The sequence below is a fragment of the Leptonotus elevatus genome, chromosome 5 (assembly GCF_054856555.1).
Source record: "Leptonotus elevatus isolate MCC_2025b chromosome 5, RoL_Lele_1.0, whole genome shotgun sequence".
In the NCBI taxonomy this organism is placed as follows: domain Eukaryota; kingdom Metazoa; phylum Chordata; class Actinopteri; order Syngnathiformes; family Syngnathidae; genus Leptonotus; species Leptonotus elevatus.
Window position 1 is genome coordinate 6,935,502 of NC_141243.1, and position 72,089 is coordinate 7,007,590.

The following is a 72,089-nucleotide window of genomic DNA, read 5'->3' on the forward strand; positions in this document are numbered from 1 at the left end:
TAACAAGATTATGAAAGCCTAGATTTTTTTTAATTGTACATTTAGAACAGATATAAAATATCTGATTAATTGTGAGTTAACTAGTGAAGTCATGCGATTAATTACAATTAAAAAATGTTATCGCCTGACACTCCTAATTTTTTTAATATAATCTTTTTTTATTTTTAATAATCAACTCAAGTAATCATTTGGAGCTTTTTTTTTTTTAATTGTCCAAATCCTCTGATTTCAGCATCCATCCATTTTCTGTACCGCTTGTCCTCACAAGGGTCGCGGATGATGATTTCAGCATATCAACTGTAATTAACTGATTTCAGTAGTCCTTGATTAAAAAATAAACGATAATTAAAAATGAGTGGCGTCAGGCGATTAAAGTTTTTACCCGCATGACTTCACTAGTTAACTCACGATTAATCACAGATTTGATATCTGTTCTAAATGTAAAATATTTTTTTTCCTAGGGTTTCATACTCTTGTTAACAAAAGAGGAAAAAATGTTAAACTAATAGAAATTGTTTAAGTACATTTTTGACATCTATAGCCATCAATGGCAGTGAATGAGTTAACTTTCCTCATTCGAATATATTGAGTTGTCGAAGCCTACACCTTGGCCATTGACGCAGCATACCAACATTCCGGAAATAATATTATCAAATAAAAATAACCATGGAAGTGGAAGTTTTGTCCTATTTTTAAAATCCATTTGCGTCGTGGGTACTATAGCTTATTGTAGCTTCGTCCTCGCTAATACCAAGCTGGCTAATGCTAAGGTAGTAGCATCCTTGCTAATGCTAAACCTGCTAATGCTAAGGTAGTATGCTCGCTAATGCTAAGCTAATTCTTCTCATCTAAGGTACGACGGCGTGTGAGGTGGCCACGTTTTTTAAAGTTTGTTTGTCGCATGAGAGGCCAACAACTAGACATTTAAACGTTCCTCTCTCGAATTATGGCTCGATTGGGGAAAATTAGGAATCGGTGTTTGTTTACAACGGCCAGTTCCCGTTGCATCCCTAGAAAAAATGTCCCCACTTCTTTAGTCTTTCAGGAAGAAGGCCACACTCTCCCACCCACCGATGCAAAGCGCTCTTGAATTTACAGTTCCCACTCTACTTGGCTGTTGTTTGGCACTAACATGCTATTCTTAAAATACCTACGAAGTTCCTGTTTTGTTCTTTTGCCTTCACCGGAGTAAAGGTTGGCATTCACAAGCAAGCACCTGCGTATGCGAGTGCTCGCTAAGAAAATTTGATCTCATTTTCTTTTTGGCTGCTTGTTGTGCCGGGGCAATGTTTACCTCAGGCAACATGTCATCCGGCGGATCAAAGATTACCCAGCCAATAGGAGCTGCTTTTCAAGCGGCGCCGCTGAAAAACCCACCACGGAGTTTGTTTACTTTTGACACCCTCTCAAGGCGATGTAACGCGTATCCCCGGAAGAATATTGTCCAAACTATCTTGCCTCCTCGACGCAAATCTGCTTTAGCTCGGTGATAATTCCAATGCGGTTTATGACAAGATCAAACCTTTGCCGTTCGACGTCTCTCTTGTTCTTCGCGTTGTCGTTCCTCGGTGTTCCGTCGAAAGATTATCTTCAAAAACCAGCGGAATTAGATAACGCTCCACATGGCTGTATAGCCGAGATTTTACTGTCAGCATCAAAACCGGCCCATTAACTTATGAAGCCCTCTTTGGCAAACCTCCCTTTTCCCCTCCATTGCCATCAAACGCACTATTATCCTCGGCCAGTTTCACATAACTCTGACAATGGACAGAGGATTAGAACATCTCGCTATCTTCAAGCGAAGAAGAAAAATCTCCTTTTACTAGTCCACGGTGAAGACTCTTTGGCAGCATTTTCCTCTTTGGATTCCCGAGAGGCTTTTTTTTTGTTTTTGTTTTTTTTGCTTTTTACCACACAATTGCTGCGCTTGCAATCAGCCAACATGTGGCATTGTGATCCAATCACAGGATTTCATCCCCCCCTTCGTGCATACATGGTTAAGTCTCTCCTCCTATTGTGGAGGAATCTTCAAAGCAGTTGGGAGCCACAGGGAAACATTGGGAGTTGTTAATTAATACAACAGACTCTGTACAAATGATTTATTTTCCTGAATCCAAAGATGAAAACAAACATGTTTTGCATTGAATCCATCGACATCCCCCTTTATCCTGGATGGTGAAATGTTGCTCCTCTGAGAAACTCTAGTGTTTCCAGAAAAAATAAAAAATCTCTGTTTAGCTTTATTGGATTTTAGTGGATTTTTGCTCAAATAAATCATTTACGTTTCCATCCAGTAAATTAACAAATATTTTTTTTGCTGAAATGACATTTTCTAGTCTTAATGACGGGCACTGCCATAACCATTGAAAGCCAATAAATTATTTTTTATAAATGACTTTCAAGCCTGTGCAAGTGACATAAAGGGCCATATTTTTGTGTCTAGCGTGTCTTTTTTAGGGGTGTGTATTTTCCTAGACTTTGCAGAGGTAGAATTGGGCGTAAGGGGGTGTTTGCACCGTTGTGCACCATTAACTCATTCACTGCCATTGACGGCCATAGACGTCAAAAATTAATTTGAACTATTCATATTAGTTTTTATTTATTTATTTAATTTTTTTCCACTTTTGTTAACAAGAGTAGGAAAACCTAGATTTTTTTTATTGTACATTTAGAATAGATATAAAATTGGTGATTATTTGTGAGATAACTATTGAAGTCATGCGATTAATTACAATAAAAAAAAAAAAATTATCGCTTTAAGGCCCTAATTTTTTAGTAATTTTTTGGTAAAAAAAAGATAATTAAAAAAATGTCTAGGTTTTCATAATCTTGTTAACAAAGTGGATTTTTTTTAACTAACTAACTAATTAACTAATAGAAATAGTTAATATGAATTTTTGACGTTTATAGGCGTCAATGGCAGTGAATGAGTTAAGGGATGGAACACAGCCGACTCCCAGCCAATCCAAGCGGCTCCCCCATTCCCATTATAGTCAGGACGGTGGCGGTTGAAGCGCACGTTTGAGTACAGAGAGATGAAAATGCGCACGCAAAGTGTGTTTACACAGGTAAACTGCAAGATCTCCCCTTGCGGCTGATGCAGTTGTCCGCACATATAACTCCTTCACTGCCATTATTGGCTATAGATGTCAAAAATTCTTTTGAACTATTTCTACTAGTTTCACATTTTTTCCACTTTTTTTGACAAGAGTATGAAAACCTAGAATTTTTGTTATTGTACATTTAGAACAGATATAAATTTTTTGATTAATCGTGAGTTAACTATTGAAGTCATGCGATTAATTACAATTAAAAAATGTAATCGTCTGACGCCCCTGATTTTAATAATCTTTTCTTTTTTTTAATTAGAAATTTAATATGGATTTTTTTTATTGTAATTAATCAAATTACTTCACTAGTTAACTCAAGATTAATCACGTATTTTATATCTGTTCTAAATGTACAATACATTTTTTTCTAGGTTTTCATACTCTTGTTAACAAAAGTGGAAAAAAATAGAAATAGTGCTAATGAATTTTTGACGTCTATAGCCGTCAATGGCAGTGAATGAGTTAATCACAAATTTTATGTACAATAAAAAAAATCTCGGTTTTCATACTCTTGTTAGCAAAGGTGGGGGGGGGAGGCTAAACTAATAGAAATAGTTCAAATGAATTTTTGACGTTTATAGCCGTCAATGGCAGTGAATGAGTTAATCACAAATGTTATGTACAATTAAAAAATGTAGGTTTTCATACTCTTGTTAGCAAAAGTTGGGGGGGGGGGTGGGGGCTAAACTAATAGAAATAGGTAAAATGAATTTTTGACGTTTATAGCCGTCAATGGCAGTGAATGAGTTAATGTATTAAAACAATATATAGCAAATAGAGCCAAATTAAAGCCTTGAGAATTTAAGGTTAAAGTCAAAATCCATATGTAAACATGAGGACAGTCTTGGGGGTTGGAAAATAGGGTGAATTTTTTTGTCTTTCCCTAAAGACCAGCAAGGTTAATCATCCCTGTGTTCCTTGTGACACACTAACCGAGCCTCACAAATACTGCCCGTGGCGTCACAATCACTGCCAGATGCTGTGACTTTCTCTTGGACAATTCATTTCACAAGTACATCCGAAGGGGCGATGCCGACGGTGGCATTCGAGGGAGACAAATGAACACAAACAGCCGTGCGTTAGTGAACGATGGCCACCCGCCACCGGCGCTACGGGAAAAGGACACACGGGATGAGGTTGAGTTGAGTCTCATTCACAGCCTTGCCCGAGGACACGCGGATAATGTGAGACATCTTTTCTCACACCATTTAAGCATCGCCCGTGGGGACGCATTGTTTTATGTCTTTTTTATGATTGAACTAAATTACCTCGGGCTGTATAGATACAGTATGTGTACATATGATTTTTGAAAATCAAATATAATTGTGTGTACCAAATACAGAAGCATGGCACGAAATACAGAAAACATTTTTTGTGTGTCAATTTTAGTTGTCCTGAGACAAAATGCTGTGGATGTTTTGACTCCTAAATATTACTTACAATAACAACAAGTTCTTGAGCGGCTACAAAGTATTTATCATATATAACAGACAAAATATGTTTTGTATCTGTTTTTGTTCAGGCCTATATGTCTTCCTTGGAAATCGTACATGCAACCCTGTACTAAAACATTTTTGCCATCTAGTAAGGAAGAGAAAGAAATGAGCAACATGACATCATCAAGCTCATTGCTCTGACCGTCTTCATATTTTTTGTGTGTTGCTCAAACCAACACAACCCTGTCACTCATTATTTCACTCATTCACTGCCATTGACAGCTATTGACGTCAAAAATTCATTTGAACTATTTATATTTGTTTACAAATGTTTCCTCTTTTGTTAACAAGAGTATGAAAACCTAGAATTTGTTTATTGTACATTTAGAACAGATATCAAATTTATGATTAATCGTGAGTTAACTATTGAAGTCATGCGATTAATTACAATTAAAAATGTTAATTGCCTGACGTGTTTTAAAGGAAAGAAAAGATTATTAAAAATGAGGAGCGTCAGGCGATTACATTTTTTTATCGTAATTAATTGCATGACTTCATGAGTTAACTCACGATTAATCACACATTTTATATCTGTTTTAAATGTACAATAAAAAAATCTAGGTTTTCATACTCTTGTTAACAAAAATGGAAAAAAAAAGTTAAACTAATAGAAATAGTTACAATTAACATTTGACGTCTATAGCCGTCAATGGCAGTGAATGAGTTAACATATGCTTCCTCTGTATGGGTAGAAAAGCAAAACAAAACAAAAATTCTCTTTTGAAGTCTAGCCTAGACTAGCCGGCTGCTATACTTGCTTGCAGTCACTTGTTATCAAAGGTAATGTTTTATTGCCACTGACTTTTACTTTGCCTTCGCCATTCACCATTAAAGTTAAAGAGAGTGTTTAAAGAGTGTTTTATTGATAAGATATTACAATGACTTCTTTTAACACCTGTTTGTATAAAGTTAACTAAAACCTTGCTTGTATAGTTAAAGGTTTAATGATGTTGAACCTGGAAGGTATGAATCCTTTTGTTTTTAAGACTTTAACTTTGATCTAAGACATTAAAGTACCAAAATAAAGGTTTTAAAAACAAACCTTTTAATGCAAACACATTTAGCTTAAAAGTTATAGCAAACTGAACTGAATGATTCTTTTGCATACTTCTAAAAGAGCCTGCTTAGGTTCTGCAAATCCCACCAGCTGCCCATGCGCATTCATCAAACACTTTTTTATTCACTAATAAAATGTTGTTGTTTTTGTGTCAAATTCAAGACAGGTTTAGGGTTTACTGGTGAACAAAAATGAACATAGAGCGTGGCCTTTTCGTCGAATCTGGCTCCCTTCACTTTGAATTCAGAAAGCATTGGGTTTTTTTACTATTCCCCGTCCCCATGCAGCTAAAAGAAGTGTTTATTTCGTTTTGCTAGATAGCTAGTTGCGCTGGACTAGAATTAATCAGTTTGGCAAATGCTGCAGTCGGGATACCTGGCAATTCGATTCGTATCACGATTCATAGGTCACGATTCGATTCGATTAGTCCCGATACAAATCTATAAATTGATTATTGTGATTTTTTTACAACTCTAATTAAGAAAATACTAATCAGTAAACTTGTACATATACAATGTAAGATTTGTATGAAAATGTATTTATTGATCTGAAAATTCAGGTTGTAGTCTGTTTCATGTTTGAACAGCACTGAAATAAAATATTAAGGCTTAATGTTCCATTAATATAACATTCTTCTATGCTTAATGTGTAAATTCTAATTGTTGAATATTTCCATTAAAAATTGATGTTAAAAAATCGATTCGGCCGCATATTGAATCGATTCGAGAATTGCGCGCTGTAATATCGCGATATATTGCCGAATCGATTTTTTCTAACATCCCTACCCTTTACTCAACTCTATATTTTTAGAGCACATTCATTCAACCACTGTTTTCTCAAGATGGAACCCAGGGCAGCAGATACAATGAAAACAGCAGAGGCCCCAAAATTGAACCCTGTGGAACACCATAGCCTACGTTGTATTATACATGTGAATTCATATCGCACATATTTGTCTGACCGCTTCCTTTTTTTGCTCGACATGGTATGAATGTTATGATCGAACCATTGCAGTAGTGGTACAGGTTTGATCATTGCCTTAGAGGACATATTTGCGTTGCGCCTTGGGATTGCTACGGGTTTTCTGTGATTTATGAACCAGAATTAGCCTATAGTTCATTCATCTTCATCTCTCACCGTTCGCCTGCAATTTCACGCATTGCATTTTGTCGTTCAATCAATTGTAATTGTATTAAGAGCAGTGCTTGGTTTTAAACCGCCGTGGCGGTGATATAGATGCTAATCGTGCAGATTTATAGCGGATAAGACACGCGAGGCAAGCCCTTGGCAGCCCAGGCACGGCGCCCCGCCCCCGGGGGAGCGCCATGATGGAGAGCAAACAGCTAATAATTAATACCCTGATTACACAGGCTGCAACAACACGGGGAGACGAACCTCCACGCGGCCGGGTGGAGACCTGACCAAGACTGATAGCGCAGGAGCGCGCCAGCGCACACACAGATGCACAAACAGCGCATCCTCCTGAAAGCAATCAAGGGCAGCACTTACACAATTATTGCCGCGACATCGACATTCCCACAGTTCGGAAGTATGAAAGTGGAGCATGGCGCAATAAACACTTGCCTATCGCGCGTTGACATGTTGTCATGAGGTGCTGTTTGGATTTTCACGGTAAATGCAGTCAGCGTGAAAACCGCAAAATCCAAGTTATCTCGTACACGACTGATACTCACGATTCAAAGGCGAAAATGAGCATAAAATGTGCTTAGGCTGGAACAATACCACCCCCGGACCCCCTGCGCGTGTGTGGATGAAGCCCCCGCCTCCTTACCTAAACCAGGATAACAACGTAAAAACGTCATGGTCTGTGGATCTCACTCTGCTTCGTCTATCCTTCCCTTCCTTTCCTCAGTCTCTCCTTTGGTCTCTTGAGGTTTCCCTAGTTTGTTGGAATTTAGATGTTTCTGGGGTTGGTGAAAGACTCTGGTTGGTAACCCGGTGGCTAGTAGGTAATGTCTGGTCGGCGCTGGATTTCACTTTCCTTTCTTTTCTTTGATCCTTCCTCGGGTCTCCTGACAACCTCACGACTCGAGCTGGATTCTGAAGTACTCGGTTGAGGTGAACGGTATGGGATTTTTAAATAGGTTTTAGGTGAACTAATGAGTACACACTCACAAGCGCACATGCACACACATACAAAAAAAATTAAATTATTATTATTTTTTTAAATTAAAAAAAGAGAGAGAGAGCAATGATGATGACATGTCAAATCGTTAAAATTACCGAATGAACAATACTGAGCTCTTAAGAAAAACAAAACAAAACGCCATGGTCACCCTCATTAGCGCCCAGACTGCCGTTGCTTTGATTTGGATGTGTATGCACCACCAGCTCTGCAATAGCTTCCATATGGACACCTCTCCGCTTTTTTTTTCTTCTTTTTTTTTTTTTATATAAGCAGCATCGTGTTACTCTCAGACGAGGTGATCCCAATTTTTCACAAACCTCAAGCATGCTTCTATATACGCTCGACATGTCCAGGATTTCCTACAGTGCGGCTTTCCTGCCTCATAATGGCGTGTGTGTGGCTACGTGCGTGCGTGCGTGTGTGTGTGTGTGTGTGTGTGTGTGTGTGTGTGTGTGTGTGTGTGTGTGTCAGCGAGAGAGAGACAGGTTGTGTCTGAGGAAAAGAGAGTAATGAGATGCTAACCGTGGACGGACCCATCCAGGGGCCCGGGGCCCGCAACCCTTGGCCACCACTTCCTTTCCTCCATGCCACATTGACTGTTTCCATTACCACAGTGGAAGGAACAATAAAGAGCTGACGTGTGGATGTGTGGTCTGCTATTAGAGGACAGGTCTGGACACCATAGGACAGGTTGGACTACGCTACTGGAACCTCAACACTTTGAGTATACTGGATTTCCGCAAATAGTGGCCCGGGGGCATTTATTTACTCAACTGCAGATGGCAGGATGCCTACTAGGGGGAGGCCTTTATTTGTACAAATGACTTTTTGGAATGAATCAATGGCACATGTGTTATGTTTGATTATAAAACATTTCAAGTGGAACTTAAAACTAAATAAAAATGAACATTATGGAAAAATGTAGGGAAGGGAACCAGGGCATAGGTCTGCAGAACATCACGTGGGCAATGTGGAGCAAACACATACCAGTCTACCTGAGCACTAATCACGGTTCAAGATACATATTTTTTTAGAGTATCTGTCACCATTATTAAAAAAAAGTTTTTTTTTTAATCCACACACAGTGATGGTCCACCCCTACTCTCCCATTTTTGAATTGCAAACAAATAAGAATATAGCAACAGCAAAATAAATTTAGTTTAAAGAAACAAACAAACAATTGATCAATTAATTGACAACTCATTAATGATCAAATTAATCGTTACTTATTTTTGATAATTTATGATTTTTTTATATATCTCTTTTTTTTTTATTGCCCAAATGCTCAGAGTAAATATTCTCAGATTTCTGTAGTCCACCATAAGGCGGACTGATTATCTTTGTTTTGAACCAAAATAAAATCATTGCTTTTACTTTGGAAAACAATGATCAACATTTTTGCCTATTTTCTTCATCTTGCAGACCAAACCAGTAACTAAATCATAATTTATTTTTTATGCACTGCCCGTTTGAAATGTGAAAAAATGCAAACTTTTTTTTTTTTTAGCCAATTCAATTGAAACATTATAATAATAATAATAATAAATCAACAAATAAACAGATTTCTGAAATAATAGTTTTTGATACAGTATGAGCTGTGACGGTAGGTGGGCGTGCATCATCGCAAGTGGAAGAAAAATCTTCTAAAACTATTCGAGGAGCGCTCCTGATGTCGCATATAAATACATTTCATTTTGATATCAAACATTCACGGATGAAACATGGAACTACAACTTAAAATAATAGAACATTTTCATAAATTGTAGGCAATTTTAAGTTAAATGCTAATTGGGATACATAGGACGTTCTTTAAAATTATGTCATTTTTTGGGGAGGAATTTTTATGTATCAAAAGTGCTAGTGTTATAACTTGTATCATATTGGTGACTAGGCTACTTAAGATTTGAGTACTTATACTGGTATCAGTCTGAAAAATCTCATGTGCTGCCCCATACGAGCTTTATTTTCTTCAGCAAAATCCAATCCCATTCGTGAATTGATTTTTTTTTTTCACTCATTCACTGCCTTTGACGGCTATAGACGTCAAAAATTCATTTGAACTATTTCTATTAGTTTCACATTTTTCCCCCACTTTTGTTAGCAAGAGTATGAATTTTTTTTATTGTATGTTTAAAACAGATATCACATTTGTGATTAATCGTCAGTTAACTAGTGAAGTCATGTGATTAATTACAATTAAAAAAAATGTAATCGACTGATGCCGCTAATTAAAAAGAAGAAGAAAAGATTATTAAAAATTAAGGGCATCAGACGATTCAATTTTTTTAATTGTAATTAATCGCATGACTTCACTAGTTAACTCACGATTAATCACAAATTTTATATCTGTTCTAAATGTACAATAAAAAAAATTCTAGGTTTTCATACTCTTGTTAAGAAAATTGGAAAATAATGTGAAACTAATAGAAATAGTATTAATATTGAATTTTTGATGTCATTCGCAGTGAATGAGTTCAAACAAAGCCCTCAACTGTTGACCTTTGAATATTACCTGTAAAAAAAAGCCAAGTCAACGGTGAAAGTGATTAAACAAGAAGAACAACACTGACTCGGCAAGGATGTGCCAAGCATACATTCGCTCACCGTTGGGGGAAGGAATGTCTCATTCCTTCCTTGCTTTGTTGGAGAAGACGATGACACATTTGATCCCGTCTGGCGGCGTCACATGTCAGCCTCCTCGCGGCTGTCAGTCTGACAGCTCACAGCCCGCCAGGCAAAGGATCATGGGTGCTGTGTCAGACACGACGGCGAGGTCGGAGGAAGGCAAGTTAAATGCGAGATGTGTGTGTTGCATGTATTAGCATGTGTGAGTGCAAGGGGGTGCCAGTCTGAAGGGATGGATGCGTGCCAAAGGCAAGAGCAACACCATGTCAGAGTGATAGCAGACGATGCCCATTGCAAATAGACTAATGCAAGCAGTCAGCAGAGCCATGAAACCATTCCCTCCCTCGATTCCTCGACTGGCTTCCTGCGTGTGCGTGTGTGTGTGTGTATGTGCATGTGTGCGTGTGTGTCAGCAGGATATCCCAAAGTGCAGCATACCTTAGTCTGCGGAGGCCACATTTCATTATCCTGGGTTTTATCACGCCGGAGCAACCCAAACTGAGAGGAATATTGAACTTGCAAGTTTTCATCAGTTCTGTTAACTCATTCGCTGCCATTGACGGCTATAGACGTCAAAAATTCATTTGAACGATTTCTATTAGTTTAACATTTTTTCCCCCCCATTTTTGTTAGCAAGAGTGTGAAAACCTAGAGATGATGTTTTTGTACATTTAGGACAGATATAAAATGTGTGATTAATTGTGAAGTAATGCGATTAATTACAATTACAAATTTTAATCGCCTGATGCCCCTAATTTTTAATAATCTTTTCTTTTAATATATATATTTTTAATAATCTTTTTTTTTTAGGGGCGTCAGGCGATTGACAAATTTTAATCGCATGACTTCACTAGTTAACTCACTATTAATCACAAATTTTATATCTGTTCTAATACAATAAAAAAATCTAGGTTTTCATACTCTTGTTAACTAAAGTGGGGGAAAAAAATGTAAAACTAATAGAAATAGTGAAAATTAATTTTTGACGTCTATAGCCGTCAATGGCAGTGAATGAGTTTTAAAAAATCTATAGAATGTAATTGTGCTATTCCATACACATGTACAATGTCTAAATGCATGATAATTGTCTGTTAAAAAAATAAAAAAATAAATAAAACTATCGTGCTGTTGTTTTCAATCTAACTCAATCATATTTCCCGTGTTGTTAGCTCTCCGTGCTGCCTGAGGTGCTACCATAAAGAGGTGCTTTGATTTAAATACAACAGATTGTTTCTGTTTTAGACCGGTACTCTGCAGCAAGACATTTATTTACAGCCTAAAGTGACGCATTTATACACAATTGAACCAGCCGCATTTGTGACAGCAAGAGCTTCAAATGAGCGTTTCAGTATGTTTTATGTTGTCTGTTATTATTTGTGGGAGAAGCTGAAAGCAGAATATATTTTGTGTGCATATGTGAAAAACATGACGTACTTGAGCCAATATCTCACGTGAATTCGGGCTTCATTCACACATGCATTCACACCTATGGATCTTCGATGAACTGAAATTAATTTTGAACCCTGTAAAGATATGCAATTCTGCACTACTTATTTTAGAATATTTTCCATCCAAACAAAACAAAATAGACCACTGGATAACTTAAAGCAAATCGATGGACAAAATAGACCACTCTCCTACACCATTGCGAACTATAACCTAAAAAAAAGAAAGAAAAAGTAATACCTGTCTAAAAACATAAATAAATAAAAATCTAACAAACATTATTGTCAATGTAAAGGCAGATTTTTTGTTTATATGGCGCCAGTAAACATATATTAGTGTAGGTGGGGGGTGGGCGTGGGGGGGGGGGTTGGAAGGGTCTTCTCATATCAAACGGAAAAAGGGAAAATCGGTTTATAATTTGGGAGAGTTGAGCAATCTTCACCTTTTTCAAAGTCCCTGCTCCATTTACTGTAATGTAATGAGTGATCAAGCATCCCTGTCCAAGATGGCCGCCCTGTGGTTACATGTCTTCCCATTGGCTCACAGCTTGGGCGAGCTATCGAGTGTTCATTTCTATGACATTTACCTGCCGTCGTCACGTGACGTAACCAGGAAATGCCGGAAACATCAACAGTTTTTTTGTTTTTTTTAAAGAACGCTTGAGGCACTAAACCAACAAGATTATAGCTCCACCGTCCTAGCACTATTGTAAAAAGTAATGATAGAGTAATTTATTTATTTATTTACGTACTTATGTTTTTATCAAAGTGGATGGTGCTGTCGAAATGGGAGTTCGTCTTGGAATTTAAGGTCGGCATCTGTTTCTTATTATTCTACTTTTCTCATGCATATGATTGAACGTTTGAACCGTATTGGGGAGACCGCGTTGGAATCGTTGGAAACAGTGTTGACTAATGTGTCTTGCTGTGTTTTATCTAAGATCGCTTGAGGTTTCACTCTTTGTTTTGGCTGCTTTTATCCGTTAAACGCATTGATAACCATGTGGAATTTCACATTCATCTACATGAAGCAGATGGAAGCTATCTTACCTGAGGATGTAATTCACTTTCTAGAGCTTTGCATGCGTTTTGAAATTCAAGTCACTCTAGTGACTTGTCTAATAAAAATAGTTATTATCACTATTTGTTGTAGTTAGAATCCATCATCCATCCATTGCTTCCCACTTTGCTGTCTGACACAAATCCATATCTGGTTTTAATATTTCCTTGTTGTTGAGTTTAAGTCTTGCTGATCCAAGGACAAAAGAAGTGGAGACACTTTATTTTATTTTTATTTTTTTTGTAAGTGTGTCAATTTAGACGCCATAATCAATCACAGTGTGCTGGCACGAATGTAACAAATGTCATTGCCATGGTAGCTCAGGTCTTGAATAAACAAAATGGCTCTGTCTGCTGTGTAATTGGCCATCAGTGCTGGGAACATTGCATGATTTTGAGATCTGCGCAACAAGGAACATGCTGTAGTTTTGAACAGAGAACAGTTCTAGTGTGGAAATTGTCTAGAAGATATGAATAGTAGCCCTATAATAGTTGTGGCTTTTGAAACAGCAGTTGGTTATGGGGTTGCCTTTTAAATCCCTTAAACTGTCCACTGCTGTCAAGAACAAAAGCGCCCCACATACGTCCAGTGAGTTGTAATGCTTTTTTTCAGGCGTAAAGGAGTCTAGGGATAATTGGTAATGGGCAGTGGCAGTCCCCCCCCCCCCCCTTTTTTTCATGCCACCTGGAGAATCGCACTACCCCTGCTAACCGCTGCCTCTTTACTTCTTGTGCACACACGCACGGCACGGAAAGATGTTCCTTGGAAACAGAAGCAGCGAAAGCTGGCTCTCGGGACGGGGATGTATAAATAGTCCTCACACTGCACAACATGTTCTGTTTTGATGTAATTATGGTGCAGGAAAAGCCCGGTTTAACAGCGAGGGCTTTCGGGCAACTGTTAAACTCTTTAACGGAGGGATTCGCTGTTGCAAACGGTTGCACCTGGCTGAGCTTTATACGTTTTTTTTTGGACCGGGGGACGATGAGGAGACTGACGTTAAGACGAAGACAAAGCGAGTGCTGAGCGATGGGAGACGACACGCGCGCTCGTACACGGTGACCAGGGATATCTGAACTTGATGAGGGCCAGATGTTCTAACTCTACTGCGAAGAGGAAACAAAAGAGGATTACACAAGTTGGGTCAGGGAACTGAATCTTGACATCGAGTATCTTATTCAGTTTATTAGACAATCAGATTGAGGAGAAAATTGGGTCATGCCAACTTCCCTGAAGTGCACCCAAGCTTGGATCAAGCGTCATTTCGATACGGACCCAAATCTATTCGATTATTTGATAATCATACAATTTATTGTTATGATTTTACTGGGTGTCTTTCTGTAACTTGTGCAGCTTTCTAGTAACTTCTCTGGTCATCCATCCATGCATTCTCTATACTGCAGTACTAATTCTGCTGGAGCCAATCCAAGCTGACTTTCCACACCGGACTAGTAGTTGCCGGTCAATCACTATCTTTGTCATTACGGTGGTAAATGTATGCACTATGCACACAAGAAATACAGACCTATCACGTAATTCTTCCTACAAATGTAATTCATCAAAAGCAGGAGCTCAAAATTCTAGTTTCTTTAATATTTAGTAATTTTTCTTTTTTTCAGGCCCCTTAGGGTGCCGTTTTTAATATTTCAGCTATAATTGTTAAAATAATTTTAAAATAATAATAATAATCATTGACATTATGACAGCACAATATTTGAGACCAAATTATGACTGTTGTACATTATGACGTTCAACATTTTTTTTCCCTTCCAATTCATGTTTTACTTGTGCGTGAGCATGGTCTGCAATGAATGGTCAAATTAAATCAATGTGAAGCAGGGTGAAAATGAGTGCTTGGAGTTGTAAACACAAGGGGGCGCACTTATCCTATCCCTGCCGCTGCACATGAGTTGTCACTGTACAAGCAAAGCAATCTTTTCCAGCCTATTGTTCCTCTTATAAATCATGAAGTCATGAGTGGGTCTACATGTGAGGAAATACACAGAACTCAGTCGGTAAATTAACTCTGGCCACCTCAGCACACTGGATGGGGGGGGGGGGGTGAATAGTTAGTATTGGTTTAAGTGCATCACTGGTGATTTGTGTATTTCAAACTTTTAAACACTGCATTGAAAACATGATCAGGTCATGTTAGGGATATGTCAAAAGACAATAGTGGTCTAAATCATCTCTCTTCACACTTGTTCACGCCCGTGGCATTGAATGATTTGAATTCCTACTCTGGTGAGTTTTCCCCCCTCTGTGAATTAATTAGTCTTTGCCAAAGCGGGCCACATTTGTCATTTGAATTTATGCTAATGAGTGCCAAGATCTCACGGAGGAGCTGATAGGCCAGAGCAGCTGCTCTGTCCTTGCGGGGCCGTCAACCCCCCCTTTTTTAACTGCTCCATCTCTCCATCTTCTCCTCTGTCTGTCTCCTCATCCCATCTTTTTTTGCTCTCTCTCCTTCTTCGTCCTGAGCGAAATTTCCCTTCAGCTTCGTTCCTTCCCCGAGTTTGCTCTTTGCTGCTTGTCTCTCCTTATGTGGCCTTATCATCGCAACACCTCCCGCTGGTCCTGGGCTGCATGACCTGTCAGGGGAGAGGAGAATGGCCGAGTCCCAGGCTGATAAGGCGGCTAATTATCCGACATGTCTGCGCACACGAGGGAAGCGGATGAGCTAACGCAAAGCAACACTCATACAAACCCGTGTGGCCTGCTGCAAGAACAAGTGTCAGACATGCAGTAGGTGCAAACCAGGCAGGTAACTAGGTAAAAAGAAAGGGACCAGGAGAAAATGAAAGAAGTCGGTGGTCTATTATTTTGAGTAGCTGAACACTCCAAGTCTTGCTGGCTCCCCCATTTGATCCGGTAGAAATGAACACTTTGGTGCTTTTTTCTGCAATGTTCGCTTGCTGGGAGGGAAAAGTCTGCATTCTGACCGTTTTTGAAATGTGTTTCAAGTAATGGTCAAGTGGTTGAGACAGAATGTCAGAGGACAATCCAACCGGGCAGAATTATATATATTCTACTTCTGTGCCGACTGCAAAATGAAGGTCTGGTTGACATATTTGTTAGTATTTCAAGTGGCACCAAAATGTTAACCCTGCGAAGATTTTTAAGCCCGAAGCATTTCCAGTAGTGTTTATTTGATCAGCCAATTAGTCACAGTTTTAGTCCAGTTTAAAGCGTGGTTAAGTTGTGTTTTGATCACATTTAGTGAACCTCATCCAGATTTGAATGAGTCAAGTTTTAGTCTTTTTTTTTTTTTTTGTCCAATAAAACACAATGTTATTCCTGTAGTTTTTGTTAACAAAAACTGTCAACTGTTTGAACCCAGTCCGTCCGGTTCCGAAGACGAGTGTTTATTTGCACTGAGCTATTTGGCCAGCGATTGTTTTCGTGTTAGCTTCATGTTTTGCAGGTCTATCACCTCACTGTGCTTTTTGCTATCCTCAACCATTCGTGTCCCATGTAAAGACGTAACGCGTACTGTAAACCTCATCCTAACCCCAACCATTCGTCCGACGACAAATTGACATACATGTAACACTAGAAAAAACACTAAGATCATTACCGGCCTGCTAGCTCAGTAATATAATCGTTCGTCCAGACGACCTCGGTTCGATTGCGGTGACTTTTTTTCTCTCGCTATTTAACATGGCTGATAGAACATGGCCAGTAAAGGTCGCTGAACTACAATATGTAACACTTGGTCATATTTTGGTGAAAGGTAAAACGACCTAACCTCGCCAGCCAGATTAATAATTGTGATTCACTCGAAGGAGTTTTTCACAACAACGCCTCATTGGTCCGATCGAAAAAAGATCGGCTGCAAACGTATTAGCGGGAGCGGTACAAGATGTATTCTCCGGAGTTTGTGAACTCACAAATACCGCGAGAATTCATCGTGCTGGCAAGGTTAAAAACGAACAATATGGTCGTTATTGTTGGAGGACTTGTTGGAGAGGTATTTCTTAAGGTTTGTTGTGTTTTTTTCTTCCCTTTGACTAAAATCAAGCATTAGCGGATTGGAGCAAATCATTTCCATCTCATCTTTCTTCATTAACTAAAATATCTGTAGATTTTAGCCTAGTCTTTATTTAGTGAACTACATTTTTGCCCATGAAAAATGCATTCTGATTTAGTCCTTGTTATTGTTTATTAATGTTTTTTTTTGTCTTGTCCAGTTTAATTTCATCCAGTGAAAATGTCCATTGATGAAAAGTTTAGTTTAGTTTTTGTTAACAAAATTATCACTAACTTCCAGGCCATTTTTTAAGTACGCAAAAAAGTCAAATGAAGTTAATGTTAAAACTGACATTTTGACGACTGCGAAAGTATCCCAAGAGCCGAAATTCCGTTTCTGTGGTGCCCCTAATTGGCTTAGCATGGCATCCCGAAAAGATGCCATATTTATACTTTTTTAGACTTAATCAAATTACATTTGGAACTTTGTGTTTATCACATCGCTCCCAACACCCTAGAGTGTCTTCGGTAATTTGGCTCCGATACATTCCACCTACTCAGAGAGGAAAGTAAGGACTAATGTCATTTTGAGGGGATTATTGTGATCTTTCAACACATCTTTGCATGGCTTTAAAGAGAGGAAGGGGAAGAGCACGGAAAGTGATAACGCCGCACCATAGAGCCTCTGTTTTAACATTCACATATTCTCCCTCTCCCTCTCTTCTCCAATCTTGCTCATTTCTCCCTCACAGCACCAAAAGCCATATTATGTGCTTGTCAAGATGGATAAACCCCACAGCCAAATGTTCAGATGAAAACAAATAAGTAGGAGACGTTCATGTAATCGCTTCTGCCAGAGAAAGGCTTTAAGAAGAACATAAACACTTTCTGGAAATGTGCCTCACATGCACTAATTCCCTCCTGCTTTTGTTTGAGTCTCATTCAACTTCAGGACCATTTTATACTGCGCTGTGATGAGATGTCACTGTTGTAGACACGCTTAAAACTACTTTGCAGCATGGTTAGCATCACCGAAGAAAAATATGAGCTCGTATTACCTTGCTGCTTGTATAACAGCCGTGATTATATTCAGGGGAATTTGGAAAGAAAAAAAATCTTTAATTAACTCGGCTGCATGATGAATACAGCAAAGGCAAAAAAAAAAAGGGGGCGGGCTCTGCCACTACTTTTTAAAATGATCAAACTCAGAGTGCCCTATTATCAGGTCATGGTTGCTCTTTGTTTGGAGTGGTGTGTTTTTCTATGGCATGACTGGGTCATTTTCACATGAGAAAAGTCCCCCAACTGTCAGTGCACTCCCACATTCCTTTCGAGCCAACCCTTCGCATAAAATTCCCATGGTGGTGGTCCTTGGACGGCTCGCAGTCGCACGTTCCAACGTCCTCAGTCAGATCAAGAGTTTGCTTTGCTTGTCGCGCCGCAGTGCGGCTTCCAGCTCTGGTAAAGATAGGGGAAATACAGTGAAAAAAATAAATGACAATGACCTCTTTCATGTTAAATTACATTTTTGTCTGTGTCAAGGCAAAAGAAATGAAAAAAAAAAAAGTATACACAGCAGAAACTGGACAAACTATATAGAGAGAGAGGGGTGAGCATCCTGGTATAAGAAAAAAAAACACGTCCAAAGTGTCCTGAAGGATGCCCTGAAAGTTAGAGAGAAAAAGCTGCGCTCTTTTTAAATATTGAAGTGTGAGGACACGCAACTTTCCCTTTCCCAACAACCACTCAGCTCACAAGTCCATTTCTCCTTTCAATCGTGGCCTTGAACTAAAAGGTCTGCCTCTGTGGTCACAGTTAAAGCTTGAAAGCAATGTTTCAGCTTAACGTCACAACTATGACAACAAATCAGGTTGACCTCAAATGACTTCTCGCACCGAAGACGCGTACCGACCAAGCAGTACGTGTCAGTTTCACATCATTCATATCACTTATGTACCAATGGAAGCACAGTTTGTGTTTCCACCGCATGATGTGAGTGGTATGGGGGATAGTTGCATCAGCTCTGCAAACAGCGCAACATAGTTCCGTACCAGCTAAACAGTGTGTGAACAACCCATCGTAGAAAATGACACCAAATGCAACCCTCACTTAAGGTAAAAATTCTATTTCCGGAAATGTTCGGGATAACCCACTTGCATGCGCGAAGTTACTCCAGCATACCTATTCCCATCTAAACCGCAACGCACGGACAACGCCATTATACAAATACTTTGTAGATGTCATTTCCGATTTTAACTATCTACAGTCAATAAAGACATTATATTCATGTCAATCACCGCTCTAGTAAAATCGTCAGTTTCCACCTCGCTCCAAAAGTGCAGTTCTGTTCTGCGTCGCCATGTTTCACCAATAATACACTGACATTTTCACCGTAGAAAGAAAATAACGTGAAAACCCTGCAGAGAAATCAATGTATTCAGGTTAGGTTTGTTTAACGAGTCGCAACGTAAGATGGCTCCGTTCGATCGAGGTACCCTGATACGCGTTTATATGAACAAATATTCAGGTTAGAAAAGGGGTCTCAATTGGGTTTTTGTGCGTGTTTACGCGGCCTTTCAAAACACGAATGTTGCCAGTATTCAGGGTTTTGAGAGTGTTATGGATTGCATCTAAATGTAGTCCATGTGTATCTGATTAAACCTAAGATTCTCATTTAACATTTGTAAAATTCATGTTCATTTATTAAATTTTAAAGAATCGCCGCAAACGATGATGCAAACATTCATGTAAGACTTGCTTTTAAGAGTTGAAGCTCCGAAATAGGTAAGCATGTTAGGTCTCTGGGCCAGCTGGCAATGTTTCTCGCTGGGAAGTCCTGGCGACTCTAATGCGAGGGCAGTCCAGGGGCTAAAGAATGACCAGGCCTCCTCCAGACTTGGTTGCTCCAACTAAATGGAGCAGATCAATCACGCCGGACGGCACTGCGACGGTGTGTTAAGGATCTGCGGCGCGGCACAGTGTTTTTGGACACAGCGGCCTTTTGCGAGACCGGCTTGCTGACTGGCAGATGCGCACAGCCATTCCTCTCGCTTTCCTTTGGCCCACCAAACCAGATGGCGGTGGCAAGGACGCAGGCAGCAAAGCCTGCTCTCAAGCTGCAGACGCTCGTGATAAGAGAGACTCGGGTAAGCGAAATCTGCTGCGAGAGCTCAAGCAGATGATGATGAGGACGGAGGGGTAGACCTGTCAGCCGGGTCTGGGTTGGATCACAGGTCTGGTCTGGCCTGAGGCAGGGTCTATGAGGCGTGGCTCTGAGTAGTGGTTTGGGGATAAAGCGGCAATGGAGGTTCCAGACAGTGATGCAGTATGGTAACATGTCTGAGGCTTCCCTGGCTCAACATCTGTCAGAGTGCATGTGTATGTCCCATGAGGTAGTGCACGCTCTGTGTTTAGTGGCATCCAGAGTTTGGGCCAGTCTCGCCTTATAGTGAGACACTCAAGAGGCACAGTTGGAGGAAAATGTGACCTACATTACCCTATAGGAGAAATGCTGTATCGTTTGGTTGCAGGGGAACATTCGCAACTTGGTCTTTATAGATTTCAATTCTGATAATCGCAAACATGATTTACGGTGAAAGCTCTCAAGTTGATCTCAATCCATTCTGTGACTATCATTGGCCACAATGACTTTCAAGTTCTAATTCCAATGTAGGTGGCGCAGTGCCACAATGTTTTTTTTTTTTTGGTTGACTTCAGTTGTTCAAATTCAAAATACATGTTAGGCATACAAAATGTAGGCAGCAGGGGTGGAGTTGTGGTTCCAGTGTCTGTCTTCACATACACGACCAGCCACACTCGACAAGCACTGGGTTCTAATCTCGGCTCAGGCCCTCTTGTGTGGAGTTTGCATGTCCCCTCCTATTATTTGGGGGACTCCGACTTCCGCTCAAATTCCAGAAGCAGGTTAGGCTCACTGCACGAGAGGCGAACAGCAAGTTGCAATACAAAACGGTGACATTGTATCTGACATTTGGAGACCGCATAGAATATAATATACTGTTATTATTATTATTATTATTATTTCTTTATTGAACCACAAAAACATGGCATGATTGTAAAGGAAGAAGCAGATTGCCACAAGTTCCACGGTGATGCTTGCAGTTGAAGGGTTCATGTAAAATGCCACCGGCAGTTCAATCTTAATCCATTTGTTATTTGTGTCTTTGTGTTAGAAAAACAGTAGCAAAGAGTATTAGCCTGTCACAGCGCGCTTTGTTTACTCTCCCAACAGTGAATCCTCCCACTAACTGTTTAATGCTAATGCTTTTTATATGAAAGGCTTCAAAGCGTCCAAATAACGGCCAGTAACCGCTCTGAAAAAGCATATCGGTCTCTCTCTAGTTAAGCTTAACCATTGTAAAATAAAACTAAAATAAGGTGTAAAATGCAAAGTAATATTTTCAATAGGATTTAATCCTATAAATGCTCATTGAGCGGAAGTCTCACAATATATGAATGATTACCTCTCATCATCATGATGGTGCAAAACTGAAATTGTTCAACTTATGACACATTCATGCACTCTAAAAATGGATTGGTTAAAAAAAACAACTACCAATCTAGTAGATTAAGCTCATATTGGCTTGATTAACTAATAGATTGGTCAGACATTGACCATCCCCGGTTGCTACGGGCATACCAATTTTATTGGTTAGGCAAACAACCAATCAAATTGGTTATAATAGAAAGAAAGTCTAGATAGATTACTTGGAAATATATTTATTGTAACAACAAAAATGTCAGCTTCTAACACAGATGTACCAATATCTTGGTCAGAATGGCCAATTGTATCGGTTGACCCGAGCACCAATATATATTGGTTGAAGACACCTACTATTCTAGAGTGGTTGTTTTACCCAAAGGATCTGTCGGACAAATAACTACCAGCTAGATTGGTCAAATGGAACCTTTTCTTGGGTCAATTTGACCAATCCGTTTTTAGGGTGCGTGGAAGGCTGCACAAACGTCATTAGCTCTGTGCTTCAGGTATGTTTGTTTTTTTGCATAACGGCTGCTCATCCCACAATGCAACACTAGAGCTGCATTGTGTGTGGTGGTGTCAATTTAAGGCGAGGAGTAATCATAGTGAAGAATAAACATTACTGCTATTTCATCATCATAAATTGCGTTTTCACCTATTTCTGTATTGCACAGGATTAATTTTTAACCACACAACAATCAAAATAAGATACATATGGCTGGAACGGATTAATTGTTTTTCCATTCATTTCAATGGGATACATTACCTCTGATTGTAAATGTTTCAGATTAAAATTGGAGCACGGAATAAATGACTTTCATTTCACTGTGCTTAGTTATATTACAACAAAATCTCACTGTTTGGCTGTTACTTTGGCGGGTATTTAATCGAACTGAAACTTTAATGTGCCTCTCTCTCGCTTTGTGAATTTTTATAACCGATGGGGAAACCCTAAAAAAATATTTTACTTGTCTTCTCTAATAACCTTGGATGATTACCAGCTCTGGCCGATGACTTCTACAACTACTACTTATCAGGGCCTTCTCTATGATCGCTGTCGAGCCAGTACTCTGGACACTGTAACTAATTGGAGATCCTTTTTTGTTATCACTCCCCTTATGGTGGTTGAAATGTAAACAGGGGTGTGATGAAAGTGCCCTTATGGCATGGAGGGAAGCGAGCGAGGCCACTCCGGCACTTACACGGCATGCCTTATGAATAAGTAATGGTACTGGACGTGTAGCGGTTAGTCATAGAGGAGCAAGGTCCGCGCATCAACTCCACCTCTGTTTGCCTTGTACATATTTCATAGGATTCAGGGGTGGAGAAACGTTATATGGAAGGGGGGGGGGGGGGGGGGGGGGGTTGGAATACACACAGACTCTTCTGTTCACTGTCACGGACCTGGGACGCTTAACAATACCAAGGATCCCCTCTTTCCTGATACACGTCCATGTTGTTTTTCTCCTCGGTGTGTTCCCGCCACTTGACAACAAAATGAAGCAGGCTGCCGATGTGCTCACTGCAAAGCGGGGAGAACACAGCACAGGTTGTTAGTGTTAGTTTTAACAATTAAAGACAAGTTTTCCTTACAGAGTCCAGATGACCGTTTCCTCGAGGACTCGTGATTAAACCTGGCATGGAAAAGTACACATAAGCCTTTATGATTCCGACTAAGAAATAAAACAGTTCAAGTTGGATTACTTAACGTGTTTATATGATGTCACTCATTACCTGTTTGATGTTTTGCATTAGCTGTGGAGCTCTCTTAAAACGAGCTTTAAATAGCTTCCATTGAGCTACAGCCCCGTGTATCCATATACAGTATCTAATATGCTCCGTGTACTCGATGCTCCATCGACAGCCATGTTGATTATTAAAATGAGCTGCCGCCGAATGGACTCGACTCATGCTGACGGTTCCGCCACCAATCGATGACCTTCGCGATGTCGTAATGGAGGTCATATTATCCGATTAGATCTGGATCCTATTTACTCGCTGCTCAAACAACACCTTGAATTATTGATTGAAAGGAAGGAAAGACGTCCTTCAGAACAATATTACACACAGAAGACCTCTCAGGAAGTAACAAGCGTATCGTCATCAATTAATTGGTGCGTTATGTGTTAACCCTGAATCCCTGTCTTCTGAGGGGGGGAAACAACGCATATAGATTTATTTTTTAATTTTTAATTTTAAACATTATACAGTAATAAGGAAGTGGTTAGTAAATTAAGACGTCATTATTATTGTTTTAGTGTTTTGTTTTGTTTTTATATTTTTAATTTGTTTTTTTTATTTTATTTATTTTTTTAATATTTTTTTTATTTTATTTTTTATTTCATTTTTTAATTTAATAAAAAAAATATATATATATTGTTTCAGTGTATACCTTTCTGACAGTTTTGTTGGTGTGCCATGAGATTTTTCTAGTGTAAAAGTTTGGGAAACACTGGACTAGGAATTAGCAATGCATTGAGGGACCTGATCACTTGGTTTTGGTTTTCAGCTGTGCTTTCTTCATTTTTAATGTTCGGTTTCAGCCAAGCATTTTAATTTCGCCCCCCCCCCCCCCCCCCCACACACACACACACACACTAAAAAAGTCCAAAACAGTTCCCCTCAAAATACTATAGAAAGATTGATGGCACTGAGCTTAAATTTTCATACCCAGAGAAATTTAGTCCAAAAAACAGAGATTTTCGATTTTCTTTTGTCGGTTACACACTGTCGAACTAACCCCGCTCAGACACAGTCCATACATAGCAGCACATTGATCTTGAGCGTAGAAGAAAGGTTTGCAGTGGAGAAAATCTAAGTGAAACGAAAACACCTCATCTTTTAAGTGCTCATCCAGGCCATGTCTTCAACATCACTGGCTCCATTGGTTAAATGCAAGGAAGGTTTCCTCTTTGCTTCCAATTCTTTTTATGGGAAGTTGTTGCTCTAATGAGCCTTTCACCTCCCGGTTCCCACCTGCTTCACTTTTACAGTTTGAGGCAATTTCAACCATTTTCACTGACAGCATTTTTGCCAAGGGGGGATGCAGCTTACCTGAACTGTGCTGCACGGGCAAATATTTTCTCGACAAAAGAACACATTAAGTGTGCCTAACCTCTTGCCAGGATACAACCATTGTACAAACACTTCCTTCTAAGGTGGAACATGAATGGAAAAGGTCACTCGCAGAGCCTCGGATGTACACCTCTAAATATAAAATATCTAGCCCTTGTCTGTTTGCAGTATTTTTTCCTTTTTGGAGCAGGTTAATTGGAGGCGATTGTTGCGCGCTCACTTGCCACAGGCAAGAAAGCCGACGGCCACGCATTTGTTCCTCTCTCTTGTCCGAGCAGTGTATGGCTGATAAGCATACAGTACATTCACGGGAAAATGAAGGCAATTTACTCAATTAATAGCAAGCGTCAAAGACCAGCCAACCTGAGACAAATTAAAATGATTCTGGTCAAATGGGATGATTTAACCACACGGTCACACAAAGAGAGTCTCTTTAAGTTCTCCTGCTAGTCCACAAGAATTCAGCTGATTCGTCAGCCATTGTTTTAGTTGAACGTGAAGTATTATGCCGAAATGGCCGCGCGATACTTCACAAGGAGTTATATGTGGGTCACGCTGTGTTCCTGGAGGCCAACTGCAGGCTGCAATTGAGGGATTTGGCTGAGTCAGCATCTCTGCGGGACCAGGATGCAGCGCTTTGTTCCGCTGTGACTAGGCAACCAGCCTCAATGTTTTGTGCATGCATGCAACTGCTGTCCCTCTCTTTAATTTAAGTCTGCCTGTGTCCCACTTAGAACCCATGCAGTCAGGCCAAGGCACTTAAACTTCACAATATGTCCTATTTGGGCTAGGAGGCACGTCGGGTTTTTACAATGCGGCCATATATTTTTTTGTTGCGATACAGGATGAAATATCATGTCGCTATTTACATTTTGAAATGCTTGTTTTGGTTCTGCTGGATAGATCTGCTCTCCTCTCTGTGTGACAGACAGACCTCGATTGGAATCAAAATGAATAGGACGACTTGTGCTCGTGATCACACGCAGAATCTATGTTACTGGCCAAGTATGTAAAAACAGTCAAATAATGTATCTCCTGTAGTATGAGCTACACGAATAGTGCAGTAACAAGCAACAATGGCAAACAAAGATGTGACATTTAAGTACAGACATTCTTCACGTAAGGTAAGGGTAGCATTAGTGCTGACCAATGACAGATGTAAGTCATCAAGCAAAGATAAAGTGACCAGTAGTTTGGTAATTGCACTGTATTAACTGTATCTGTTATACTTGTTTGTTTATTTATTTATTGTTTCCAGGACAATTTTATGAGTTATACATTATTCAGACTCATTTTTAGTGTACTATTTGTTTTACTAAATAGGATATTTGCTAGCAGCTTACTTCTTCCTAACGGATTATACTCAATATATATATATGTAAAAAGAAAAGATAAAAGAAAAAAAAGGCAATTTTCTTTTTCAATGTCTAGATATTTGCACTATTGAATATTTAACAAGAACTTATATATTTATAGAAAAGATATACATCATGTAATGCCATTCAGCCCAAAATATTGGTTTGTCTTTTGGGTCATACATAGGGGCCCAAAAATCGATTCTCATAAGAATCGCGATTCTTATTTAGCACGATTCAAAATCGATTTTAAATGTCCCAAAATTGATTTTATTTAAATTATTTTTTCTGTCTTCTCTTTTTTTTGTGTGTGCCTTTTATTGGGAGCGCTGTTCATGTTGTACCCAATTTGGCCAATTAGGGGCAGTGTGTTTCCACGCGGTCTGATACACTGTTAAGTTGTAGCCACATTAGAGAGTAGAAGGAAAAAGTCACGATCAAGTTATTTCAATAAAAGTAGTTTTTTTGCAGCGTGGAGCCGTTCTTTTGAGTGGTAAAAGTGCCATGAGTAGAGCACTAATTAGCATTAGCGAGTCAGACTGGAGTAGATCATTACGAGTCCTACAACATCTTTAAATTGAAGCAAAAATCATTGTCAATCAAATCATTTAGAATCAAAAATCGTTCCTAATCGAAAATTGATTCTGAATCGAATCGCACACCCAAAAATCGGAATCGAATCGTGAGACATTTAAAGATTCCCACACCTAGTCATACACTCTGTCCCATATGCTTCTCGTATACGACTAAAATGGAAAACATTACACGTTCATTATTACTTTCCAGATCTGCGTTTTTTTTCTCATCAGAAATTGAGAGCATCATTTTATATTACTTTGAACGTACCAAACCCTTAAGCTATGTGATTCATTTCTGTGAACTTATAAATCATGACTTTATGATTGACAAGATGCCAGATTAAAATGGCCTTCAGGCCACTGAGAAGTCTGGCATGTCTTTCCACCATTCCACATTGATTTCACCTCGGGTTTACCAATTATATGCCCAATGCTTGTAATTTAGTCATGTATAGAAACATTTTTAATCCTGGTGACATTATCTGCTATTTTTTTTCTGAAGCATTAGCAGCATTTTATGGTATTTGTAACAAAGATAGTTTATTTAAGAAATCCCTTAAGAGGTATACTTCTTATGTGGAATAACTGTGATTGTTTGCTGTACACAACCGACACACAGGTAAACCCCCTCCATCAAGTCGGTGTGAAATGAATAAACTCTGTCTTGAGGTTGCTGAGATTCAAAAGGTGTTGACCAGAACCGGTATGGAGCTCAATTCTTAATGTCGGCAAAGACAGAGGACCGAGATGTTAGGATGATGCAAATGGATATATTGTGTTCATGATTTCGCAACGCCAACGTAGTGATGAATAATAAAGTCCTATTCATTTCTTCCATCTCCGGCCCGATCCGATGGAACTCTCGTAGCTTTTTCTTGGGAATGAATACCTGAATTGAACCGAAGTTACACACAAAATGTTGTGTGCCCAATTCATTTGAGGAACCAACAATGCATCAGTTTTATATGTACAGTGGCAGAATTTTTTTTTCCATTTCCTCCATTTTGTTGTTGTTGTGAAAAGCACATAATGATAATAATAATTCTACTAATAATAATTTAACCTTTTAAAATATCCCCCCCCCCCCACTTTTTCGCTCGTGCCTCTAATTTAATTTGAATTATTATTTTAAAGGCACCACACCTTGGCAAGATAAATCTATCAGAGACAGCTGAGACAGAAGTCGTATTTTGATCAAAAATCTATATATATTTTTTTGCCCTACACATCTCCATCTTTGCTAAAATTGGCTACGTCCTCAGTTAAGTAGATCATTCAATTCTACACCCGAAATTAAATTGATGAATGTAATATAATCAGCATTTGGTCCATTTTTTATGAAAATATCTTTTTTTGTGTGTGCGTGTGTAAAAAAGTGACAAAATATTTTAGGAAGGAGACAATATTAGACAATGAAATAGCACCAAATACACGCAAACTCTATTTGTTCCAGAAGGAAAACTGGCAGAAAGAAACTTACAGGGTTGCTGACGACTTTATTAGATGAATTAGGAAAACAGTAGGCTGCAGTATTTCAAATTTACAACTGACAGCACAACTGCACCGTGCGGCTTTCCTCTTGTGTGTTGTTTGTAAATAGTAACTCATCTGACCACGCATGAACTAAAAGTGGTTTCACCAGTTGTCACAAGCAGTTTGTAATAAGGATGAAAACAGCTTGATGATTTATTGTTGATTACAGTATGTTGCAGTTAGTTGGTATTAACAGTCATATTAATCTGGCATTCCTCTGGTGCTCAGCACGGAAACAAAAATTATGTGTTGTGACTTTCAGAGATGATCCAATCAACAGGATTGATTGAATCGCCTGACGGCCCAAACTTTTTCCCAAAATTTTTCTTGCTTTAAATTTTTTTTTTATTCACTGCCATTGACGGCTATAAACGTAAAAAAAAATATTTTAACTATTTTTATTAGTTTAACATTTTTTCCCACTTTTGTTAACAAGAGTATGAAAACCTATAATTTTTTCATTGTACATTTAGATGTAAAATTTGTGATTAATCGTGAGTTAACTCGGGAAGTTATGCGATTAATTACAATTAAAAAATTTAATCGCCCCTTGCCCCTAATTTTTATAATATATATATATTTTTTTAATGAATTTATGGCAGTGAATGAATTAAGCTAATGAAAAAAATTCTAAATGTAATCACTAAATGATAGAAAGACATGGGACACAGGCTAAAATCTATTAAGTGGAACTTCAATTATGGTGCGTGAATATGGCTAAATGTTGACTTAAAACACAGAAGTGCAACACATTTCATGCCTATTTCTGAATGATTGGACTTCAATGTGACAACACATTATTAGAGAACCCAACATTAGTGTCCGTGTCAAATGCCGTATTCACTTGGATGTTGATATAAATCAGACAAAGTTGCGCTTCTTATCCCAGCCTCTAAGGTCTGTGTAGTTCTCAACTGACTGGAGCACGGGGCTCTCTTGCACTTAATGCTTTTCAGTGGAGAATTTATTTGAGTGGGAACACATTCCATCATGCCAAAGGAAAGTGTCCCTGACCCACAATTTACTTAAACACTACATAAATGCATAGTGAGCTACGGCTCCCACAAGCCTATTCAGAAGCAAAGACGTGATGACAGGGATTTCTCCAACATTATCTGATTGCGCCTTTGCCTATTTCTCTCATGACCTTCCTTTTCTTAGGCACGTTTGACACCACTTTTTTTTGTGATACCGATACTCAAATCTTCAGTACTCACCGATACCAAGTGCCAATACCATTAGTACTTATGATGCATAAAATTTCCACACCCAAAAAAACAATGACAGATAATTTAAGAACAATTACAACAGCAAATTTCTTTAAAATGTAATGAAATTAATGGCAATTATATTTTTTCAACTTGCTCATAAAAGTCATTTTGCATAGAGCACACAAAATCGATAAATAAGATGAAACAAATAATCCAGTGGCCAGACAAAGTTAAAAATATGTGGTTGCACAACTTCTCTTTAAGAAATACAGTGAAGTGCAAAGAATTAAATTCAATACAATAGGGCTTCAAGTAATTTATTAACTCATTCACTGCCATTGACGGCTATAGACGTCAAGAATTCATTTGAACTATTTATTTGTTTCTACTTTTGTTAACAAGAGTATGAAAACCTAGAACATTTTTTACTGTACATTTAGAACAGATATCAAATTAGTGATTAATCGTGAGTTAACTAGTGAAGTCATGAGAATAATTACAATTAAAAAGAAAAATTAATCGCCTGATGCCCCTAATAAAAAAGAAGAAGAAAAGATTATTAAAAATTAGGGGTGTCAGACGATTACATTTTTTAATTGTAATTAATCGCATGACTTCAATAGTTAACTCATGATTAATCACTAATTTGATATCTGTTCTAAATATAAAAATATATAGGTTTTCATACTCTTGTTAACAGTGGAAAACATGTGAAACTAATAGAAATAGCTCAAATGAATTTTTCACGTCTATAGCCGTCAATGGCAGTGAATGAGTTAATATCTACCATGTCAAGAATTCCTCAAGCTGTTCAATTATATCTTGTTTTGAAATCCATGCTTTTAATTTAGAAGGCTGTCCCGTATTTCCGTTTCCTGTTTCACGTTCTACGTTCATTACAAATATAATGTAGCATGTATAAGAGCCATAATTGGCATTCACAAGGGCCGTAAACAGCACGTTCTATTTTTAGCACCGCAGCTCACGATATAAACGAGGCAATTAAACATGGCAAAGTTACATGAGCTACAAACACAGATATAGAGATGATATTATTCGCAACAAGTACTTATTCTCAGTAACGCACTCCGAAATGGCGCTGCCGCAAGTAATGAAATGAACAAGCGTTATCTCATAAGGGGACACAGGAAACAAACGAGACGGAACAAAACTTTCGTTCCCCGCAGTCTTTCACCGAAAAATGGCTACGAGAGCGGGGGACGATACCAGTATCGATATCCATCGCGAGTACCTTTTTTTTTTTTTTTTTTTTAAACTTGGTTCCGAATCAGTTTCTGCATCTATATAAATGAAATAGGAGTCGAGCCACTTGTGCAGAGAAGAAGATGGCCAGGTCGTTTTTTGCCTTTACCTTTAGATACAGACAACAATCGCTGTCAATACAACAATGGTGGAATAAAACTGTTGCGTCGAAGTTTCACGCACTGTCCCGGCGTTGTGGAATTTCCATACATGCAGATGTCGCACAACAACATAAGATGGGAAAATGCCAGCGTTTACAGGAAGTGTAAAAGAAGCTCCTGTTTGGTCAAATGCCGGTCACGCGGCCTGATCTTTGTGACTCTGGCTTGAACCATCCCTAATTAAAGACAATTAGACAAATCTTGTGGACTCCAGCGTAATCCTGTGGACCGCAGTGGGAGCAAGCGAGAAGACGAAGGGGGAGAGAGTGGGACTTGGCGGGAGAACGGACAACACATCCCAGCAGAACAAAGCCAACCGGAGCGTCTAATGTATCAAACACATGGATTAGCGGTTAGCTGAGAGCGCCGGGGCCGAGCGGGAGCTTGCGGTTTGCAGCTTTTTTGGAGGCTGACTCGGCCCTGGGAAGGACAGGGGGGCCCATTTGGTCTTGTGGGAGGCTGCAAGTGTAAATTGACATCTGTATAAAGATAAGTAAATATGTTATAAATCTGTCAAAGGGAATTTGTTTTGTTTTTTAACAGACAGGTGCCGTGATGATTATACTTTTCCACATCCATGTAACCAGAATCCCTGGATGAAACTTAGAAAGGGGAAACGGAGAAATAAGGTTGAACTGTTCTGTGTATGCCATGCGGAACCGATTCTACATTCAGTAAAAGTCATACGATTTTTTTTTCTCTCACAAGCTTGCTTTTCTATCAATTCTACAGTTTAGTCTTTTGTATTATATTTAATGCTTATGCAGAGATGTGTTGGTATTGGGGGGGGGGGGGGTGTTGTAGATGTGCAACATTCTATTGTAAGCAAAACAAGAACACATTCATATATTATGACAGTATTTGTTGGATGAATAAATGGTTAGAGGCTACTTGAGGACACATTTTGTTGTTTGACTTTTTTTTTTCTGGGGTGCAAAAGCACTACAACACTTGTGTGAACCAGATCACTAAGTGAATGACTCAGAGAAACCAGAGTCCGCCACCACTTCACCAGGACGACCGTCAACTTTGAAATAAACAATAACCATGGATATATTTAAAAAATATATATATTTAAAAATATATATCTGAATGTGACATCATGTGTGCGGAATCCTTACTCGCTGACAAAGAAGTGTAACTACTAACATACCCTAATCTTCTAACGTTTCATTTTTTGCCATTAAAAACGGTAATATTTTCATCACCGCGGAAAGATAATCTTGCACTTGACTCCTCGTATTGAGTCATTTCGACAGACCCACTTTTTGACCATGTATTATTCACGTGTATTCAAGCCCCACTCTGGCCCAGGGAGGAAGTGCTCTCTCCCAGTCTCCGTCACAGGATATCAGCCTCTAATTCATTATTCAACATGCTGGAGCAGGGCCACTCAGTCTAACTCATATGCTGCTTGGACAGAGGAGCGCAGTTAGGGACGACAGAAGATGCTTCAATCTTTTTCTTCACACGTTCACCTTCTTCCAAAGTTGGAGAGATTGATGGACATGCTGGCCCACAATTGGCTGGGAAGAAGTAGAATGCTGTGATCAGACTAGTGCTTCACTATCAAACATTTTTTTGAATCGATTAATCTATCGATTATCCAATCGATTAATCGGCTAATTGAATCATTTATATTTTGCATGAAAGTGTATTAAAAAACTTTTTTCCCCCCACTGATTACTCTTTATTAATCAGTGCTGAGTGTTTATTTTGTACTTTGTATTCATATAGTGATAAAAAAGAAAAGAAAAAGAAACTGGTTACTGGTTCGGTCATTGTTTTCCAAAGTAAAAACAGACGTTTGCAAAAGTCTTATTTTGATTAAACACAGAAGATAAATCAGTCTTCTTTCGTGAATGACAACAGAAATCAGCAATTACTGTTAATATGCTGAAATCAAAGGATTTGAACAATTTAAAAAAAAAAATGGCTCCAAACGATTACTCGATTATAAAAATAGTTGTCAATTAATTTGATAATTGATTACTTATCAATTAATCGATTCATTTTGACAGCTCTCCCATAATCAGTTGTTTTTTTTTCGTACCTGGTTTCGGGAGACAAAATAAATTGACGAAAGAACTTATTCTGCTCAAGCAGTAATTGTGGAAAGCACAACAATGACAAACATGCAACAAACTACAGAATAATGTCTACATGTATTACTATAGTAGCATCTTGAACGTCCCTGCAAATGTGATGCAATGTAACGAAGATCATATTGTCCCTAAATACTGTTTGTCCGTCAAACTGAGGGAAACTGGAAAGAGAAGTCTTTTCTAATTTTGTACTGCAGTATTATGGCCGGGGTTTGTGCATGCAGAGCAAAAACTGACATTTTTTTATTTATAGTGTGGTTCCAACTGTCTAGTACACTTACATGATGTGGCAGGAATTCTCCACTAAAATAACATGCATTTTGCTTTCCAAAACCCCCTGATGCAGCATTTTCTGAAATGCTATTCAACACAATTAACCGGAGTGATTATTATAAAAAAAAAAAAAGTAGCATAAACAGAATTTGAAACAATATTTTGCTTTCATTTTGAACCATTGAAACTTTAATCGATGTAAAGTTACAGTCCAAATTTATGGGGTAGTGAGAAGTGGCGCAGAGATCACATCGAGAGTTTGGATGAAGATCAATCTTTAATAAATTGGGTCAGCGGACTAAAGGTCTCGGGAGATGCACGACAGCAGGGAGAGTATCTGGTTTTGGGTCACTTGTACCCCTGACACAGGCAGCCGCAGACCAGTGAGCAAAACAAGTGAGCGCCATCCGTTTCCACTCTTGCTTCCCGAGAGTTTCTTTCCACCTCCGTTCACTGTTGCTCCTTCACATTTGCATTTTGCATTTTTCCCCCTCCTCTGTAATTACACTTAATAATTTTTGTCACTTTTGCTGGAATTAACCATAAACTAGTTGTGTTTTTTTTTTTTAAATTAAGATAAATATTAGGGATAGACCGATTATCGGACATTTCAAACATATTCAGACATTTTTTTTTTACTGCCTACAAAGATCTTTTGAAACCTTTTACAAAGCCTGATGGAAACACTAAATTAGCTACATTCGCATGCACTTATTGCTCAGTGAGATACAGGGAACTTTTCATTTATGGATTTATTTAAATTTCCACTTCATAAAAAAAATGATGCTGACAAGGGGAACTCACACCACTTTTTAATTAAAAATAATAATAAAATGAAATTAAGAAATGTTGAAATTTTGGAAAACTTTTTGCTTAGTTTGTAATTTAGCTGATGACTATGGAAGCTCCCGCCAATTTTTGACAAAGCTGTAAATTTTACATGTTTAAATTCAAAGAAAAAAGTTAGTTAAATTGTTTTTATTTCGATGCTAATATTTTCTCTTTTACTGCAAATAAATATCGGCTTGAAATATTGGTTATCCTTCTCTTTGACTACTAACTCATTTGCTCCCAAAAACGTATAAATACATTCTATTTTAAATGTTTTAAGTGTCCCAAAGACGTATTTATAAGTTTTATTTTTATTTTTATTTTTATTTTTATTTTTATTTTTATTTTTATTTTTATTTTTATTTTTATTTTTATTTTTATTTTTATTTTTATTTTTATTTTTATTTTTATTTTTATTTTTATTTTTATTTTTATTTTTATTTTTATTTATTTTTATGCTAGAGCATACCGAAGGCTTTGATGCAGCCTCTCAACTGTAGAGAATAGGTGAAGCAATGGTAGGTATTACACAAACGACCAGCAGGTGGCAGCAGAGCAAAAGAGATCTACCAGGGCCATGTAGCAAACTCATTTACCCACAGTTCTAAACAGATTTGTGAATAATGATGAAACTTAGCTATATTCTAATGCTAATTGCTGCAAAACGGAAACAGATAGACATATACGTTTTTTTCCCTGATTAAAGAAGATACTCTAATCTTTCTTTTGGTAGGCTCCATGTTTTTATAGCAATAGGACAAAATATTCTGTGGGCCTTGCAAAATCAGTCAATCCAGTAAAGCAGGAGCAAAGGGGGTTACTTCAGTGAAAATGGTTGGGAGTGAATTAGCTAATAATTGATATCGCCCTTGAAAAAATCATATTTGTCTATCACTAATAAATATTTTGAGTTTTGGAAAGAAACCCAGTGGGACACTTGACACGCTACTTGTCATAGAAGGAAAAAGTAAACATTGATGTTTTGTAACACCATTCTGCAATGAATTTAATAATAAATACACTGATAGTTAAAACAGTGTTTTGGATTATGTGCAGACAGACTGAGAAATTATAAATATTACTTTTTTCCCCGACACATAATAAGATACATGAGCCATGCGTTAATAAATTGTTTACTTGCCTTAGCGGATTCCTTATTGCGCTAATAGGGCATGACAGATTCTGCTTGTTAATAATTGTGCCTGTTGCTTGCTAGAAATGATAGATGGGGTGCAAACAGCTGTGGCATCAAGATGCATTTCATGTAAAACAGGGAAGTGAAGATGCGTGCGTGTTTGTGTGTGTGTGTGTGTGTGTTTACGCTATGCGTTGTTTGGCACATCTTCACGGAGGGGTGTATGTTATCCTTGTCTTTTGGAGTCAGACCCCGGGCTATGTCTAATTGGAGTCTTCACACTTTCAGGCTTGACTCACACTGACACGCTCGACCTTGGCTCTTCTCCCTTTGCCATGAAAAGGGAAAAGAGTGACACAGAAACATGCCACCTTCTTAGCTGAGAGGAGAAACTTCGCTGCTGCGTCTTTCTTTTCTTTTTTTTTTTCTTCATTTTCCATCTCGCTGTCTTTCTTCTGCTGCTGCTCTCAGCTTCAAGAAGAGTCGTCGGCGACATTCTCAGTTCCATTTGTAGAGATGAACTTTTCAACCACGGAAGGATGATTTAAAAGACAAACAAAAAGGTCATATATGTCTTGCCATGATGTTTAATGCTTGGCACATTCTTAATCTTAATTACGTTTGCAGAAGGATGTCATTTTTGTACATGTACAGTGTTAGAATAAGGGGAAAGTGCTATAAGGTCTACACCTCTACTTCTGGGAACCCAGCCATCAATATACCTCTCACCATACAACGCAACACTTGCTCCCTCAGGTCTCGCTCCCCCTTTTAGCATCCAAGGGCCTGTTTATGGGCTTGATTTTCTCTTCCCATCAGGCGGCATTGATCAAACAGCACACTAAGAGTTGTTCAAGGTGGACATTACTCCTGATGGCAACCAGCGCTGCAGACTCTTGTGTAAAAACCATGGCCATTATTCACCTGATTGCCCTCTCCTCCATCTCACAGTGGTGGACGTTTCATGATTTGGCAGGTATTTATATCACACGCTTCATGTCAGGTGTGAAGTGCAGGCTTTTTGGTGGTATCCATTTAGTTGTTTAGTCCCCAGGAAGGGTCTAGAGTACACTCGGATGCATAGGTGATTGATATTGTGCGTTTGAGCAAAACTTTTTTTTTTTTAAATCTTTTATATTACATATTCTGTAAATATATCGACAGTAAGTGAGATTGTATTCCAAGTGTTCAAGTTTTTAATACTTTGTCCTGCACAGTTTATTTATTTTTTTTAAAATGTTTTTATGCTAGAGCTTTGATGTAGCTTTTGACCCGAACAGGTCGATTAAAGCAATGGTAGTTATTACAAAAAACGGCCAGCAGGTGGCAGTAGAGTATAAGAGATCAGCCAGGGCCATGTTGCAAGCTCTTTCCCCCAGTGTTTACAACAGGTTTGTGAATAATGATGAAACTTAGCTATATCTTAATGCTAATTGCTGCAAAACGGCAACAGATACAAATATACTTTTTCTTTTTCCTGATTAAAGAAGAGACTCTAATCTTTCTTTTGGTAGGTTCCATGTTTGTAATAGCAACAGAAAACAATATTCTGTGGGACTTTCAAAATCAGTCAAAATTCAGTAAAACAGCTGGGAGCGAAGGGGGTTGCTTCAGTGAAAAATGGCTGGGAGTGAATGAGTTAAATGGGTTGCGTTCAGAATTAACCAATAATTTTTAAACGGGAGTCAGCACACACCTGAAATGTCTGATTAACACCAAATGAACTTCAGCTGTTCAAATAATAGCAAAACAATCATCACTAACATGGAAGGAAGTCAGGATAGCTTCTATGAGCTTCTTATTCACGTTTACATTTATTTTATTTTTTTTACTTTTGATCAAAACAAGAGATTCAATGAACTGACATTCTACACTAAAAAGAGATTTGTTGAACCAATTTAAGATTACAAATTGAATTGTTGATCAACTTAAATCGCTTCAATTGGTAACAAACGATTGAATTAAGTTAATATATTAAGTTGAATTAATTTTGCGTTTATTAAACTTAATAAATTCACCTGAATTAAGTTAATCAAAAGTGACTCCAATTCAAAGTATTAAGTTTAATGAACTCATAATTAATAAAACTTAATATATTCACTTTGGACACTTAATTCAATTGTGTGTTACCAATTGAAGCAATTTTTTTTTTTTAAGTTGGTCAACAATTCAATTTGTAATCTTAAATTGGTTCAACAATTATCTTTATAGTGCGCCCTTGTTCCCTTCTCACAATAGTCCCATTGGGCGAAAGGTCAGTATCAGTATGGTGGGCCGACCCATATATATCCCATTTGTAAATAAAGGTGTAAGATAGTGTGTCTTCACAGAATCAGCAGTGGAAGTCGTAAACCAAAGTCATGTTGCTACCACCACTTACACAAAAAGAAGGCAAACTATACATCAACTGGAGGAAGCAAAAATGAGGGTCTAACGTTGATGTTCAAGATTGGGAGGAAGACCGGTACAAAAGTGCGGCATTTTTTTTTTTTTTGGTCAAACTTCTGTGCAATCCATTCTGAGTGAGTTCTGTAAGATGAGCGCTACGGCATCCATGCATCTGTGTGAGCGCCGGTTGGCATAATAGGCTCACCTCATTTGTTTCGTGGGCTTACTGTGACACAGTTCACCGTGACCTCAGCCTCTCAAACATGTGCCACGTGCTGTTCTTTGTAACAGGGGTGTCCTATCTTTTCAAAGGGCAGTATGACACACATTAACGCGCCAATTTTTTGTTAGTGGTGCACGCTGAGCAGGCTGTGTACAGTACGTGTCAGGGCATCTGAACAATAACCCCAAACTGTGTTACACCCCACTAGAACTGTACGATCAGGACTCTTTGTCTGCCTCAGTTTATGGAGATACGCTAAAGTTGACATATTATGAAAAACGGTTTCTTTTATTTCATTTTTATAACAGTCTCTGCTGTGCCTTCTCACCATCAATTGTTTTTTTGTGATCTGTCAAAATGTGTTTTCAAGCAAGACTTAAATTTTAAATAATGTTGTCCAAACTTTATGCTAAGGCACTCATTTTACCAAAAAAAACCACCGGCTGTATAATTAGTAAATGTTTATGAGGCTGCTGATATGACGTAAGATTTTTATGTGATTTTGTTTTAAAATTGGAACAACTTTGAAGTCAACAGACTGTGCTTCACTTTGCACATTCAGATTCAGGCTTTGTTTTCCTTCACAGAATTTAGTTAACAGTGTCTCATTACATTTACGACTCCAGCAAGAGACCTTTGGGGCCTGATCCTTAGATGAGGACGAGCCCTCTTGTTGAGTCGCGTCTCGGAGATGCACAGAGAAAAGGTCCTTAAGAATATCTTTATCACATTTAGACAGGAGGCGCAATTACGCCTGCCACGGATTCAGCAAGAATGCGCAGATACCCGTCATGTTGAGTGGGTTTGAGGCTGTAGGCGGCGTGCCAGGAAGGTCAGTGTCCATCTTGTATCTGGATTTGTCAGCTTTGCTCCTACATGTGTTTCATCAGCGCAGAAGAGGAAAAATATGGAAAATGCTGTGATTGCTGCACGACCATATCGCAATATCTTTACGAGCTGAATATAGATTTTTAAAGACGATTGCAATAGAAAGTAGGAAAATAACATTCAAAAGACAACTGAACTGTATTGCACTGCTAAAAATGTCTGATCAGTTTTACTTTGTGGTGTGTTAGGCCCCCGTCCACACGAAAGCCTTTTCTTACCGTTTAGTCCGTTCGTCCACAAGATGGCGCGGTTTCGAAGCTTGAAACCGATCACTTTTGAAACCGGGTACCAGAGTGGAACATTTTCAAAACGCGCCCCGTACGCGTCCACCTGGACACCATATGCAGGATACTCCTCCAGTGTTGATGTAATGGTCCCAGCTCGATGACGACGCATTGTTGCAGATTGACGACGTATGCGCCAAATCTTGCGTGACCGCGTGAACAGTCAATCTGTCAACAACAATGGCGGATAGCCATGTCGTAGTCGTTTTGCGCAGCCTCCTTAGCTTGCTTATGCTTTTACAGCAAAATATTTTGCTTCTTTATTCCCACGTTCAACAAGCAATGTTGTACTTGAATCACTTCCGTTCACCCCCTGTGGCTGCGCTACAGCGCCACTCCAGACTTGGCATATACATTACAGCCGTTGAACGTCCTCAGCGTCTTCTTTTGGGCACACTCAAGTCTTGAAATGCTTCTGTGTGTACGAGATCTGCTTTCGTCTGGACGGGGCCTTAGTCATAGTACATTGCTTGAGAAGAACATCCCATTCAATGAAAAGGCTACTCTCACTGTTTTCTTCACCAGTAAACCCTACACCTATGTCTTGAATTTGAAAGAAACCCTTTTATTTTTCAATAAAATAGGGTTCAGTGAATGCGCACAGGAAAACTGGTGGGGTTCAGTACCTCCGACAAGGTTAAGAACCACTGCATTCTGAGTTAGTGTATTTTACCTTGGGCATATTGTTAGACTACCAAGGAATCCTTGTGCGCTGTTTAGCGTCAGGCACGTTGTTGAACAGCTATGAGGGGTCCTTGTGCCAGTATTTATAAAAGTACTTCCAACGGGCGATAAGCTCCTTCCTAAATCCATTATGGTTCGTAGCACTGTACGTTTTTCTTTGGGCCCATGTCGAAGAAAATTGTCGTGAAAAAATCAAAATGGACTCGCAACTCCGGGAATGAGGTCAAACTCAAGAGTCCGAGACATTTTTACTCAGATGTTTTGGTCGAAGTCCGATTTGTACGAGTTCCGAGGTTCCACTGTATATCAATGCAAAAATAAATCCTCTTACACTATCATAGACGAATCGCTGCAATTAATTCTGTTCTTGCAGAATTACTCACTGTTTCGTTGTTTAATATTGAACAGCAAGAGGCGCTTCGTACATTTTTATCTGGTAAAGATGTTCGTGCTTTTTTTCTTTCTTTCTGCAAGACAAGACCGAAGACGACATTTTCATCCGTTGCCGTGATTGGTCATAGCAAACGTGCTCAAGATGCGTCCAATCACCTCGAAGTATTGTACAGAATGTCCCGACTTACCCGAGCAAATCACCGTGAATGATAATGTGAAGAATTCCCGTGAGTGAATCACAATTATCAATCTGGTTACACTTATTAAAATAAAACAAAAAACACACACACATACACATAAATGCACACAGAACGGAGAAGTTGATTCCGGAATTCTTTGCTTGTTGGGCATCTTATTAGATGTCCGTGATTACACCAAAATAAATATAATTGATGATCACATTGTATCTTGTTATTTGATCATGATTTTATAAACCTCAACTAGATTTAATTTAGTTATTAAATACAAACAATAGTAAGTCAATATAAATCATAGGTCACTTTTTACAGGAAATTTGGCCCCCAAGGTAAAAAAAAAAAAAAAAGGTTAAGAGCCCCTGCTCTAAATTAATCTGACCGTTCCCTCTTACCGCAAAGACGTTGCACTCTTTGCATTCATATCTTTATACAATGCTTGCGTTCGTAGTTCATACAGAGTAAGGCGATAAACACACCATGAAAAGTGGGTGCCAGAAGAAGGAGGGGGCTCCCAGGAGACTTCCTGTTCTCATTTGTACCTTATCCATATCGTTTCTCTGGTCCCATTTGTTTGCATGCTCGAATCCCCCTGGCTTGCACTAAACACAGTGCTGTGCAGGGAGAAACGAATGGGCAATATTTGGTATTTAAATGCGGTCTGTGTGATGCATGCGATTGCTCTTATGAAGCCGTGTCCCCAGAGTAACATCTCGGTACTGCTGAGCGTGTTACACATGCAGCAGGGTGAGGCAGCGGCACCCGCACGCTGTAAGCTGAACGCAAAATGAATAGGATAGGCAGTTAAGAGGGAATAAGTAATGCTCTACCAGCAGACTCCGCTTGTTGTGCGTATGAGTTACTTTGTAAAACATTTCTTTCCTCAGTAGATGCTCATTTCCTCATGACTCACTTCACTTGTCAGGCAATTACCCTTTCCCCAAACCACAAACATCCAAAGTCTTGAGCTGTAGCAGAACGCAACACAACAGCACAGTGTTCCGTGTCACGTTAAATTACTGATTATACTGTCGATTTGAAACAGAAGCCATGATGATTACTGTACGCACACACCTCAGGCGAGGGGCGTGTCGAGGGTGCGACATCGTCAAAACCGACTGCCTGTTTGGTTTGACTGGTGCGTCGGACTTGTGCTTGCGAAATCCTCAACGGTGACGTTGGACATCGGAGCACGCCCTCTGATTCCAGAGTGTATCCCCTGCTGACCGGGAGGACGCCTGCCTTTTGTTTGTAACCCACAGTTGACAAGTGGCTCTGCTGTTCTTTTGGGGCTTCTGTCAAGGTGACTCACAGACAAATACTGTAGCCGCAACTTGTTTTATATTCATTAATAACACTGGGAACCTGCTCAGAGGGGTTTTGTTCAGACTGAAACAACCAAGCGTGACTAATAAAATAAACACATACTATACTTAGGATGACCAGGTTTTCTGAATTAAAAAGCGGGACACTACAATTTTCACCAAATTATAACAAATGTAATCAATCAATCTGGTTGTGCTATTCATTTAGCTCATGCGAAATCTACCTTGGCTGACAGCTGTCAATAAGTCACCAACTTTTATTGCTCGGTTCCAGCAGCAGCGCTTACCTCGCGCGAAGTATGCCACCAGAAAAACTCAACTTTCATAGAGTCTGACCGGCGGCCGCAGCATTAGACTAGTAGGACTACAGTTCGCATGGTTATTAGGCACGGAAGCAGGAAGTAGTTTAGTTCCGTTATGGCGAAAATACACCCGCTAGCGATTTAACAATTAAATTCCTTTTTAAATAGTTTACTATATGATTCGCTAGGACAACTGTGTGATTTACATGCACATGGCCCAAACAATGGGCCTGCACAAAACAAAATCCGGGACTGTCGTGTTTCATCTGCTACGTTTCATTTGCTACTTTGCTGTTTAGATGTGTGACGTTTGTCTTTGTTTTCATTGAACAAATGAGAATAATGTAAGTGTATTTGTTTTTAACGTGCACTCTGCTATTTACTGGTATTGTAAAAGAATTGCCTTCACTGTTTTAAATGTATTAAGTACCTTACACAACACTAACTTTAAGGGGAAACAAAATTTCACTTCCGTTTATACCCAATTTTTAGTGATGCATTTTACGTAGGCTGTCCTCATTATTTGAGACTAATGAGAAAGAGAAATTGGGCTTTTGCTCATCTTTCCTATCGGCCTGCTTGCCTGCCTGTGTCGGCTGCTCGAGGTTGTCACGCTGCTCTGAGCTCCTGATGTGGCGTGCTAGACAGGACAATCATTATTAAGCACATTTCAGGCTCAATTACCACTCAAATGCACAGCCTTAAAGGCTCCACCGCAGGCGCCCAACAGATGGTTGTGGGTGTCAGGTAGACAGCCCTGGTGACGTCTCCGTCAGACACGGAGCTGTGATGTAGAGGATCCAGGATGCATACTGTCACCAAAATCTGCTCGTAGCTATCTTGTGTGTAATTTATCCACTATTTAATACAATCATAATTTACAGGACAATTAAGAGTGCTTGGCCTTAAATTTTCTATACATCAACAAAATGTTGCTGCAAAACAGCTAATGCTGGTCAATTCCAAATGTTGTTAAAAATTAAATAATTTGTTAAAAATTAAATAAATAATAATATAATAACTATAACAGTCATTTAGTTATCATCAAGCCTACCAATATAAGCAAATTAATTAATCAGTCAAACTAGTTTGAAGCATTTAACTTCCAATGTTCCAAATGACATCAGCCCACCTCATTTTAGACAATTTTTGAAACAGATTCCAGGCAGAAGGAACAGCAGACTTCAATGCTTTTTTTTTTCCCAATTCAGCATGGGCCGCAGGGAAACATAGAATTCCTTGGAGTCAAGGCGCTAATTCCCCTCTAATTGATGGCTATCGATTTGTAAGAATGCTGGAAGCAGACCCCAAAATACCTTTCTCCTGTAAATGAGAAAATAACAGTGGTTAAACTTATGGTGTTTTGTTTGCCCATTTTCTGCTTTGGGTTGGAAGGCACACAGCCAAAAACATGATTGAGGTTAAAAAGTGATTTGTTGCAAGTGGACACAATTCTCTTGAGTTATTTTTTTATGTAGTAGCTTTTATCAGACAGAAAGTAATGAATGCATCTCCTGCATTTTAATTGTAATATCTATTTTATTCATGTCAATAAAAATTTACTGTAAAATATAACATTTGAAGTACATCATTGTGGCAGGACTCGATTAACAGTCCTTTTCTGAATAAAAAAGTGCTTACCTTTTTGCAGGATAATACGGCTTACTGACTGGTCTGGCATTTAATAGTGCCCTCACTTGTGAGAATCCAAAGAGATCATAAATACACCAAGTAAAGTAAAAAAAAAAAAAAAAGATAGCCGATCATCGATTGGATCAGAAGATGATATATCGAATTAAACAACTTTTGTATTCACTCTATACTCAACCGCCGCCATTTGTGGGCGATGGATAGGGGAAACCTTCGTATAATTGATTCCATTTGAAATGCGTGGGGGAAAAAATACACACACCAAAAATTGCTGATAAACAAAACATAACATGTAATGTCTTATTTCATGGACGTCATTGATCGATCTGACAAATTAAGACATTACAGTCTATCACCGAGTTTGATCCCGATTCAGCCGATCAGATTGGTGTAAAGTCTATTCAGTTTATACGGTCTGCTTTTTATGACATTTTTGTTTGGTGGCATACTTGCATGCCATGAAGTTATGGCAGTTTGGCTACCATGTGACGAAAATGCATTTTATCTTCAGTTGCGTTTTTCTAAAGTAGTTAAACCATTTTTTTTTTTTTTTACTGGAGCGTTAATGTAAAGGAAAAACTGTCAGTCCAATATAAAACTGTCCAGCCAAAGGCTTTGTGTTATGTTTGGTTCAGAGAAGAGACGTTCCATAGCCCTCAGATAGTGACTCACTCTCTGCTTTACAGACAGCCAAATTATATAAAGATAATCACATTCAAAGATAAGCCAGTTGCAGTTCCCCTCGGAGCACACAATGTTACTTAGTCACTTGAGCCTGCCAGGGAGAATTACCCGTGGCACATGTGAAAATCTAAGCCTATAGGCTAACTGGGGGCACATTTAAAACCTCTTCACTTGCTTACGAACCAACAGTGCCTTGTTTTCAATTTGGTATATTCCAAAACCCTACAAAACAACCCCCCTCCCCTCCTCCCAACAAATATTTGATGCCTATTCGTTCCATGATACCAGCTTTATTTTTCAGATCGGTTTTTCCACAAGCCCAATTTCTTTTAATACGTTTGAAGTTTCTCCACAGCCTCATTTCACCCAGCTAATAAAATTAGGAAAGCATTTGTACTGTTAACATTTGATGTTGCGAATATGAAACTAAGAAGCACCGCATGGATTGACTTGATTATGATAATGCTGATTTGCTTGTGCTATTTTGACTCTGAGACTGCGGGACCTAACATAACAAGTAGCAGTTTTATTCTAGCACATCAAATCAAGAGCTTTGGTTTTCCTCCAAAACAACCTAGAGATACAACAGCAACGATCTTTGAACTGTAAATCACATTTGAAAGCGGTTCGCATCTCCAATTTGCCGTGTTTCAGCTGTTCATCAGAGTATCTCCCGAGTGAAAGTGAGCGTGTTGAAGATGCTACACGTTGCTTTTTTTTTTTTTTTTTTTTTTAACCACCCACCTGTGCCCGTACCACCCACCTCAGCATCTGAGTCACACTCAGCCTGCCGTCTCTTTCAGATGGGCTGAGCGGGAGAATCAACAGTGCAGCACAGGACAGCTCAGCCAACGTGTGTGGGCGGATCAGCCTTATGGCTTCAGTCATTCATCCGTCCGTGATGCCATCAAAGACACAAAAGCAGAGAGAGAAGGTGAGCGCGCGAGAGAAAACAACTCAAACGAGATGTCAAGCAGAGAATATGAGAATATGAGGGGGAGGTGAGGATGCAGAGACAGATTGTGAAATAAGAAACGCAAGAAGGAACAGGACAGACAGGCCAGACATGCAGAGAAGAAACTGCACGGCAAACAAAGCAAACATGACAATTGCATTCCCAACGTCCATCGCCTGACACACTGGAAGGAAGAGCGGTAATATTACCTTCAGCGCAACTCATGCCCAGGAACTTCCTTCAGCGTGAGCCTTGGCATGAGCTCTCAAGCTTTTGTTCTGCCACATAACATTAGCGAGTGGGCAGGCAGAAGAGACAGGGCCTGCCTCTGAGATGTCAGCAAAGAATGTATGAGACCAGTTCAACACAAGCAAAGCAATTGTACAGAAGTGACACAGGTGACAGTGAAGCGTCCCCCTGCTTGACACTAATGCTATTGAGATTCTGTCTCTTTTGCCTTTGCGGGGAGATTTACGCGATGTCGTCACTGTTTAAAGCCAATCATGTGATTAAGGTTCTCTTAATTTGTCATCTTCTCAAAGCAGTGTTTTCATTTAATCAAACACATGCCTACTTCATTATTCTTGTGTTTATGACACGATAGACTGCAGACACCTCCTCAACTCTTTTCTCTCTGCCTTTGCCTCAAAATGCATAATTCTTGAATACATTAAGTCCTTTCTCCTTTGGCTATGACAAGCACAGTTCTGAGAAGCTATCCTTCCGCTAAGCTCCTCGACATTGAGCCTTTAGATTGATCTTACTTAAAGACTTGACTGTTGGGAGATTGTCTCCTTTTTTTTCTCCACATTGTCTCTTTATCCACAATTTCCTCCAGCGCTAAACAGATGATCTTACTGTGAGACCATCGCTGCTAAATAGCACTCCCTCATCCCATCAAGAAATCTTTGTTCTTAAGTGCTGACGCTACAATGCTTCCAGTGGAGCAAAAAGCAGATGGGTAGCCATGTTGTTCCATCCTTACGACTGGGTGTGCGCTGTGTGTTAATGTGATTAGTGAGACATATTACGCCTCCACGCTCAACCAGGCAGATACCATACAATAACTCCCTCTCGCGTGATTTCTTTCTCTCATGTTAAAAGACGGCTGCTTCAAACCCCGTGGTCATTCCGTGGCTTATCTTAATCCTTGGGGAATCGAGTAAAGCAACGCATATACTGACATTGGCTTTATGCTAGCCAAGGCCCATTATTATTCATGACTTTAGCAAGATGATTATAATGAAGGCCACTAAGGTAAGAGTCTAATGAGAGAGGAGTTTTGTGTCGATGAGTGCTATTGAGACATCTATACATCTTAAATAACATTTATGCTTTATCTTTGTCAAATGTTTACATAAAAATGTTCATCAAGTCTTTCAACCAAACCAGCTAGCTCGCAATGAGCTTCGGCTAGCTCCTAGAGCGGCCAAACATGTTGCTAAGTCGCTCCTAAGTCAGTAATTGTCACAATGTCAGGGAATAAGATGCACTTCTGACAAGAGGAAAGACTCGCTAATTGCTAAGCTAACGTAAGATTCACATGCAATCGTGAAACACCGGAATTAAGCGCTTAGGTGATTGAGTACACTTTTCAAAGACGTCTGGCTGAGACCCGCATTAAAGCGGAGCATATCCAACTTTGAACAATAGCATAGCAGGACATTTAACAAGTGTCTTAATCACTAAGGTTCACATCTAAACAGTACCGAAACCAGAAGCCAGAAATGATTTACATTATGGTGTACGTCAGCTGAGACTGGCCTATAAGCTTAAAAGTATTAATGGCTAATGGTAATTATGGCTCTTGCCAAATCTTTGAATGCATATAGTAAAAAAAAAAAAAAAAAAAAACTGATAATTTGCATTGGGGTACACTCTACCCACTGCTTTACCAACAATGTCGAGTATGATGCTTATGGTTCTGAAGTAAAATAGTTCCAACGTGAAACCCACTTATTTAGATGAACACACTTGGCTTTCACTGCCCTTCTCCGAGGACGATACACTCATAGCTCCTTCTCCTCCCACTCCTCCTTATGCACCATCCCACCTTCTTTTTCCACCCATCGCTTTGCCTTCTGTTCCATTTTTCAGCCCCCTCAACCTTCTGAGCTGCAGTCAATGCCCAAATCCTTTGCAACACACAGTGCAAGCTCGAGAACAGTGAGAGGAGGTGCTGTAGTTAGACAAAGGAGGTGCAGATTGAGAGGGACTGCAGAGACTGGAGGATCTCGGGAGGCAGAGTGAAAATGAGAGTTTGGGAGAAGGCAAACATGAGTGAGATTGACAACACGGCCAATGTGCGTTTAGAGATCATCAGGAGTAAAACTTGTCTGAAAAATACGTTTTAATTACAAGTAAATCTTTGTGTGCGACTGGCAGAACAATGAATTGCTTTTTTTCTGTGTGTCCACCTGTTGGTGAAACAATACCAACATCCAAGGTGTGTTTTGACTTAGTAAGGGTTGGGAAATACTCCCATAGTGCAATGCATTGGTGTGAGTGAGAGTGACGGCCAGCGGCCACAGTTTGGCGCGAAAGGGTCCTTTGATGAATGTTCAGGGGCTATCTAGGGCGCAGAAGCGGAACCACCATCAATTCAATAGCTGTATCCCAACTCTACTGAGCAATATTACTTTATACGGACAATGTACAGTTTATGCCATACCTTTGAATTTCTTTGAGTGGAAGCATGCTCAGAATGTGTGTGTGTGTGGGGGTGTGTGTGTGTGTGTGTGTGTGTTTGTGTGTGCGTGCATGTTTTAAAGTAATTTAGGGAAAAGGGTGAAAGGATTACAGCTGTCTCGTGGCTGTGGGAAGGAGCAAAGCATTTCTTCCCATTGGTCATTCCCATGAACCCTTGCACTGCAGGGGCACGGTGGGAGGCAAAACTGAGGACAGGGGAGTGTATCACCGCAGGATACACGATGCGCGGTCCAACTGCCAGCCTAAACATTGAAGAAGAAAAAGGAGATTTGAGCCCTTTGCTCATAAATTACTGATGGCATTAAGTGCTCTATATTTTTATTCAAACAGATCAACTTTTTTAGCAGATCTTCTTAACTTTTGAGCTTTTTGCTCTGAGTGCAAAACTAAATTTAAAGCATCACTTTTGCCATCGCATCAGTCCACTGTCAATGGGTTTTGCAGATGTGACAGCTGCTTGGCACTCTGTGGGGGGGCATGATTAGGACAAGAGGCTGGGCATCCTACCCCAGAAAACAGCCAGAACATACTATGACAGGGATGAAAAATCCAGAACACTTCATGGAATTTACAAGCTTGTCATGGTTTCATTCCTATATCCTACAGCCAAAGCACATTTACTATGAAGGAAGACGGTGGAAATAATCATATCAAGAAATGGTGTTCGGGCAGCTGGAGGAGACTTCCAATTCCTTCACTGTCAAAGCTTGAATGGATGTCTTCACTGAACTTTTCCTGGAGGGGAAAAATGCAGTTGCTGTACATTTTACATACTTGCACAAACTAGTTGTTGGATGTCTTTGTTGAAGTGTGTATTCCATGAAATATGTTTCTGTAATTTGTCATATTCAAATTTGGAGCAGATTTGTTTATTGTGACAATTTTTGTTGAGTTGGGTCGTACCAGACTGTTGTTGTCTGTTGTGTATGCAGGATGAAGCTCCAGTTTTGTATGGGGCTTGCAAACTCCTCCACACGAAGGCTCAGATTCGAACCCCCGACTTTGAGACAGATGTGCTAACCACTTAATCACTGTGCCACCTTGTCACAGAAGTACAGTACAGATAATTCAACATAAGGAATTCAACCACTAAAGTAATGCAAACTATTAAAACATAAATTGGCTAATTTGGATTTAGAAATGACAAATAATCGTGCTAACTATGGCATAAACTGTAAATATTTGTCAGTGTGTATTTAGTTCATCGGAGTCTGAAAACAAAAGACCAACACAGAGTTAATCCTTTGATGATGGTTCAAAATAAGTCTGGTCAAAGTTCACTGATAACATTTACATGCAGTCAATAAATCTTTTTTAACCCCAATGTTTGGTCATATAAATGTGATCGGGTTGCCAAATTGATCAGAACATTGGTCTGTATTGTGCGAATCACAAGGAATCTTGGTCTTTTGAGTACAGGAAGTACTTGCATGCGCGACGTCTGGCGCGCAATCCACCTTAAATACACAGGCAGCGGTAAAACAGATATCGCGAGAACTCACACGGAGCACAGAACCGCACATTTGGAGCCAGGAGGAAACCGACTACTTCATTACTGTAGTAAAGTGACATGAAAAGAAAGTTTTCTTATTGACGGTAAATGACGTCTGTTTAGACCGATTGATGACATTTAGTTGACCATATATGGGAGTAACTATATCTGCTCACGTACGTAAATGTGTTATGTCGAATGTTTCAGAAACCGGAATTTTGACCTTAATCCAAATATTCGTAGTCGCTGATGGCTTGGGTGACGATATCTTGACGTCACATTTAGGACATGGTATTCGGCCTGACTCTAAATGAATGATTTGTATCCTGGCCTTTTTGACTTAGCACTCATCCTTTCCCGAGGTTGGTGTGAATACAGCACATAACACAGATGACTAAAACAAAAAAAAATACCCAGTAGACTCAAATGAGCTCTGGTTAACATTTCTTTTTGGCTATCACATAAAGGTCATTAAAAATTTTCACGAAACACATAACGGGGAAAAAAAAGACATGTATTAACACTTTGCTATATTTAAAAAGAGGGTGTATCACACACGAATATGTCAACAGTCCACATATGATTAGGGTGGTGTGCTTAAATTCTTTGTCCTAAACCCAAAATCATTAGTTCCTTCTTATGGCCTGTCTTTAAGTTAGTTTCTGCTTTACAGAAAAACTAAAATAATAGCATACAAATGCAGTTAATTAACCTTCACATTTTAAATAATAATGTGTTCACTACTTTAACTTTAGTTAGGAAATTAGTCACTCCTAATGTTTTTTTGTGATGTCTGTGCGACATGTAAAATCTTTGAATGGACAATGTTGAACCATTGAATGATGAATTAATTTGCACCACACCAAAAATACTAGTTTTCATGATTAAATGTGGAAACTAACTAACCTACATGGAGTGAGTCCATGTACATCGTTGAGGAGGCGGGAGGAAGGTCCAGAAAATTACTGAGGATAATACACAGACCCATTCAGAGAAAACATTAGGCAGAGCCCAGCTAATGAATATTTTTGTAAGCTGACTTTGAGGTCTCATGTTGGGCTTCTTTGGCTCTTTTTTTTTTTCCTTCACTTTCCCGAAATGGAATATAAAGACTTGATAGTCAAAGCTTCCGAGATGAGAATCAAATCTGACAAGGAAAAACAAAAAGGCCTATGTCATATAAATCATGTCTCTTCGTCTTCTAAAGTGGAAAAATGTACCACCTAAAAAGAAGAAGAAGAAAAAAAAGAAATAAAAGTCAATTTCTTACTTTGCTGCACTTGAACCTGTGCGATTTGGCTTGGCTTAAACTTTAATCAGTAATATGATGTAACCTAATTTTATATGCCAAAAGTTGAATAATTTGGAGTTGAATCAACAATTTCTGGAATGCCTCAAAAGTCCAATAAAACTTGGGGTTGAACCATCATCACTTGTGATGCCACTTGAGACTTCAGCAGTTCTTGTGGGACTTCAGCTCAACAGACAACAGACGCATTAAAGGCCTTTCACACTGCACTTGGCTTTCTTAGTTTCACGGCGCCCCGGCACAAGCTTCTCCGTATTTGGAAGTGGTTACTTTGCAGCCTGAAGTAGCCTGAAGGCTTTCCCGTTGTTTTAGACTTGAAGTAAACTGCACCTCAGCAATTTTTTGATCAGTGTGATGCAGCTCTCTGTTCATCACTGCCTTCTTTACCACGCCACAGAATGTCATTTCTCTTGTGTGCATGCCTCTGGACAGCTCTTATGTTCTCCATGCCTTACTGTACAAGTCCGCCGAAGTCTTTTGCTGTTAGCACTCACTCAGCCAACCAGTATTATTATATTGATAAGGAAAATGTGACGTCATTTGAGATCAACTCGTGTGGAGTGGACCAAAATGGGCAAATACGTAAACATTCTCTAATTGCCTTAACATGTTTTGAAATAAAAGGGATGACAAATAAACTGTTTTTGAATTGTGTATAATAATGTATAATTTTTTGCTTGTTTTACGTATACGTGTCTCTCTCCATCATCACTTGCTGCCGCTGCTGTAGTTTCTTGTGAGAAAAACTGGGAAAAAAGTGATAATAGGATGTTCCTATTCTTTCCGCGTGTTGTCAGAATCAAATCTCAAGACCAACACTTTGAAAACAATGGCATGCGATCGTGACATATTGATATCTGAGAATATCACCTTTTTCTTTCTCACCATCAGCCACAGGGAGCACAGAGAGCACATATAGGAGTGACATCATTGTCACCTTTTTTCCCGATCCGTTAATTTTTCAAAAGTGTTTTGAAAATCCTGTATGGAAGAGGTCTACACCCATTGACCTTTGAGGCAATACAAATTATAAAATGACTTCACTAAATTCAAGCAAATTTAACACCATTGTCCAAAAGTGCAAACGAGACCCTCGTCTGTGTAACCTAACTTCCTGTGAACGCTAACATGTGCAAGGCACATTTAGTCCTTGGGTTTACAGATTGTATAATAAAGACCCTGTGGTGCTTTAGACATTTAATAAAACATTTCACTGTAACAATTTACAGTGAGTGAAAGTGAAAAAGCACCACTTTAGACATTTTAGATCAGATTTGTGTTTTTGTCAGTGCCACAATGACTCCAATGGCGCGACACTTATTCTTTGTTAAATCGTATATTCAATCGATTTGTTTCAAATCGGATCTGTGAGTGTGTATTCAGATCAGTGATGGAAAAAGTACAGTACAGTATCTATTAAAACAAATGATGTTGAAAAAAATACAGAATATTAAAGAGTAAAGCAGTGTTTCCGTGTAGACGTATAAAGGCAGTTTGGCTGTTCCTGTCTGAACCAAATCCAGACTTGAAAATAGTACAAAGCGGATGACAAAATTTAAAAATATGATTTTTTTGTGTTTAAATGATACAGTCCTGAGCTGTTTCTGATTCTTAGGTGGTAGATGGTCTCCACTGTCCACTGGCATCAAATCTCAGCAGCATTAATGTCCCTTTGGACACCACAGGTGTAGAGTAATGAGTTACAATATTTCACGCTCTGACATCACAAACCTAATGGCTTCTGTTAAATTATAAATTACTCAATTAAAAATGAGCTGTAGGCGATATTTTACGTGGATGTATGAATGTTTATACAGCCACTGCAGAAGTTATATCAATACACACTTTGGATTTCAAATAGGACTGCGCATCAAATATAATTAACAATAATCTTGTTTTTAACCACGAGGGAGTGAGAAAAATTGTGTTTAATTAGGAATACTTTTAAAAGCGTGTATTATATTTACGGTGTGCTTTAAAAGTCCTTTTTATTTACTTTAATTTTTTTAATGGACCCTATTGCAGATGTTCACTGTAAGACGAGGTCCAATATCGATATCATTTCTTCATCTGTGTTTTTCTCCATCGTCACTGTAAAACATCACAGTGGCACGAAAAGCATTTTTACCAGTGGCAAAAACGGCGCTGACTCAGGCCCTTCGCACCCAGTTTTTCCCTCAGCTGTTTTCTGCTCGAGCGAGTAAGAGTCAGCCAAGTGATTGTGACGTGGTTTGACCTGGGCTAGTATTCTCTCAGCACGTCCAGTTCCACCTCAATGGGTGCGTATCGCCACTTATGCACTTAACAGAAGCATGCCTCCCCTCCCCTCACTCCTTCTCATCCTCTGTCGATCTTGCAGTTGTCTCAACATTTTTTGCATCTCACACTCCTCCCATTACTCACCCTTTTTACTCTCCCCCTTTACTGTCTGTTCCTCCAGCTCTGTCGATTTGTGCTCATGAATTCTTTATCCCGAGCCGAGTTATAATTTAATGATCAGAAGAAAGAAGCTGAGGGGATGCTCTCGTGCTTCTTTCTTTTTCTTAAGATTTGCACTGTCATGCCATGCTGGGAGTCAAACAGGCTTTTGAACATCATTTAATTTGACTTGATTTCAATTACGATGCCCACCATGCTTCGCCTGGAGGCTCCCGGAAAATCAGTACAAGTCCCGACGTTACGGGCATCGAATAGATGCCAGTAAGTCACAGGCCGCGTACAGTGCAGAGCACAAGCGCATTTACCTCGCATTCACAATGTTACTGAGTGAGTAATGAACTAGTGATTAAAATAACATCAACCTGTAAAAAATGTCCGTTGCCAAGAAATAACTCACTTGTTTGTTGGTTTGAACTTTTTCATGACTTGGACATGGAAAAACATGGACATGCGGCAATCACTATCTGTAACTTGCGTAAACAACTCAGCTGGGACAAACTACTCCCTGGTATACAAAAATCTTAGAACAGTTGAAATGTATCACTTCAACATACTTCCTTGAGTGGAATATGAGTTAAACAGCAAAATCCAGCAGTTTTATCAATGTCAGAAGGCGGCCATTTTGTCATCTGCTGTCAAGAGAAATGGCATCAGAGTTGCTCAGGTCTCAGTTAATAACCAATCATAGCTCAGCTTCGGAAAACTGGTTAGCTGTGATTGGTCGTTGCCCGAGCCCTGATGTCATCATCAGTCGACAGCAAGTGGAAAAATGTCCGCTAACCTGCCAAGAGCCAGATTGATAGATGGGATTCACTCAAGGGAGTTCTTCACAATATCAATCTGGAACTGGTCTACGGTGATTTGCTTGATTAAAAACGTCTTCTTTGGTTTCGAAAGCACGAACATCTTCACCAGATAAAAATGCACGAAGCGCCGCTGTTCATTCAACAAGGAAGCGGCGAGTAATTCTGCAAGAACAGAATTGTTAGCAGCGTCCATTCGTCCATGTTAAGTTCGTTTGTTTCCCACGGTGTCGACTGTCAGCGCTTCCTGGTTTCGTCACAGCTGCATATCCCGCCCCAAACACAATGTCGCTCTGTGATTGGTCCGAACCACGTTGGTGGAAATCAACGGACTCCGTACAAGATGTATTCTCGGGAGTTCGTGAACTCACAAATACCGCGAGAATTCATCTGGCAGAGCAAGGTTAAATTTCCGCCCCCTGAGATGGATACAAAAAAAAGGGCTGGATTTTGCTGTCAAGAAATGTTTAAGGTTGACTTGAGTTATTTAATGTCATGAAAAATGGCTGCGCTAGAGCCAGAACAAAACAAAAAAAAAGTCAAAGCAGACATCGGCCTCACTCATCCCTCATTTCGATTGTCAGAATGTGTCATCTCTGCTGGATTTCCAATATTTCGTCAGTTGAAATACACAAGACAGCAGAGCAATTCTGCGAGCTCGCACCCGGCATGTCTGCTTTAAAACAATCTAGCACACATCCACACAAACGTGAATAGACCACCTTGACCTGATAAAGACTCACCAATTCCGGCCCTAGCGGCTTTGATAAGGACCCCGGTGGCTTGTTGTTGTGCATCAGGCTAATGGCATTAATATTTGTGCAGGCCATAAATAATGCTAACAAATAACGGCATGGAAGGAATTAATGAAACGCAAACAGAAGTGGAGCAGAGAGATGCATGGTTATACAGTGTAGCGACAAATTACCCTGCGGGGAGGGTTGGGGAGGATGAGGGGGCTTCGGTACCGTCATTACTCTGTACAGAGAGTGCGGTCTGGCTAACACCTGTATTTCCCTCAGATCGGCTTCACCCTAATTAGCCCACACACACCCTGGGGATCTTCTGACACACAAGCACTGCAGGGGGAGGTTACGCAGGGAGAAAGTAGGGAGGGCATACACAATTTAGGCGAGAAAGTACAGCAGAAAGGGAGACATTGTGAAGTTTTCTGTATTTTTATTGAGCAATCAATTCTTCATTGAAGAACAAACAACTTTGACTCCCCCCTACCCAACAATACCTTCAAAATTCCATTGAATATTTTCAAGAGGGGAGTTAGCGCCCCCCCCCCCCTCCCCCCAAAAAATATATAATATAAAATCACCATTTGTCATAATTAATAAAATAGTCATGAGACAAATGGCGTGACTGATGTGGTGTCAATAATTATTCGCCCTCCTGTGCCTCCTAAAAAAAAAAAAATCTTCTAACCGGTAACATTTAGTGTGAGCGTATACACTTGGTTATAAATAAATTATTTTTCTGCAGTAACTTGGTTACAGGAGATTTGTGCTTTAATGAGTGTGTGCTTTCTTGTATATCATATTAGAGACACTATGGGGACATAGAGGGCTATTTTTTTTCTCCCACAGATCATATTTATCATTTAATACTGGAAAGTCAGAAATACTGTTTCTTTTTTTAATTGCAAGCTCCACCATTAAATAAATAAATCTCATTTAAAATGCAAATGCAAATAAAAAGGCGTCTTCCGTCAAGCTTCTCAAGCTTTGCCTCTGCATTTTTGCTCAATCCCTTCAGGCAATGGCCTCTTCACATTTAACTGTACTTGCATGAAATCTGGTTCTTTTAATTAGGATCATCTTCATATATATTTTACTCAACTGTATTTAATTTGCTTATTAACTGCAGGTGAACCTTCAATTCCTGTGTCCCCCCCCCCCATTAACTCCTATGGAAACTTTCCAACTTCCCAAATCCTGTAATTTTCCAATGCTTCATCATACAGCATGTGATTAGAGAATGCTATTGGCTTCAGTGGGAGGTGAGGGCAGTCGAAAGCAGGCTAGCCGTGAACTGACATCTGCTGACAGCTATGAGAACTGGAGGCTGAGAGGTGCAGGAGTCTGTTTCATTTGCACTCACCCCATGGTTCGGAAGTGCGAAATGAAATGTTTGTTAATTTTCCATGTCACTTTGGTTCTTGTTAAAGAACACGTGAAACACCTGCCCACATTATGACACGCTGTGATGACACAAGCCCACTGTGCCGCCTTTGACTGATGCCTCACGCGGGTCCATCTCTCGCTGAGGTGTCTTAGCAGTACCTTGTAACGCGTTTAATAACCTTGACCCCCGGTGATTTTTCTTTTCAGATGTCAGAGTTCCCCGCTGTCTATGTAAATCGACGTATTAATGATTTTCTGGTTAATGTCTTCATTTTAGTTGACATTATCCATCCATTTTCTATACGGCTATTTCTCACTAGAGTCGCGGATGAACTCAAGCCCAATTGACTTTTCAATTATTTCTGCATGGTTATTTAAATATACCTAATTTTATGTGGCAGGTAAGTAACATTTTTGATTGAAGGTGTTAATTTAAATATTACATAATTTTCTTCCTTTTTCGGCTTTTGTCACACTCACTGCCACAATTCATTTCATCAGGCTCATCCATCCATCCATTTGTATTCTTTTTTTTTCAGCCGATTTCATGTTTGTGGGGATCTGGAGTCTATCCCGCCTGACATTGTGGGAAAGGATGATTACACCCTTTACTGGTTACCGGTCAGTTGCATGGCACATACTACATAGAGACTAGGGATAGATCGATAATCGGCCTTTGACGAATATCGGTATCGGCATTTTTTCAAAATCTGACGGTCCATAAAAGGTAAAGCTAAAACCATTTTAATATCAGGAAACTATTTATTAAAATTTTCCAATTAACTTAATAAGAGATGCTGCTGACAATGGGAACCATCTGAACCTTTTGTCTTTGTTCGATATTAAAACAAAGAAATGTGTTTCCAGTTTCCATTTAACTTTTTGTTAATTTAAAAAAATAATAATAATAGATTTAAAATGAAGTATATTGTCTAAGATTAAAAATAATAATACGAAAAAAAAAATAATCTACATTTTTGAAAAAATGTTCAATAAACATTAATGCTTTAAGACAATACAACAAAGTGAAGATTGGCATTTTATTTGTATTTTTTTAAATATTTCCCCCCCTTTTTACTGAAAATGAATATTGGCTTAAAATATCGGGTATCGGCCTCCTTGACTACTAATAATCGGTATCGGCCCTGAAAAAAACGGTCTCTTATAGAGACAGACAACCATTCACTCTCCCACTGTCACTGAGTGGAAATTGAATCCACTCTGCCTGCACCAAAGCCAAGCAAATGTACCAATACACCATCAATGACTCGCTGGTAGATTTACACTTCCCTTTATTCTAAAAGAAAAAATCAATAATTTGTCGATTAGCCACCCAACTCTGCCGGGAAACTGCCAGTGTGTGTGCACGCGCGCCTGTATACGTAAGCATGTGTGTTCGTGTTTAAGTTGGTTAGATGGGAGGTGCTATACGGATCTCACACATGCTGACTGTAAAGACAACCACGGATCATATTACCTCCTTCAGGACCACACACACATACACATTTAAACATTTTTTCCCACATCGGTCCGTAAAATTAACAGAACAAATTAACCAAATAAATGTATCTACTTTTTTTAAACTGTGGACTTTACTTGTTCAAGACCAAAAATTTAATTCAGTGGTACTCTTTTGGGGGACTTTACTCATAGTTTGCACTTTTCGTTGAACATTTGCGTGCAATCAACGTAAGAACCGCCACATAGACACTGTACATCCTATTGCTCGCTTTCTGTGTATTTGTACATCTAAAGTAACTTCAAGAAACCACATCCATATCCTGTTTTAAAAGACAACATTAGTTTTAACTAAATCATGAAAAAGATTACTTCCAAATGAACCCATAGTTATTTAATGACAGCATAGGGGAAAGGAACAAAATGTAATGCAATTCCTCCGTGGTTTATAAATACTATGTATGTTCAATGTCCATAAATAAATGTCAGTACCCTCCGACGTTCTCAAGATGGGTGGTTTGTGGCGAACGTAGGGATCCTATTTCAAAACAGACAAGGTGTTAGAGCCGGTGAAAGTGTGTTGACATAGTCGTGTGTGTGCACTTGAAATGATAGTCTTCCTTTTTCCGTAAGAAACTGCAACACTGTGGAAAAACACACCGCCGAGCCTCAATGTTACCAACACTAGCTGCTATGCTGCATCAAATATCATATACCAAAATATAGTACAAACAATATATCATAAAATAATTGAGGTTGTAAAGATATTGGACTTCTTTTTGACTTCATTTGACTATAATTGACTTATTACTTACTATTAAACTTTCACCTTGATGCAGTCTAGTTCTTCACCACTGCAAAGTCCAAACACGAGATATACGGATACGGAGTTTTTTCGACACATTTCCAAACAGCTTTGACATTGTAAAGTATGTTTTGCTTAACACGAACAAACGTAGCAAAACGACATAGACGAAAAAACGAATAGCATCGGAATAGATACTAGAACACGACAGATAATATAACAACACTCAAAGGCATATTTTTATCATCTTCCGTGAAGAACAATTCATATTACTGCAGCTTTTCTAAGCAATTGTGACAATCTCCGTTTTGTATCTGTATGCCTGTGTTATACTGCCCCCAAGGGGACAAGCTGTGCACATCAGAAGGAGCACTACGAGGTCCATCAAAATGGAAAAAAAAAGAAAAAAAGGCAAAAATTGTTTTATTCTTAATTATGTTATTATTGTATGTACTGTAAGTACACATTATAAAATTCAACATTTTCATTAACTTAATTTGAAAATATGAGTTCAAGTGTGGCCACGGAACAAATTCAACTCTTACCTCAAGGCAAACCAAAACTGGCCATTTCCATTTGATGCATCCCTGGTATTGGATGAGATTATAATGGCCTAGTGGTAATAATGTTGTAGCTGGTCAGTAAATTGTCGTCTTTTTTTTTCTTTTTCTTTTTTTTTGCTTGTTATCTTTGTATTGAGGTGCTGTTAGTAAAACCGTCCCCAGTCCGCTTAAAAATTGTCCCCCTCAAAAGCATGTCTCCTTTCACTCCCACCTTTTTGTTTTTACCTCACCTCTCCTTTGCTCTGCTCTCCACTGAGACTGAAGCTGAGACTCCTGTCGCGGTGACAGAAGTAGGCTGCGCTTGCCACGGCGTCGGCCCAATCAGTGACGATCTGCATGGTAATGTGTGGCAGGGGCGGGATAATGAAGTTCCCAGCTTGCCGACTGGAAGGCTATCCTCCGGTGTGCTGAGTGATTTATCTCCTCTGTCAAGAGCCAGGACAGCCAGGACTTGTCCTTCCCCACGGTCCCTGGGAACAAGAGTCGAGCCGAGCCAGATAAGAGATGAAGCGAGCGGAAGGTCCAGGTTGCCAGCAAAGCCGCACACGCGTACATATCGCATTCTAATCAACAATAACATATACAAGAATACTCCAAAAACTCGAAAGTTTTGTTAATTTTCAGTATGACAAAAGTGGAGAACGAGTGTTGGACAATGCAACATCGCCTCTCTCCATGTTTCGTACATTTGTCCTCTACTTTGTCAGCCAATCCATCACAGCCATCCTGCCCCAAGCACAAACAAATGCAAAATAAACCCCTTTTATGATTTATAACTCTTTTATGATGAAGGCAAAAACAAAAGATGCTTTTTTTTTTTTTTTTTTTTCAAAGTCAAACATGAACATGAAGTTAGCAGTGGTGTCTGCTAGCTGTCAAGACGGGATGGACTTAATCGGACAAAACAAATAATGACAGTTGCGTGGAATTGATTGTTCCTTACGACGGCGTATTAGGGCAAATAAATATTTTTTAGAGGGCAGGGGCAATATTCCGAGACAAACACTCGCAAATTTGCCACTTTGTAAAGTGGCAAATTTGCGAGTTTTTTTCCCCCGGAATATTGCCCCCGCCCTCTAAAAAAATATATATTTATACGCCGTCGTAGTTCATGAATCAAGTTGAACAAAACATTAAAAATATAAATAAATAAATAAATTAATTAATTTAAAAAAAAAAATATATATATATATATATATAAATAAATCAAGTGCACTATTTGGCTGCAACCAGCAGAGGCGCTGTTGAGTCGATGAGGCTAAGTGACAATAGCTATGTAAAGTTAGCCTCCATCCACAAAGACGCCACAGTTCACTTAAAATTCAACACTGACATCAAATCCAGATTTCAATGCATTCACAAAGAGTTTCTTTCATTTTGCTAAAATATATATATAGCATTTTAATAATAACAATTGGTTAAGTGATCATTTTTATCATCGTGTCTACTAAAACTGAATGGCCGACACGCTGGGGAATATAGTTGATTTAAAGTTGCCCTTCACCTTCGAACACTTGAGCACAGGTTTGGTTATATTTAAATGTCATCTAACCTTTATTTATTTATTTAATAATAATAATAATAATATTGTTGTTGTTTGCGTTCCTTGAGGTCTCAACATGGATGTTCTATTCAGTGATGGTTTTCAAACCAACAAATTCTTGACAGATTGAACACATTTTTTCTTTGATCAAATCATAAAGGCCTACTCGTATGCTAATCTGCTGTAATCAGGGGCGTCTGACCAAATTGCTACCCTAACTTGATTTTCATTGTTGCCCTGTCCCCCTACATGCTTCGGTTGATTGATCCTTGTCTCCCAGGTCTACAGATGAGTCAATTTAAATATTTGTCAGATGTGACCTTGGACACAGATTTAAATTAGTGCAATGAAGTACATAATGTGTTTATTTAGGCAATTAAACATTCAGGTGGAATCTTGTCTAAATGTGCGAGGAATTGATCCATGTGGCTTAGAGTAAAAAATATGATTCCTTTTAGATTTGTGTCCCTCCCAAAATCTTCAGTTATAGTAATTAGCTTGACATGCAATACAAAATAATAAAAAAGCTGCCAATTTTTTTTTTGCCTTCCAAAACATAATATAGGTGTGCCTGACTCATATTTGTGGAATTGTCAAGTTTAGCCAAAAAGAACTTACCTAAGGCTAGGAAACAAAAACAGGTGCTTCAGATGCATTGTTTATTTTTCCTCATGGTAACAGAATCCAACATTCTTCACACTCCTTTAGCAAACATGCACTACAGACAAGACAGCAGATTTGGAAAATCACATGTAGAGAACGGTGACTAAAATACAGTCACATTGCATAAATCGTGAGCAGTAAATCAGGTGACGCACATAATGTGACACAAAGGAGGAGGCGGAAGGAAACTTTATACAGTACTAACTGCAACAACAAAAAATACTTCACTCCTTTGATTTATTTGTGCAAAAAAAGGGGGAAAAAAGTGCTGCAGTCCTACAGTTTTCCATCATTTCATAAGAAATGTAATTGATGTTATGATTCCGCTCTTACAGTAGTAAACTTGTACTATCTAACAAAGAGATGTAAAAAAACACAAACTGGTATACAGAGTATACTGGTATACAGCAGTTGATGGGCGGGGGGGGGGGGGGGGGGGGGGTCTGTTCATAAAAATGTATGTAAGGTAACGTCATCGGAATATATGTCACCTTGAAGGCCACGTATCAGGATACACGTGTACTGTATCGCGAAACATATCTGATCCCTGTATTGTGATGCACTCTTTTTATTTTATTTTATTTTTAACACATTTATTGCATTGCTCCGCAGTGTTTTGGACAGCTTTACACTGAAGTAAAAAACATTTTTCCATCTAGACATACACCTCATTTCATGACAATATTAGTAGTAATTGACTTAGCGGTCCAATAAATGCTACTTAAAGGTGCTATTTATTGAATGAGTTACAAGATGACTGAGGAGGCCAAATGCTTGTCTCGTTTGTCATCCTGACCCATTTGAAGGACCGTGATCTTGCATTTCACTGTAGACAAGCTTTGCGTCTCCCTCTCTATGCATCTTCAGATGCTCTTTTGGCAGTTTTACGGTCAAAATATCATTCTCAGGTTGAAGTGCATACAAATGTATGCATATCAACCTGGTCGCAGCTGAGGCTGGCGTGTGTCTGAGCGGGCGAGGGCGACAGCGTCAGCTTGGCTTTCTTAATGAATGTCTCACTTCCCCCGGCACACTTGCTTCAGTCCCCCCCCCCCCCTTGCAGCCACCTAGCACCCTTCCGCCTACGGGCCCCGCATCTCACCAGTCGACAGCGAGTGTCATCATTGCTATGACCTCATGGCCTCGCAACCTCGCCTGCAGGGTCGGTGTCACTTCGGTTATGGCAAAGGCTGAGGTTCTGGTTGTTGGTGTCAGGGCACTGAAGGGTAAATAGATTAATAGAAGCTAATGAGAAAGAGGAGGATAGTCATAAACATACATCAAATCGTCGAATGTGGAAAAACAAGCAAACCCTACAAGCTCAACTATATTTACCATGCATGGTCTCGACTTAAGCGTTACTAACACACGCAATCTGTGTTTTCTAATAACTTAAAAATTCACTTTTGGTCAAGAATATTGTCATTCCCCACCTTCTATTTACCTTGCCTTGAGCCTTCCTGTTCCGCCACTGCTGCTTTTCATTGCGGAAATCCATAACAGATCTTTGCCTTTCTCCTACTCGAGTAAAGTGACAATTACTCGGTTTCCAAGCTGAGAGCAGACACTCATCAACATCTATAATCTGCGAGGACCCCTGACACCGCATGCACGCACGCACATTCTTCCTTTGGCATACATGCCCGACGATCCTCCTTGTGCATCTTCCTACCGTGACGCTGAACATGTACAAGGACGCACACATTATCACCCCCACGTTGTCCCCTGCTGTTCTTCACTCACAAGAGTGAAGCAAGCAAAACCAGGGGCATGGCAGAAAGACAGACAGACAAAAGACATTTCAGACATATCATTATCCCTGCCTCTCCAACATATGCCTGAAGACCACAGTTTTGGAAGCCTTAACCCCCCCCCCCCCTCCCCCATGAAACTCAAACACAGCAGACACATTGACACAAAGCCCATCTGCTTTTCATCTCATCCTTTACAACCTGTGATAATAGTCGAAAACCCAGTGTACAAAGTGAATCGGAAAAAATTCAAAGAGACATGCAATTTGGACAATTAAAAGTAATATAAGTAGGGGAGCATCAAACTACACGATCGTGTATTACTCGGGTCAAGCCCAACAAAGTTTGGAGTACTTTGAATATTTTCAAAGCTTTCAGCATTATAAGCAGGGCTGGACTGGTGTCATCTGGCATACAGGACAAACGCCGGTGTCTTTTGGTGCTTTTTAGTAATTATTTTCCTCCATTTTACCCCAAGAGACTGGTCCCACAATTTCGAGGGACAAGACCATGAATCCATTTTGAATATAAACAGCAAACTGAACCAACATCAGTCAAAATATCGGTGGCAGAATAATGTGTTAGACAGGTATGTTCAGGAGTTGGGTCGAGCCGGGCCGGGCCGGTGGGCATAGGTCAAAATACCAGGACTGATTTTTCTGTGCCAGATTATAAATCTTACTAAAGTATGATTTATTTACAAAAAAAATGAGTTAAAACATTGCAGATGCAATATCAGTAAGAGTGCTGACCAATCCAATAGAAAATCCCTCAGCCTTGTCAACTGAGGCAAGAACACAAATGTCTAACTAACCCGCCAACCCAATGTTTTAAAAGACCAAAAAGTCTGCTTCTGAAATGTTCCCTATAAATTATGAGACTGCAAGGATGTCATAACAAAACCACAACAGTCTGAGAGCTGCACAGTCACACCCGGTGGGATTCCCCACAAATTATATTATTCTAACCAACTAGTCACTGAGTTTTTCTCTGTAGTGGCGCCCTCCACTAGTAGTCATTTGATATGATGCTTTTGGGAACATATAAGTAGAATATATTATTTCAGCTTTAAATTGTGACAGAGTGCCCTCTAATCTTTTCTCTTGTAATTGACTTTGACAACATGTAAAATGTTAACAGGATTATACCAAATGGTACTTGCCAGGTTTAAATGAATGACATTATGCAACTACATCATAAACTACATGTAAGTAAGTTTATTCATATAAAGTAAGTTATCGAGGAACGTTCCTTAATCAACACTTTAAAAAATAGCAATCATATAAATGATATTGTATGATTCCTGGTGGCATAGTGGTTGAGTGGTTTTAATTCTATGCCGGTTCAAATCCAGTTGGATGTTTGGATTACCCCCCTGTGCTTGCGTGGGTTTTCTCTAGGTACTCCGGCTATCTCCCAGATTCCAAAACATGATTGTTGGGTTCATTGAAGACTCTAAATCGTTCCTAGGTATGAACGTAAGTGGAAAAGGTTGTCTATTTGTGCACTGCAAATGGCTGGGGAGCAGTCCACAGGGGTGTCACTCAAATTTAGCCAGGATAGGCATGATATTGCGATATTAAGTGCCACAATATTGTCGTCGTCATGTCTCGATATTAAAAGCAGCACATCCGTTAAAAAGGCAAGGTCGTATTCCATTTGTGTACTTCTAGCACCCTCTGGTGGTTAGTTTATTAGTGCAGTTTAATTTTAATTAGGAATGTTTTGGCCACTGCGGCGGTTATCACTCCTATGAATCAGTCATACCAGTAAGCATTTTTCAAGATCTTCGTTAAAAAAAACAACAACACACATTTATTTTTGGCCTGCTTCAGCCAAATTACCACAACATTGTGAACTACATAGACCATGATGCTTTGCACCGCTGAGCCAATCGGGACACATGACAATGACAACACAATCACAATATTGTGCTTTTTTTTCTCCCAATATGAGTTTTTTTTAATTTTTTTATTTATTTATTCATTTATTTTTACAATACAGTGTATTTTTACACATTATTGTGATTTTTATTTTTATTTTTTTATCGACAACCTCCCCATAATATCGTGATAATTATCGTATTATGATGTTACCCTGAGCCTAACGATGATAAACATTACAAAAAAATGAATGACTAGAGTAAGGTTTTGAATATATGTCTCGTTGGCAGATTAATTGAGTAGTTCCCAAAGCTGAGGACTTCCCATAGAAGACTTGTCATGTCGTTCCTCTTTGGACAGCAAATTAGTCGAGCCTGAAACAACATGGCCTTTGTTGTTGCAACCTTATAACACACTCTGTTTTGCCGCAATTGCTTAAAGACGCGATGAATCAACAATTTTTGTGTGTGAGGTATAAAATAGATTTGCTAGCATACAATTTGTTTTGTTCCATAACGTTTTTTTGCCAAGATCTTCTCAATTCCAACACACCTCTCGGCTCCATTTCGCGAGTCCCCTTCCCGTCTGCCTTCGTTTTTTGACCTAGCCCGTATCGAGAGCTAAACAGGAAGGGTGTGGTGCTGAGGAGGCTCACCAGGGTCGCGACCTGGCCTCCCTCCCGTCATTAGAGCCTCCAGCTAGGCCGGGACTTCCGTTGATGTGGTCCACCGAGGAGGGGAGGCAGGGGAGGGACGTCTCCTTAATTGTACCCTAGGTCATAGTGAAAGGAATGTCTGAGGTCTGAGGCCTTGTTACACACACACACATAGACACACATGTAGCGAAGCGCTCATATGCACACCCTCGTTTTTCCTGGTTCGCCTCTGTCTTGCGGGCTTCTGTGTTCTCCACCTCCTATACACCCACCCCTGCGGAGAAGGCCACTAATTGGCACGTTGGCTGCCAGTGTGGGTGTGGAGGGAATGTCAGAGCACTACGCCATTGCACAAAACCCACAGACGTCTCTGAAGCAATGTGGGGACCCTGGGGAGAAACTGGGGAAATGAAGAGCACCCACCTCATAGTTTTGACCACTGCATAATAAACGCTGTAGGTAGAGAAATATAAGTAAGATCCAGTGCAGCAGCTTTGCATGTTTTGCTTTCTTGAATGGCCGGCAAAAAAGCGCGTGTCGCTGAACATTCTCAGTCATCATCATTTCAAAATGTCCCGCATATGGGTGTGCCATTTCATGTCGTCCACAGTGATACCAGCATGATTTCTGACACAATAATCATCATCATCATAATAATAATGTAGTCACATGTAAGACTGGTGCATACTGTTTGTTCCATCATGTGCCACATTCCATTCCCAAACTTGAATATACAGCTGAAATATTAGTAACGCACCTATAACACTTTTTCATATTAAGTACGATTACTCGTATTTACATTTTAGTTCTGGCCAAGACCGAGTACTGATACTTGATAATGCCATTCCATTTTGTGTGATGAAAATTTGCTCTATATGAATCAGGTATTGTTCAAAAGCGCAAAACTGCATTTTTTTTCTTCAACATAGCATACCGTACCATACAAACAGAACATATCTAAGTTATCTAAATAACAACAGGCCGATCAAAGGAACCATTGATTTATTGAGCCTCGGCGCGAGAACCGATGCTGCTATCAGTAACCCAAAATACCAAATTAACTTCATTCCTCAAACAACTAGTTGAATTCTGAGCACGGTCAATGTGGACTTGCACGCCTGCGTGTGTGGTCTGGTTATGTGGGGTGTGCAAGAAAAATGTACAGTACAGTAGATTTCAAATGGAATTTCACCTTGGGGGATTATAATCACTCAGTGTAATGTATTTCACTCCAAATGAAAAGGAGAGTAAATAGCTGAGGGTTCTTGTTACATACTGAAGCCTTTCCAGTCATAACACTGAACAATGTCTGCAAAATGTAACAAAAATGTATACTGATTTTACTACTACGTTTTCTTTTTTTTTTTTAAACCGCTATGACTTAGTAATGTAATGAGATAGACACTCTTGTGACAACCTGATCTGCATTTTGCTAAAGTGGGCTGCAGTGGAAGTCAATGCAAATTTGGTGTACCCTTAATATTGACCTGTTACTACTCTAAAATGTGACAGTTGTCACAAAATACAACGGCTTCAAATACCCCTGTTTAAAATAATATCATATTTTTTCTGTCCACAGCTCATTGTTTGCATTGCATGTGAGGCTACATTTATACGTTACAGAACTGGTATACTTAAATACTACATTATATTACGAATTATGCATACTTCCTAAAATGTATTTCAAGTACCTCATCTCTCATTTCTGCATGTGGACATAAAAAAAAAAAAATGAATCAATGTCATGGCCATCATTTGTCGTCTTGTGTGCTATAGAAAGTGTTGAGTTTGAAAATATATATATATATTTTTTCCCCAAATGAATCTGTGAGTGAAAGCATTTATGTGAAGCATGCACGGTAAAGTAACATTCAAGTCTGTTCATAAGTATGTTATTATGTAAAGGAAATGGGAATTTTATCCAGACCATATACTGTACAGTAAGACTTGTTCATCGCCAGGCAGATACATAAAATCCCTGTTACAGTTGGGCATTTCCTTTCCCTTTTTTTTCTCCTTTATGGGCCCTCGTCTTCTTTTATTGACTACTCACACCATCTGGAATGCTCCAGCTGTGAAAATTCAATTCGATGTAGTTCTCTTTTCTTTTTGATCGGACCCTGTTTCAATTTACTGGATCGTTTCATGTGCATGAAAAACACACATGTTCGTCAAATTGATTGGCATGATTCATACACCAATTTCCAATTATTACAAACATAAAATAAAGGTTTATTTTTCTATATAAGTGACTTAATTCTCTACTGAGAACAGTAAAGGCTTTGTATTATAATCGTTGATGACCGAAGCAAAGATTGTAAAAGCTCTCAAATGTGCCGTATTCCTGACATTTAATGGCTACTTTATTGGATTACAGAACCATTTTTTCACACATAAATTGATTCAATGAATTTTTAATTTTAAAGCCTGCCAATCTGGTATATTTGGCTTCAGATGCCTAATAATAGAATATGTTGTATATAAAGGGGTTTGTCTAGTCAGTTGTTTTTTTCTTTTCTTTCAGTGAGAAACATGCAGTCATCATTCATTTTCTAAAGAGTACTTTCAGATTAATACCGTTGAAAAAATATGACTGGAATATTATTAGTTTTACTGTTTTTGTGCAGGCTGCCCATCCTTCTTCTTTTCGTGTGTTCTTTGGGAAAATGTCCCCCATCAATGGATCCCCATCACAAAGCAATCCCCCGCCTCATTCAAAACAAGTGATCAAGCATGATTACTCTTACAAAACCGCAGCTGAAGGTCACGCTGAAACAAAGGCAATTCTTCATTTGGCTCGGCGGCAGGACCGCGATAGAGGGACAAAATTAGAAGGGTGATGAAGGCTTGTTTCAAGGGGGGTGGGTGGATGGTGCGAAGTTGGTGGCGATTGGTGCATTTGGACACACATAGTGGGCTGAGGCGCAGGGGCTCGGAACAGGAGGGAGGGAAGGTCAGGGGCCGCTAACCCATACGGCTGGTGGAGCCTCGGCCCCGAGAGCATGGAGCCAACTTTCCAGTCAACACATGAGTCAGTCAGCAGAGATGCGCCCAAAATAAATGGCTTCCCTGTTTCAGGCGGAACCACACCCTCTCGTGGTTTCTTGGAGGGCAACGTGGGCAGCCGGGGGAGACCGCCCCTCTGGGGTTTCTGAGGCTGGGGGTTGGGGGGGTGTTAGAAAATTGACAACATGAGGATGGGATGGGGGGGGGGGGCGCTTGTGCTGTGAGTATGTTCCCAAAATGGCAACATTAGGGTGAGGAGCTGGCAATCTGTCAGTCTTTTCGTTGTTGATTGTTTACCCACAACATGGACAGTAAGCAATGGCCCGCCCCCTCTCTGGGCTCACTGTGGCAGAGGCTGGCCCCAGAGTGTGCAGTGTGGGCGGGGCTTTCCTCGCCTCTCAGCCACTCTTCCAATCCAACAGTAATCGCTTGCTACTGAATATATTAAAACATGTTGCTTATTTGCCATTCTACCAAATCGATGCCATTTGCTTGTTACAATGCTCACAAATGAAACTCCGTAATTTTCTGTTTTCAAGTCTAAATCTGGCAATATACATAATTAACTACTCTAAATGTGTGTTAGCTCATAAAATTATCAAAAACATGAGTATACCCAAATGGCATTTATATTAAAAGCATTTTGACACTAACTGCACATTACAGTAAAATTCAACAAACAATTAATATATTTGAAAAGTAAACAAAAAACTGCTGATTATAATCCTTTGTAGTTAAAATATTATCAAATCAACCAAAAATTAATGGAGTGAAGCTCACTTTTGGCCTTCCAGTAGCCAGCAGAGTGACTTAATGATGCAACTTCCTGTGGACTATGTGGTATGTATTTAAGTTGTTATATTTCATGGTAACAACACATTTTAGGAAGACAAATGTTTTTGCAGTATTCAAGATAGTTTATTAGTGTGCACAACGTGTTAGAAAAAACACGCTACAATTAATTTCATCATGCATTTATAAATTGTATTTCCTGGAGAAGCAAATGGCAACAATTTGCTAGACTGGCACTTATGTATATTATTTTTTTCTATGGCAAAACTTTCTGTGTTTCTAACATACTTGCAGTCTTGTATAAAGTACCTGAAAGCAATGTTTGCGTAAATCTGAACAGAAAATTACTTTGATAGAAGTCACCTTTTTGAACAATGCTTAAGTATCTGACATTTACTGTACTTAAGTATAAAAAAAAAAAACAGTTTCTGATATTATGTCTAGTGGTGTTTAGAAATTTTCATATATTTTTATTAAACAATGTGTGTGTTGGCTAATGAGCGAGTTTAGCCTGGGCTTGCTAACCTCAAGTCGGAAGGAGCGACAGAAAGTGAGAATTCACACAATAGTGTGCCCATATGAAGATTTCCTGATTACCTTTTGTCTCAATTTTCATGACCTCCCCCCCCACCTGTGCCGCATCAGTATCGGAATATTCCGCTTTGTGCTCCACCGCTCAAGCATTGCGTTAATGAACACTTTGTTATGATTTAAATTTTTAGAAATGAATAACAAAGACGGAAATTTATCAGAGTGAAATTGTATATTTGAATAATGGAGTGCAGATATATGGTAATGGTACTAAAGTACGGGAGGAAGGAAGGAATTATTTATACTCTGATACAAGTCCTCAATACTTGCTTAATAAATATGATTCAAACTGATATTTGATAACTTCCAGATGAATTCTTATCATCACACGTTTCTTCTGTGCCAGGACTCGTTGGTGGCATCGCCCAAGGAAAAGCAAAGCAAAGCACAGTTAATCCTTCGCTCTCTTTTTGTTTGACACTTTATGTCAGGCCACCAAGGCCAAGGCCCGATGGCACCCGAGTCTCCTTTTATTATTTTGTTTTCTCTCTTTCTCACTCACTTCATTTCATCCCCCGTTTCCTCTCGTCTTCCCCTACGTATGCGTGCGTGCCCTCGCCTGCGACGGCTCTCGTTAGCTGTCAAGTGTCGTCTTTATTAAGCGCTGGCTGTGAGTCAGAGGGGTGACAGAACAGAGCTGGAAGTCGGTCTTTCATTACCCCTGGCTGCGGAAGTGTCATTCCCCCTCCATTTATTATTCACATTCTCTTTAATTTAACCTGGTGGAAGTGGCCTGGCAGCACCGGCGCTGCGAATGGGATTTTTCATTGTATTTATGGTTTTGTTTTTGAAAAGCACTTTAAAGAGTGGCAATCTGCTTGTTGATTGTCAGGGGACAACGCAATTACATTCACTCTAGACTTCAAAATGGATCTTCTCACGCCATCTGTTATTATTGTTGTGTGAAGTTGTTATGAGCGTACATGAATATCAGCTTGATTCATGTCACTACAAACTTTATATTCATGAAAGCCGTGTGTAATTGTTTATATTAACGCAAAGGCCTTTCTCATGCTAATCATTGCACAATTAATTACATGTATATGATACAATCGTTGTTTTCCTTTTGTTTCTTATTTTTCTGTTTTTGCAGACAATCCTCAAATTTGCTCTGGGAAAAGAACGAAATCTTTTGGGATTACCACCTTGCCTGCATTAGATAAAAAGATCAAACTGAAAGCATACGCTCTTTAATCCGAAACACACACCCATAATCGCACGCACACGCACGCCGACAATCCAGTTGAAACTAAACAAAACAGACACACACACACACACGCTCGCGCGTTGACTAAAGCCTTTAGGAGCTCCAACTTCTCAAAGTCGAAATGATAAGAAGCGCGCGGAGAGAAGGAAGGAGTGAGACAAAGAACGAGAGAAAACATTACATCTGCTAGCCTAGAATTAGAGCGAGAATGTGTTGTCACTCAAGTGAATGTCGCAAACTCCGGGTTCTCTCAAAAACAGGCTTGTCTCCCTTGCCATCACCCCCCCCCCCCCCTCTCTCTTCCCCCAAGGACTCGGTGCGTTTGGGGAGATAATTGACGAGTCCCCTGGCATGCAGAGAGAATGAGCCCCTCACAGCGACACTGTGTGTTCACGTCCCTGCGCTCTGCCTATACCTTTCTGTGGTGTGTGTTTATCAGAATAGCAGAAGAAGAAAAAAAATGAGGGTGATTATCCGTTCCTTGTGCACCGTAATCCAATACAGGTAAATTTGATAGAGGAAAAGCATCGGTAATGAGAGCTGAACCTGAAAGAGGCAGCTTCCCTCAGTACGTTTTCTTTGTGCCCTCCTCCCTCCATCTTTCCATCCCTCTCTCCGCCTGTGGAACACTTCTGGGTGTGACAAACAACTGTTGTCTGAGCTTCAACTTCTTCTCGGCTTTCTCAAACTATGGGGCGCTCTTGTCAGATCCAGTGTGGCAGATGGAATTCCACCTTTTCACTCTTACACAAGCACAGCCTGTCACACCAGAGCAATAGTTGGCATAAAATCCAAGAACAAGTCCAAAGTTTTAAAACATTTTTTTAAATAGGAAACTTGGTGCTGTCAGTAGATCATTTAATATCGCTGGCATCGGGCCAAAACCTCGTAAGTCACAATTTGAGAAATGTCATATTTTTTTCAAAAATATATATTTTTATTCAGTTTTATCAACAACTAAACTTGAGCAAACAACAGAATAAAACATGTACAAAGACTGACTGAACCTCTTTACATTAAAAAATGTATTTTTTTTTTAACATTATCATAACATTAACATTTTTATTATTGTGTCATGCATATGACAGCAAACAGTCAAAATCAGGACCAGACTACAACCATAAGCTTGTGTCAAAAATTTTAGAGATGACATTTAAAATTACAAAAACATCAAAATTCATGAAGCCGCTTTAACTTTTAGTCATTTGGCCTATATAACTTATCAGGGTTATGTAATAAATAGTTTAGCAAATCAATTACACAAAATTGGCAGTATTCATAACAATTATGTCCATCCCGGAGGGAATATTCCAGTTGATTCAAAGTTGCGTTTTATGTATAAAGAAAAAACAAGAGAACGTTATGGAACATTTACTGGTCATTTTA

The 72,089-nt window shown here is 39.3% G+C and overlaps 1 long non-coding RNA gene across 1 annotated transcript; it reads left to right on the forward strand.

Moving 5' to 3' along the window:
- Positions 1–12,535: 12,535 nt before the first annotated feature.
- Positions 12,536–48,650, forward strand: LOC147173500 (uncharacterized). The gene is made up of 3 exons (XR_015094911.1): positions 12,536–12,693; positions 44,751–44,881; positions 48,218–48,650. It is a non-coding gene; the product is annotated as an uncharacterized LOC147173500 (long non-coding RNA).
- Positions 48,651–72,089: the final 23,439 nt, after the last annotated feature.